General features: G+C 38.8%; 2 protein-coding genes across 2 annotated transcripts; both read right to left on the bottom strand.

Moving 5' to 3' along the window:
- Positions 1–46,181: 46,181 nt before the first annotated feature.
- Positions 46,182–48,255, bottom strand: LOC147619078 (uncharacterized). The gene is made up of 4 exons (XM_086774539.1): positions 47,865–48,255; positions 47,209–47,771; positions 46,647–47,107; positions 46,182–46,532 (listed from the first exon to the last, which is right to left on the bottom strand). Coding segments are annotated over exons 1-4 (1,239 nt in total). The 5' UTR covers positions 48,079–48,255; the 3' UTR covers positions 46,182–46,531.
- Positions 48,256–61,831: 13,576 nt separating this feature from the next.
- Positions 61,832–65,036, bottom strand: LOC147619077 (uncharacterized). Its single transcript, XM_086774282.1, has 3 exons — positions 64,382–65,036; positions 63,937–64,066; positions 61,832–63,723 (listed from the first exon to the last, which is right to left on the bottom strand). The coding sequence occupies exons 1-3, from the start codon at positions 64,512–64,514 to the stop codon at positions 62,367–62,369; spliced, it is 1,620 nt and encodes a 539-aa protein (XP_086630408.1). The 5' UTR covers positions 64,515–65,036; the 3' UTR covers positions 61,832–62,366.
- Between the last annotated feature and the right edge of the window lie 7,053 nt (positions 65,037–72,089).

Here is a 72,089-nt window from a genome sequence, read left to right as displayed (position 1 = left end):
CATGTTTTGGAGGTGCAAAAGCCGCAAAGTTCTTATCTAATCATACCCAGAGAGGTCATCTGGGTACAGATTTTGAGGTGTGGAGGAAGCTTCATGCAGCTGTACCTAATCGAGGCTCTTCAGGACAAGCAAGGGTGGCAAAGGCCAAAGCGTGGTTGGCACTTGATCGCCTAGCACCTTTGTTGCAAAAAGCAAGGTTTGAAGATGGGGATGTTGAGAAATTTGAGGCAGTTGTGTGACAGAGTTCTACACTAGCTATGAAAAGGCATGGGGTAGCATTACTGATACTTGCATCCAAAGCTCTATTCATTAAAGTCATGCTAACCCTTTCCAGCCTTTGTCCTTTGATCACCTCACTCTCATAAAACAAATTTCAGCCTTCCATTGCACTCATGTACACTGATGTCATAAAATTTCACCATAGCCATTTGTAATGTCTGAACATCCATAATGAAATTGTTGAGCTCTGTAAGCTCTATGATTTTCTATTCCCCGCTCTTTTTAGTCACTGTCAATGTACTAGACACGTGACAAGGCTCTCCAACAAGTTCGACCATTCCCAAGTTGAGAATATTTCGAGCTTTGTTCACGTGAAATGGTTTTGGAATGGGAATTACTGTTTTTTTTCCAAGCTTAGAATTGAAACCTTCTTTAACTTTATTAAACAACATCCTGTAAGACTTTGTGCTTATACCAACCATGTCACATATACTTTGTGCATCTGCAGGAGTGAATGCTTCACTCACCTCTTGCAAGGATTGCTTTGCTATGTCTGATCGAAGTCTTGCAAACTTAGGATGATGTATTGCTAACTCCACGATGTCTTTTGTCAGAACTTTGCCAAATATATCAGAACCTTACTCTTTTGGACCCACAACATCTGTGACCATCCTGAAGCAACAACGGTAGCTATGTCAGTCCATCATTCATCTAACTATACCACCCCCACACCCAATCCCCCATCTCCAAAAAAGGAACTAAAGATGAAAAGGAAAAGTGAGTGCTCAAAGAAATTTAAGCTCAAAGAAATTATAGATCCCAATACCTGCAAGCTTTTACACGACGCTTCCATTGGCCACCTCCAACATTGAGTTCTTCCAATGCTTTGATCTGTCTCTTACGTAATCGAGCACCCAATGGCGTGTCTTTCAAATATTGTAATTTTTTGTTGAACTTTTCAAGTTGTTTTCGAAGGTGTGCATTCTCACTCTCCAATGTGAAATTATGGATTTCTTGAACTGCCAAAATTTCATTCTTCTCGTTGATAGTGTCCTGCATCTTACAAATAGTCTGCTGCAAATGATCAAACTCTTTTTGTAACCCAGCACAAACTTTTGCTTTGTCCTCATTTGAAGCTTGCAAAGCTGTTGTGATCGATGCCAAGTAAAAATTCGCACCTTCAAGCATTTTTATTCTGGCATCTCTATCACATGTCTTTCAAAGATACTTTGACATTGGCCAAACAATCTTTTGCAATATCCAAGCAATCCATTTTCACCCTCACACACAAACTTGAAGAAACTTGTCAACCCAAAGAATGATGGAGATTGAGAGGAGGTTGGATCTGGTGGGTAAATACTACCATCCAACCATAGGTCCATATTTTTCTTTCCTTCATTTCGAAGCTCAGTAATGTGGGCTTCGCATGCTGGCCTAGACCAATTTCTCTTACAGCAGGGAGTATAATCGGCTTCTACTTGGAAGTGGATGTCCACCTTTTTCTTCTTTTGTTTCACAGGTTCCATTGCATTATTCTGTGCTTTAACAACACCAAAAAGCATCATGAACTCACACATTAACCAAAAGAAACCAAAGATATTACACTTATCTCCCTTGAAGAAGATTGCTTCATTAAAACCAAACGACAACATCACTAAATAATACCTCCTTGTCCATCAAACAAACTTGTTGGTATCCTGGATGCACCAAAATGTACAGAATACTTGTAAGCACAACCCTCGCTTGAAAAAGGTAAGAAATGGGATTGTTATTCATGCACAAGCAGGTATGGCGCATGAAGAACAAATACTTTTCTATCCTTTTTCAAAACGTGCCGCCTTGAGAAGAAGAGAAAATCAAAAACCTCCCGCTCAAAACAATTCGGATTTGGAGTGGTTGTGGTTGTGGAGTCGGGAAGACAATGAGGGAGACAATGCAAGATGATGGGTTGCAGGGACGAAGTTCGGTTACAGTTTGGTAAGCAAAGTTGGCTTGGTTACATTCAAAAGTGTAATGAAGAAAGAGAGTGGTGTCTTTTTTCAATAAGAAAGAGAGTGGTGTCCTTTTTCAATAAAAGTGTAATGAAGAAAGAGAGTGGTGTCTTTTTTCAATAAAATAAGGCACCATAGTGGGAATAAAAAACTATACTTAAGAGGCATTGTTTTGAATTAAAAAACACCCTACCTTAAGAGAGTGGTGTATTTTTTCAATAAAATAAGGCACCATAGTGGGAATAAAAAACTATACTTAAGAGGCATTGTTTTGAATTAAAAAACACCCTACATGTCAGTCAATGGAATAAAGAACTCAAAAATGATGCACGTACCCTCTAATATTATATGTGGGTTTATTGGCTTGCTTTGTCCACATCACCATCCCAAGGGATCTCTTACAAGGCCCCTTTTTGAGTCCAAATTTTCCCTAATGTCATGCACGGGTGGTCATTCTGAGCATTTTAGTCATTGCTTTGGCTTTTGCTCACATGTGAGTGACCATTTGAGTATATTGTTGCCTATTTCCACACGCGGTGTGGGGTTCTTGATCACATTTAGGGGTTTTTCCACACTTTGGGGCATTGGCAGGATGACATGGGTATCCATTACTACCTCTACCTTGTCTATGATCGCCATGCCACCCACCATCATCGTCGTCGCCTCATCACTATGTCTCCATCCCAGACGCTGATCGTGTGACATCCGCTCATACCCTATTACTTTGGATCTATGTCCATCATCTTGATTTGCCATTTCATGTGAGGAGATGCATATCATTTGTCGAGTTCATACATACATTTGGCACATCATGGCTTTGACCTCTAGATCCTTCTTCACCGACATCATATTCATGTCACTTATGGATGTTTGAGCTTGAGATGTTGTTGCCTAGCCAGTTTAGACACTTATTTGATGAGGGGGATGTCCATGCTAGATGGTCTAAACGTTCTACATATGGTGATTTTGTTGAGGATCTTTGTGGGTATCTTTACAGGGATGGTTCAGCATTGCTTGCATGGGATGATGACTTTGTGGTTATCTTTACAGGGACGGTTCAGCATTGCTTGCATGGGATGATGACTTTGTGGTTATCTTTACAAGGATGGTTCAACATTGCTTGCATGGGATGGTTCACCATTGCTTGCATGGGATGACGTATGTGGGGACTTGATTGAGTGTCCTACATTTGTGAGCAGAGATGACTATATACCTCAGGATAGGTATCATTATGACATGCATTCAATGGATGATGATATAAATAGTGATGATGATGTTTATGCTATGACTATAAATGATTATATGGGTGATGATGATCATAGTGATCATTCATGTGATACATTTTTTGAGTTATGGCATGACAGGTTTGGATCCTTGGAGGACATGGATCGAGCATGCTACCACTTTCGTCGCTATCATAGTGGTGTTTGCATGGGTCTTGAGAGCTTCTACGACTCACCCATGACATCGACTAGCCATCATCTGATTGATTCTCATTTACTTAGACTGACTCATTCATTGTATTATGATGGGGATGATGAGGATGATGTTGTATTGTACACACACACACATGATGATATTGATGTATTGCACACACATACACATGATGATAGTGATATACGTGCACTTGATGCCACTGACACATATGCACATGATGATGATGTATGTGATAGTGATAGTGAGGGGGGTGATGTGTGTGAGTTAGATCATGTGGACATGATCTAACTCAAGATCATGTGGACATGATCTTGAGGGTAGACATGGCAACGAGCGCACTGAGCATTATGAGCATCATAGAGCTACCTATCTCTATTCCTAGTGATCATAGGGATACATTAGATGACCATAGTAATGCATTCCATGATCTTGATGGGCATTTGACTAGTCATGATCATAATTCGGCTAGTAATACATCCCTAGTTACACATGGGATTAACACTTCACATGTCATTGAGCACGTCATAGACCATGAGGAGCATAGACCCGAGGTTCTAGTATTAGATGTGTTGGGCTACTCTTCTAGATTTGTTACATGTGGAGAGATTTTGGATATAGGACCACTACTCCTAGTTTTCATAGCATTCCTGGCAGCATTTGGGTGGATCGAGTTGTTGTGATTGAGAAGTCAGGGATAGTGCATGAGAGTAGTGATGAGTTCGTAGAGGTGAGACATCGTAGGAGTATGCATATTGGTCATATTTTTAGCATATCCTATGACATTGACCTCGAGAGCTTTATATTTGATCTAGGTATTTTCTTAGATCCAATGTTATTGGAGATTGATCTATCATGGGATTTAGGTCATATAGGGACACCAGTGATAGAGTTTGTCTATACTTTTGGGGATGACCTTAGTGGCCTTGGAAATTCCATGATAGTGAGTTGCTTGATTCCACTTATATCTCATGGTGATATAGGGATATTGATCTATCATGGGATTTAGGTCATATAGGGACACCAGTGATAGAGTTTGTCTATACTTTTGGGGATGACTTAGTGGCCTTGGAAATTCCATCGATAGTGAGTTGACTGATACCACTTATCATCATCACATAGCACTGACATTCAGATGCATCTATGAAATATTCCAATCTTGGCCTACACGATGATTCTTTTATGTTAGGACCACTTGACGTTATGTCCAGGAGTTTCGAGCTTCTTTGGCGGATACCTTTCATGCCAGATTCATAGTGTGGTGTGAGGATGGGCTTATGAGTTTTCCTTTTGACCCCGGGGCTACTATCTCTTTGGAGTCCAGTTTTCTTTTTGATATTAGAGCTACTACCATTCCAATTTTGATGGTTCGAGATGTATACCACCATACTTATACCTTTGATCCTGGAGGATACTCGACTAGCTTTGTCATCGACAGTGGTTCCTTATCCTCTCCACCTGCACCAGATTATCATGGGACCATTCCTTGTATTTTGCATGCCTCGGATTTACTTTCGATCCAGGAGGTTGCATATATAGCCTCATCATCGACGGGAGCCCTCTATCCTTTCCATTTGACCCAGGGGGTCATATGATTCATGCACGTGTCTTCCGCTACATTCAGTCATGGATGTGATTTTTGGCTTTTGTACATAGCCACTTGTATATGTCTTTTCTTTGGGCATGACCACCCTTCAATTTTGAGGACGAAATCATTGTAGGAGGGGATGGTCTGTAATGAAGTAGCTTTTGGTGCACATGCACATGGGGATTGGGGCCTACGCACTTGGGCTTAGGTACATTTACATGTGTACTTTGGGGACTTGGGCTATATGAGGCATAGTGCTCATGGAAATTATACCCTTTTTAATCATATTCACTTTATAGACATTCATGTCTTCTTGGTACTCTTGCCCAAGCTTTAATGGTGAACTTCTCCCATATGAGATGTGAGGATGGTGACCCACACCCATGTTGTCACTCCATGCTTTGAGTGGCCAAAAAAAATATGTTTATGAGAAGGGTAAAAAAACTGATGATGGGAAGGCCAAATTTTTACTAGGCATGTACATCTTCTCTAGATTTAGCTCATCAAGTGTCCGGTGCCCACTTTGACTATCCAGAAATCATGCTAAACTTGTCTGGATTGGAGTGGGATTTGATATGCACCTAGAATAAAGTTTTGGCAGCACACATACCAATTTTTGGTAGTAGACATACCAGGCATAGAAAGGCTGAATTTCTACCAGCGTGGTCAGACAGTTGGTCCTCGTAGCTATACTGATGTCTGGCCAGTGCCCAAAAGCAATTATGGCCATTGTTGACCCACATACCTGAGTCAAAATGGTTCCAAACTTCATTTGCCTTTGAATTATGGTTAGATTATGGATTGCACAAAATCTTACTAAAAGCTGAATAATAAATGCCCACCAAATGTCCAGGTGTGAGCTTTTTGCCTTTTCTTTCATTGTCCCACATGTGACCTATTAGTGCAGCCATATGATGTAGGCACCTAATAGTGGTGAAAATTTATGTGCTTGAGCATTATACTGAGATAAGGTATTGTACTAGAGGAGATCTAAATTGGAGCATCAGAGGACCTATTTTTGGCAGCAGTGATAGATTGGGCCTTTACATTGGATTGGCTAAAATTGGCGTGTAGCTAGATAAGTGACCTGCCACCATTACCCAATCAAGAAACTATTTGAACCATGGTTATTACACATCATTTTAAGGATGTATGCAAGATCTTGAATAATTTTGAGTTTATCTTGCCCCTTATATAGCTAGGTGTGAACACCTTTTTGTCGTTTACAATTGGACCAAAAATAGATTTTTTTTTTCCTCGAAACTTGACATCCTTTGTTTTTGTGCTTATTCTATTCTAAAGAACATTTGTATCCAGTGTCAACTCCATCTAAGCATGGGACCTTCTAAAAATAGTAAACTGCCAAAATAGAGCAATTTCAGTGTATTTTACTATGTCAGCCTTGGCTCCCAAGGGTAGTCCTTGGCTAGAGTTGTCTAAATGTCACGAGACTTGGTATGCCTGAGCTCATTGATGAGATAAACTACCATACCTATTCTTTTTCAATTATAAGATGATTTGATCCTCTTTTTATCCGGGTGTAAACAAGTGTTTACCTTATGTGCAAATCTACCAAATCTTTGCCGGGTGGTCTTTTAGAGCGATTTAAAAATATATCAAATATACCCAAAATGAGCCAAGGTTTGGTATGCATGAAGCTCATACATTTTTCTTACCACATGTAGCTCCTTGATTGCATCGGACATTGCTAGCCCCTTTTTGAACTAGGCGTGGACATCTATTTTGTCTCAGTCACCTGATTGCTCCAAAAACAGTTGTCGAGACCATAACTTGAGTTGTATAGCTCCGCTTGAGATGTTCTTGTAGTCAAAATTTATCTACAGATTTCAAGCTTTTCATTGATGTGCAATCAGATTGTAAAATTGAACAATTTTACATATGTTATTGATGTTCAAGAAAATTTATCCAGGTACTTGTGGGTCAGAGGGCCGAGTAGCAACATTTGTCATCAAGAGGGTATTTTGGCAAGCTTAAATCATGGTTCCTAGTGTCCGATGACCATGGGATTTGGTTCAACTGAAGTGCATACTATTGATAACACACATTCTTAGCCTCATTTGATAGTGACCTCATCTGACTGCTCAAACTGTTAGGCGTGGACATCACTTTGGCCATAATTGCAATTTGTGAGAAAACTCGACTAGGACAACCCTAACTTGCCAGGACCATAACTTTTGGTCAAAGAACCTTTGGTTCGAGATGGATTCGGCCGGGGTGAGAACTGGTGTGTTGGCATTAACAATCATGCTCTCATCTTTCGAATCACTCGTTCGGGGTCAATGAGCTAGCTTGTATAGCTATGAGAAGGATTCGACTCATAGCTCCGATTGGGGTGTTCTTCTAGTCAAAATTATCTCTAGAAAATAGGATTTCCATTGGTGTAATTGGTTTGCAAAACTAGGTTCTCTATCAAAAGTTACAATTGTTTAGAAAAATGCCAGTTTTGCTTGTATATCCAGTTAACCGTAAGTATATCCGGTTAACCGTAAGTATATTTTTGATGATTTCTTTGATTTTAATCATTGTACCTACACTTGTGGTGTCTCGGCCTTAGGTATTACACCTGTTAGACCTACAGGAGTGTGGGTTATGCCAGAAGCTGGTCTAGATCTTGAGGACAAGGCTTTTAATTATTAGCTCTTCAATGACCTATAAATCTGTCAGAGAAAGTTCTGCATCCAAATTTTCTTTGCCTTTGTCATTTTGAACCATGGCTCTACATTTGTCTTTGTCAAGTGAAAGTCACATGGATTTACACTTCTTGCCAGTAGACTTCCATTCTAGGATTAGGTTGTCTTCTCCTGGCTAACCTGTAGTCTATTTTTTAGCAGCCACTTCACTAATCACTTCTGTCTTGATTCTTCTTTCACTGACTGCATATAAGTCTGCATCTGTGGGATTCCATGTAATTGTAATCAACTTCTCAGTGGCCATCCACTTTAACATTGTTCCTCAATAACTCTCACTATTATTAGTGACATTTATATTTTTAGTATAGCGATTATAGCAGACTCACTTCGCAGCCTCTTTTGATTTTTTTGAGGTTTCATTGCTAGAGGGCTCCATTCATCCTTTGCTAACAAGAGATGTACTTGCTTTTTGGGAACCTAAGAGTAAGTTTTATGCTTAGAAAAAGCTCAATTCGCTAAATGTTTCTGTGTGCCACCCATCGGTATCCATTTACCATTGCATTGGGCATGTCTTCATTTAGAAGAATTGATACTTTAGGAGATTCTTTAGTAGTAACTTGATTAGATTTCAAAAAGGTTTCAGCTTTGGTGGTGGGTAACAATGTCTCCAAATCTAGTTCAAGTTTTGTTGCACTTATTATAATTTTCCCTTTTGAATCTAACATGTAGTGCTTTGGCTCCCTTTGTGAGCTGGACCAAACAATAGGTATATTATTAGTCAGACATTTTGTGTCTACTGCAGAGGGGAGCATCATGCTCATGGTATGATCTTTCTAGTTAGGGTTGCATCTGTACTTGGCCTTCTAGTTCCGGCTCAGTATGATCTCTTCCGACATCTCACCTGCGTTCATGACATAAAAAAAACCTTCCAAAAGATCATTTGTAACATGGTAGGAAATTGTTAATACATTGAGGCATTTTGAATCATAACCATAAAATGAACTTAGAACAAGATTTGTTTCCTTAAGTTTTGGTTCCCATGTTTCTTAGGATAGAAAGTTTGTATCAGCTCCTAAATCTAAAAGAACAGGACTAGGAAAAACTTACTTTGTGTTGGAAAACCCAACCAAAGTCGGCAAGAGCAACATACTCCTCATCATCATTGGGATTGCGCGGCACCCAACTTTATTTATATATGTTCTATTTCTTTTTTATTTTGCTTTTTTCGCTTAGGCCTTGCCTTCCAGTTGGGCCAATCTTATTTTCTCTTTTTCCAGTTTTTTCTTTTTTTGAGCTTTATTCATTTCATTTAACATGGATTCAGTTAGAGGTCCATAGGATCTATGCAATTTTCTTCCATTTACAAAGAAATCAAAAGGGATTCCATCCAAGGTTTTCAATCTTGCTGATCCACAGGTTGTAAGTTCAGACATTTGAAAAGATCTCATACCCATTAGTTTCAATTTCCATTTGTTCTTTTTCACTACATATATAAGTACGAGATCACCTTTCTTAAATTCACGTTTAACCAGTTGTTTGTCAAACCAAGTCTTTCGACGTAGTTTCTCAACATAGATGCCATAGCCTGGTTTCATCTAGCTTCTCTAATTGGAAAAGTCTATTTTGTAGTTCATGTTCTTCAAGCTTTTCAACTAGTGCAATTCTCAAAAATGTAATTATAAACTCCATCGGCATGATTGCTTCCAAGACATATACCAAGCTTTTCAACTAGTGCAATTCTCAAAAATGTAATTATAAACTCCATCGGCACGAAGCCAAGACATATACCAAGTGAAATGGTGTCATGCTAATGGCTATTTTGTAAGCTGTTCGATAAGTTCAAAGTGCAGCCAGAAGTTTTTGTTCCCAATCATTTCACTTCTCTTCGACTATTTTAGTTAGAATGGTAAACATAATTTTGTTTGTACTTCCAGCTGTCTATTAGCTCGAGGATAATATGGAGAAGATTTCCAATGCACAATCATGAATTCTCCCAAAAGGAAATGCACAACGTCATTTATGAAAATGTTACCTTTATCACTCACTATTTCCAATGGGTAGCCATAGCAGGTAATAATATACTCATATATAAACTTTGTTGTACTACGAGCATCAGCTTGAATTGTGGCTTTGGCTTATGCCCATTTTGAGCAATAGTCCGTTACCCACAATCATATATCTTGACCTTGTAGATTTTGATGTTGGACTGATAGGACTAACAAAGTCCATGCCCCATTTTTGGAATAAACCAAGAGACATGACATTTAATGGCATCCTATCTTTGTTATTGGGTGATGTCAAATCATTGGCATTCATCACATCTTGTAACATATTCTGCAACATCACCAAATAATGTAGGCCACCATAACCCAGCCTGAAGGACTTTCTTAGCTGTGACTTCACCTTTGAAATGCCCCCCCAGCTAAACTACAACGAGCTTGTTCTAAAATAGGAACATATATATCGTCTGGGGGTACACATCATCGAAGAATATCATATATTCCTAGTCATCGATAAAGTTATCCAGAGATTAATTGGAAAGGGGCTGCTAATTGTATTAATTTCTTAACTCTATCTTTAGGAATTGCCTTATCTATGGGTAAACCACACGTTAAGAAATTTACTATATAAATGCTCCAAGTGCTTAGGAATTATATCCACTTGGAATAGAGGAGCATCAGGGAGATCATCATCTACCCCCATAGGAGGTTCTCCATTTGTGAGTCTCGATAATTGATCAGCATATGCATATGTGTGGATCCCTTACGTATTGTAACCGTAAAGTCAAACTCCATCAAGATGAGTAACCATATTGTAATGTGTCTTATAGCACAAGGTTTATTTACCAAGTAAAGAAGAGCTTGGTGGTCAACAAAGAACACAAACTGCCAAAAAATAGTGTCATAACGTTTTTATTGCATAGACCAAGACCAGACCTTCCCTCTCAGTAGTTGTGTAATTTTGCTTAGCATCATTGAGCTGTCTACTAGCAAAACTGATAGGAAAATCCATATTATGTTCTTGGGTTGAGCTAGTATACAACCAATAGAAAATGCATAGTATGGGATGTGAACATGGAAGATTACATCCCATTTTGGTTCTGTTAGTATGGGAGCCAATGCCAATGCCTTTTTTAGTTTATCATATGATTCTTGACATTCCTCCGTCCATAAAATTATAATCAAAAGTTTGTGCAAAGGTCTTGCAATTTTCGCATACACTGAAGATAAATCTTCTGTAGAGTAGCTGACATGACCCATGAATCTTTGCACTCCCTTGGGATTTGTTGGTCGACACAATTCTAGGATTTCTCTGGTTTTAGCATCATCTGTGGAAATATCATTTTTAGAGAAAATGTGACCCAATATTACTTCATGCTTTACCATGAATTGGCATTTATTAGGATTCATAGAAACTCTATAGAGTCCACATCTGAGAAACACCTTCCTTAAACAGCTTAACTGTTCCTTCCAAAGTGATGCTACAACCATATCATCCATAAAGATTTCAAGAAATTCTCTTAGATAGTCTTGAAAAGCCATACACATTAGCCTTTGGAAAGTGGCAGAGCATTGGTGAAACCCAAAGGCATAACCTTGTAAGCAAATGTGTTCCATTCTATAATGAAAGTTGTCTTATGTTGATCTTTAGGATCATTTTGAACTTGATTGTAGAGCGAGAGAAACCATCCAGAAAGCTATAAGCCTCCTTTCTAGCCACCCTCTCTAATACATGTTTAGTAAATGGCAAAGGATAATGATCCTTAACTATGGTTACATTGACTTTCTTCAAGTTAACACACATTCTGAGTTTTCCATTCTTCTTTGGCATAAATGAAATTGGTGAAACCCATTCTGTGTGCTCAATTTCATAAATGAACTCAGATTTAATGAGCTCATCAAGTTCTTCTTAGACTAATTTTACATAATTAGGATTCATAGGACGAGACCATTGCCTTACTAGTCGGGCATCTTCCATAATAGGAATTGTGTGCTTGCAAACTTCAGGTGACCCACCTTTCATATATGTGTATTTTGCATAATTAGGATTCATAGGATGAGACCATTGTGTTACTGTTCGGGCATCATGCATAATAGGAGTTGTGTGCTTTTGTAAACTTCAGGTGACACACCTTTCATATATGTGTATTTTTTAGGAAAACACATCTTTGAATTCTTTTAAAAGATCAATAAGGTCCTTCTCCTCCTCTTCTGTTAGGTTGGTAGCAATGTAAACCAGCTTAGGCTCTTAGGCTCTTTAATAGGTTCGGCAAGATTAACTTGCTTTACCTTAGCACGTCCTTCATAAGAGGGTCCTATATTTTCTTCCTTGGTTCTCATGGCCTTTTCATCGTAAACGATGCGTTAACCTATGTTATAGTTTTTGAAATCCTTAGGGATTTTGGGCATCTTCTTCAAGTTGTTCCTCTTCTTCAGTTTTCCTTTTTGCTTCTTCTCTAAGTTGTTCCCCTTCCCGAGTTTTTTTTTTGGCTTCTTTTTCAGCTTCTTTCAGAAGATTATTCTTCTTCTTTTGGGCACTTTGAGTTATTTTTTAGATGAAATGTCTTTTGAGGTTGTCTCAATTTGATCATTGGCTCCTCAATCTGGCTCGAGAGTTTGAATAGGAGTGATACAATTCAAATCTTCTCCAAGAGTTTGAATAGGAGTGATACAATTCAAATCTTCTCCAAGAGTTTGAACTAACTTATCATCATAGGATTGCATAGTGCTGCCCACATATTTTAAGAAATGATTCTCACTTTCAAGAATCCGAGTGAGGGCTTGGCATAATCCTCAAAGGTTTGTTCCTAGTTTTACCTACTTTCTTTTTTTATTTTTTTATTTTTATTTTTATTTTCTTATTTTCTTATTTTCTTATGAAGGATAACTTCGCAATCACTTCCACCACTTGAAGCTTCATCACTAGATATTTCATTTATTGATACAATATTTATCTTAAACAAATTAGCTTCCATGTTTTCATCCTTTCAGAATTTGGTTCCAATTTATGGAGTACTATATCCATGGTTGCCAATAATTGCATCCAATTCCTGGAGTACTACATCCATGGTTGCCAATAATTGTATCCAATTTTCACATTAAGTGGGATCTCGAATAGAAGCTATTCTCATGGTTATGTTTATCGATCTCTATTGTAATTTGGTTAAGATTAATGTCTAAGTATCCATTTATAACATGTGCTTTTCCAGCAAAAATCATGCCAACTCCTCATAGGTGGCGTATTGTAATTTGGTTAAGATTAATGTCTAAGTATCCATTTATAACATGTGCTTTTCCAGCAAAAATCATGCCAACTCCTCATAGATGGCCTATCGCCCTCAGATAATAAAAGTGAAGCATTGTTTCTAGTGATTAGACATGACTCCCAAAAATAGAGTCATTCACTCTCGGGTTATTTGTAGGTCCTCCACTATTATCATACATATCTATCCACATGATTATGCATGCGGCTATGTATGCAGTTCTATTAGTACCCACGTTTATAGCCATGAACTCATATAAAAAAAAAGGTTTCTCTTGCACCACTTGTGTGATGGTTTCTTTATCCTAATTTCTTCTCTCTTCCCCAAACTTGAAGTTGCAGGTGACGAGATTGTTGACATAGCCTTGTCCATCCTCTCCCTTTTATCTCCTTCCTCTTCCACAAACATACTTTTAATGCTTCAATCTTGCTCATAGTGATGTTTTCCCCTTCCCTAAGAATGGTGTTCACGGTGTTTTTGGAGCTATCTTTAAGCTAAATGAAACATTTTTTTTAATCTCTTTTCCAATCCCTATCTATTACCCTCCAGTCCCTCTCTATTTCATCCATGTATAAAATAAAAGTTTTTCTTTTCATCTACATGCTTATTGAATGAAAAGAAATCATATGTATACATTTGAAATACAAGGAAAGTTATGGGTAGACTCACGTCCATATATGTGCTTGCTCCATCATCGGTTCTTCTCCACACACTACTCTTAATCACATATTTTGTTTCTTTAAGATTAGGATTTAGGGTTTTGTAAGTTAATCTCACCAAACTTTTCTTTTACATTTATCACCTCTCTAATGCATACTAATATGAGAATTATGCATGCAAATAAGAGCCCTGTAATGTGTGTGTGTGTGTGTGTGTGTGTTTTGGCTAATGCTTGTAGATTGGATGCCAACCTTAAGCTCAACTTCAACAAGAACTCAACTTCTCTTCTTAGAGATAAGAGTACTTATTTTTTCATAAATCCTTATTTTATTTGTTAATGGTGCATCCTCGGGTGCACCATTCTTAGGAGTTCTTTTTTCTTTATGTGTGCATTCATTTTTATATGCACGTTTATATGCATAAGGCTTGTGCATAAGCCTAAAGCCTAAGGCTCATGTGCATAAGCTTTAGAATCATGCATGAGCTTATGCACATAAGTCTTACATGCATGAGATTTCGGCTTATGCATAAGCATTATGCTTTAGGCATATGCATATACTTAAAGCTTATGCATAAACCTTATGCATGAGCTTTACACTCATAAGTTTTCCCTTGCATCCTCCTCCTCCTCTTCCTCCTCCTTCTTCATTTTCCCTCATGTCCTCCTCCTCCTCCACCTACCCACTCATCTTCCTCCTCCTGTCATTCCATCTTGTCCTCCTCCTCTTTCATTTTCCTTCACGTCCTCCTCCTCCTCTACCCCCCTTCTACATCTTTTCCTCCTTCTTTGTCTGCCCTAATGACACTTTGTCTTCTTGTGGTACCCCAATGCCCATCACATCGGTCATCTCCTTATAAATAGGATGATAGATAGAGAGAGGGGGGTCAATTAGTAGATAAAGAGGGCCGCATGCCTTAAGAAACAATCAAAGAGAGAGGGAGGGAGAGTGCATGTGAGAGGGAAAAGGGGGGGAGAGAGGGTGTGCGAGAGAGAGAAGGGGAATATGCACCAATGCCACTTCATTCTCTTGTGGTGCCCCAATGCCTCTCCTTACAAATAGGGGGCTTAATTAATAGACAAAGAGGGCCGCATGCCTCAAGAAGAAACAATCAGAGAGAGAGAGGGGGGGGGCTGAATTAATAGACAAAGAGGGTCTCATGCCTCAAGAAACTGTCAGAGAGAGAGAGAGAGGGAGAGTGCATGCGAGAGGGAAAAGTGGGGGAGAGAGGGTGTGCAAGAGAGACAAGGGGAATATGCACCAATGCCACTTCGTTCGCTTGTGGTGCCCCAATGCCTCTCCTCCATTTTCCCTTGCATCCTCCTCCTCCTCCTCCTCCTCCTCCTCCTTCATTTTCCCTCATGTCTTTCTCCTCCTTCATTTTCCCTCATGTCCTCCTCCTCCTCCTCCTCCACTTATCCCCTCCTCTACCCCCATTCTACAACTTTTCATCCTCCTTTGTTTGCCCTAATGCCACTTTATCTTCTTGTGGTACCCCAATGACTATCACATCGGTCATCTCCTTACAAATAGGATGAGAGAGAGAGAGAGAGAGGGGGGGGGCCCAATTAATAGACAAAGAGGGCCACATGTCTAAAGAAACTATTAGAGAGGGATGGAGGGAGAGTGAATGCGAGAGGAAAAGGGGGGGAGACAAGGTGTGCAAGAGAGAGAAGGAGAATATGCACCAATGCCACTTAATTCTCTTGTGGTGCCCCAATGCCTCTCCTTACAAATAGGGGGGCTCAGTTAATAGACAAAGAGGGCCTCATGCCTCAAGAAACAATCAGAGAGAGAGGGGGGGCCCAATTAATAGACAAAGAGAGCTGTATGCCTCAAGAACAGTCAGAGAGAGAGGGGGGGAGAGTCCATGATGCAAGAGGGAAAAGGGGGGAGAGAGGGTGTGCGAGAGAGAGAAGGGGAATATGAACCAGTTCCACTTCATTCTCTTGTGGTGCCCCAACGTCTCTCCTCTGTTTTCCCTTGCATCCTCTTCCTCCTCCTCCTCCTCCTCCTCCTCTTCCTTCTTCATTTTCCATTGTGTCCACCTACCCACTCCTCTTCCTCCTCCTCTCACTCCATCTACTCTGTCCTCCTCCTCCTTCATTTACGCTCATGTCCTCCTCCTCCTCCTCCTCCTCAACGTGGCCAAATCAAGATGATGGGATTCAGCCACCACTTATCCCCTCCTCTACCCCCCTTCCTCTACCCCCCTTCTGCATCTTGTCCTCCTCCTTTGTTTGCCCTAGTGCCACTTTGTCTTCTTGTGGTACCCCAATGCCTATCACATCGGTCATCTCCCTATTACAAATAGGATGAGAGAGAGAGAGGGGGGGCTCAATTAATAGACAAAGAGGGCCACATGACTCAAGAAATAGTTAGAGAGAGAGGGAGGGAGAGTGCATGCAAGAGGGGAAATGGGAGAAGAGAGGGTGTGCAAGAGAGACAAGGGGAATATGCACCAATGCCACTTCATTCTCTTGTGGTGCCCCAATGCCTCTGCTTACAAATAGGGTGAGAGAGAGGAGGAGGGTAGGGGGCATGCCCCATCTTACCCATGCATGCTTACCAAGGTTGGAGAGAATATTGCTCAGTGCATGCTTGTGTGTAGGCCTATACATGGTGGCAAAAGCACGCTCGAGGGTGCAAGAGACAAAAGGTCGTTGTTGAGAGTTCCATGCACAAGAGAGGTAGGAGGAGGAGGCACACACTGAACCAAGTTATTTTATTTTTTAATTAATTCCATCAATTGCATGCTTGAAATAATTCACACTTGTTAAATCATGTTTTTAAAAATATTGGAAACCTAAAGTTTGAAACATTAATCCTTTCTCTCTTAGCTAAGGTGCATATGAAAAAAAAAATTCCATATGACTAATTAATCTAAAAAAACGATCTTGAGTTCCTATTCATGCTTTTGCATTGATTAGTTAATGCATGCTAGCACTTGCATTAACATTAATATAAAACTTTGAGAAAAGTTTTGCATTACTAACCTTTACCAACCCTCATGCACATCCCCCTTGTGCTTGGTCAATCACCGAGCTCATAAAGGAGCGGGCAAACTACCTCATAGAGAGAGACATAGGGAAAACCACATGGTCACCAAGCTCAGAGGGAGAATGCCCGAGAGAGAGGTTGAGTTTAGCATAGGGAGAAGGAAGCACAAAGATGACACATGCCTCTAATTACTAATTAGAGAGGGGAGCCTTCCAATAGATCTAGCCCATTGAGAGAGAGAGAGTAGAAATACGAAAGATGAGAATATGTAAGCCTGCAGAGTAAAGAGAAGTGGAAGAGATGGAGTTGTTAAATTATTTTTTAAAAGAGATGATCACATTCATAATATAAAAAAATTAAATCACCCTAGGTGTCAAAAAGCTATGCTAAATTTCCCATAATCATAACCAAATCTCCAAAATATTGACCTTAACCTTAATCTAAAGGCATATTACACTACCCCACTCCCCTAACATTAACTAAGGTCTTCACATCCTAACGTTCTTTAATTAATGAGGAAAAATGATGTTGGGGTCTATTAGGTGTTATTTTTAATTTCTTCAGCCCACAACCTATAATACAAATCATTGGAAGGTTGCAAATTGGCATGGGTGAGCGTGAAGAGCGTTGGAGTGAGGAGATAAGGAAGCTAGGTGGAAGAACCCGAGTTGAGTTAAACAAACCCTTTTGGAAGCCAAATCAAGAAAAGTTGAAGCTCTCCATTGAAGCTTTCAAGTGCAAATATATTTAAATGAAATGTTCTAAAACAAATGAGAAAAACTATAGTTTTCTTGAGCAATGATAACTTTTATCGTACTACACAAAAATCGATGATACTTAGACTAATCAAACATTGGATTTGGATTTTTGTAACTCAAGTTATGAATGGAACAAGATAAGGGTCTAGATTTGGAATGCCTACTCTACAACATTGGATTTGGAGTTTTGTAGCTCAAGTTAGGAAAGTTAGGAATAGAAAAAGATAAGGGTCTAGATTTTGAATGCTTGTTATAAAACATTTAGTTGAAGTGTTGATGTATGTGAAGTTTTCCCACAAGCTTGGTTGAAGCTTGATATTGCAAGCTGAACTTGACAAATTAGAATGTATATATTGTGATGCTAAGAGCATTATCTACTGCTACATGGTATTGGAAATCTCTTGAGAAGTTCATTTAAAGGTTGTTGCAAGAGGGGATTGATTTGGAACTTAGAGAAATTTGGCAAGATAATTTTTAGGCTTCTTCTAATAATGCAACTATATGTGTATGTATGGAGCAAATGAGCATACAGGAGTGCAATGTGTACATGTAAATGGTTTAAGAATGATTTTTGGAATGCTTTTGAATTAAGCAAGTGAATGTACAAGTGGTGTTGGCACTACATTGACGAGAGTTGTGCATGTATATGTATTAGCGGTTGGCATTGTACTACATTCGGTCACATTGATTAGTTGAGTGTGCTTATTGAAACACTGTGTTTTTCCACAAGATGAGTGATGGTCCACATAAAACTATTGCTGAAAAGCTTGATAGGAATAACTTCTAGATTTAGAAGTACCACATGACAAACTTCTTAAAAGGAAAAGGGCTTTGGAATATGGTGACAACTGAAGAGACGAAGCCAAGAGTTCTTGCAATTAATGTAACTCTAGCACAACTTACGGCACATAGGAACTTGGTGGAAAGAGCATTCAAGGTGTTGCCTTATTTCTCAATTTGTGTGAACAGATGGGATCTTATATCATATCCAGGATGTAGACAATCCCAAAGATGCATGGAATACATTGGTGAAGATTACGACACGAACACAAAGGCAAGGAAGATCCACCTTTGAAATAAAAGATGCACAATATAACATGGAACTATAGGAGTGCATAATTATGTGCTGAGATCAAAGCATATGCAAATGCATTGGCATCTAGTGATGCACCGATGGATGATGATGATTTAGTTGCTCTTGCATTGAAAGGTTTGAGCAAGGAGTACAAATCATTTGACACTTTTATCGCTATGAGAAGTGGTGATCTCGTAGACTTTGAAGAGTTGATTTCAATGCTTATTATGGAAGAGTTCAAGCTTAGACTAGGTATATCATTGAGTAGCAATGGGCATGTAAGGGACTAGGCATTTTATACATAAAGAGGTGCAGGAGGTAGGGAGATATGCTCATCTAGAGGGTGTACATGTGGACGTGGTTGGTTGGATATACCACCACAATAATAATAGAATTTTCAGCCCTCGTATGGTGCATGGGGAGGTAGAGTGTCATACTCTTGAGGTAGGGGGAGATCGAATTCTAGAGGAAGAGGTATAGATGGCAACTAAAACTTGATGTCAACAAGAGGTTCGATGCATCTCCTTTGTAAGGAATCATGTATTTCACTCTCTATGCTCTCTCACACCAAGAATAGAAAGGCACATATACTAGGAGCAACAAGCAAGCGTCTCCTCTCAAGTCCCTCCCTCTCTCTCTCTCTCTCTCTCTCTCTCTCTCTCTCTCTCTCTCTCTTACATGCTGTTAGAAAATATGTAATCTAGCATCCATCCTTAGTGTAAACCTTTGTGGGAAATCTTTAGTGGTTCCTTAGAATAAGTAATCTAAGGCTAGAAGGCTCTTGTTTTACTTGATTACTATGTGTAGGTCCACTAGGTGACTCCCTGATTCTAGCCATCACCAGGCGATTCAAGTGAGAGATATTAGGAGAGGTGGAGCGATTCTAGGCCTCTAGGCACCTCCTCCTCATGAGTCTATATAAATAGGCTCTTCTATTCATTCACTAGCTAAGTGGAGAGAGTAGAGTGCATACTTTGGGTACTTTCTTAGTGCTTAGTATACTAAGAGGTCCTTTTTGGAAATACTCTTTTAATTAGCACTTCATTAGCATTTTTTAAAGATTATGTTTATGGGTAATTTTTTGAGCACATTCCATTTCTCTTGAGTCTCATTCATTTGTGCTTGTGTAGTTTGTTCATGTTTTGAGCACATTCATGATAGCTTAAGATAATGTTAATCACTCATAATTGATTTCATATTATCTCCTTGAGATCAAGCTCTCATCATTTCTTTTAACATGGTATCAAATCTCCTTTCCATGGGAGTGTGGTCCTTCATGTGTTGATAGGATGCACCTTAGTGTTTATGGGAGTACGTGTGATTTGTTCACAAGCATTCCTGCTCATTATGAAGTGTGTGCATTGGTCGCTAAGTGGGCTATTTGCATACTTCAATTGAATGGAATTTGGAGCATTAAGAGGAAACATCCAAATATCTTTGTGAGCTTCTATGTGAACATTGCTTTGTGCAACACTCTTTGTACTTTCTTCTCATTGCATTGGTGTGGGTGGCACAAACTAGTATGAGAGAGGGAAAAAGAATCTTTGTGAGATTTTTCTATGTGAAAGAGGGCCAAGCATCATCATCATTGAGAGAGAGTTGAAAGAGAGTCTTTGCAATGTTGAGAGAGAGAGAGGAAGCAAGGTACTATGTGAGTTGAATCTCTAGGTTGCAGAGGGAGCTCTTCTTGAGCTCACTACTCATCAGCACATCAAAGGATTCAAGGCATAGGTTCTTGACTAGAAGCTTGTGTCCTCTTTTGTGAATACACAACAAGTGCACCTTTCCAAGTTTCATACACAACTCTGTGTGGGCTAGAGTGTGCAACATCAAAGGTAGCCTTGATTTAAACTATAAGCTCTCACTAGTGAGAATAGGTGAGCTAGACATTCATCTTAGAACAAGTTGATTCGTGGCTATAATTACTCAGATTAGAGAGGAAGAGAAGCTCCTACAAAGCATAGATCTACAGAGGCGAGCATCGAGTGCTTCTGGTTGACTACATGCTGTGCACTGAGTGGGTGTCTTCATTCATAGAACACAAGGTGTCTTCTTGAGTGTGGTTAGCTTGTAGTTGCCAACATCAACAGTCGCAAGGTCACTCTTTGTGTAGCAAACAACATGGCAACAAAGGTGATGACAATGGTGTTTGGAGGAGTACTAGAAGGCGCCATCAGCAATGTGTAGATATCATGCCAATTCAGAAGCATGAGGAAAATTATGAGCTCGTTTTGGGGCCCTCTAAGGACTTTTATGCTGTTTCTCTCTCTAAAGAAAGGGACCACGGTGGAATTTGAACACTTGATTCCCAATTTTTTCAGCATTGGTAGATTTAAAATGTACTCTTCAAGATCTTTCCAATGCTATATAACATGATGGGGTTCTAATATAGGATAGTGAAGCTCCCCAAAAAGTGGTTTCAAAAGTGATGATGTGGCATGTAACGTTACATTTTGGCATCTTAAATCTTGTTTGTGGTGTATCTTGAGCATTACTACTTGAAATTTGTCAGAGATTGTATATTTGAAATCTACTCATTCACATAAGCTTCTCAATGATATGTCACATGCAGGGGTTTTGACATAAGATTCATAAGGCTCACCATGGACCAATTTTTTAGAGAGAGAAAGAGCATGAAACTCCTTAGAGGGCCCCAAAATGAGCTCATAATTTCCCTAATGTGGTGCTCAGATCCCACCTTTTTCTCCTTTAAACGAGGGACAATCCTTTTTTAAATTATTATTAAAAAACATCATCCTCCCCTAGTGTGTGTATAGTCCATGTGTTAGTCATAATGCCCAGGTCATTACACACTAAAACCAAAGCCCAACTTGCATTAACATAAGCATCTAAGAAAATTGTGAAGAATATATCAAAGCCAACTTACTACCATCATTGCAAATTCCTTGGGTGGCAAGTTCTAGAGCTATAAAGGACTTCCCTACTTGTGTAATTTGGGATAGTGTGTGTGTGAGAGTTGAGTACCATGGCAAATATGGTGGTAAAAATGTTTGATAATACTAAAAAATTTGATGGATCCAAGTACCATACTTGGTGCATGAAAATGCAAATGTGTCTTATAGAGAAAGGCATATTGGGAGTGGTTAATGGCACTGAAAAGAGGCCAAATAGAGATCCAGATCTTATTGCCAAATGGACCAATCTTGACTCCAAAGCTTTATCCCTCATCATTTGTGGGCTAAGTGATAGCCAAATTCATCAAGTGAACTCAGAAAAGACCTTTAATGAAGCGTGGCTTCGACTCAAATCCATTTTTAGGCAAACCAATGTAGCTGCTAGATTATTCTTAAGGAAGAGACTTTACATGATGGAAAAGGATGACAAAACTAGTGTTTCTTCTCATTCATATTAGATGTATGCTTGATCAACTTAGTGGTGCAAGTGTTACCAATTGATGAAGAGGAGGCCATTTATGTGTTGCTCTCTAGCATGCCACCTTGTATAAGCAGTGTGTTTTCGTAAAAGCAAATAATATAAATCATACTATTACCCTTCGGCTACTAAGAAATCCTATATATCACGTGCGTTCAAGGGATATTTAAAAAACCCCTTACTTGTGAATTTTTCATGAATAAAATGATCCCTTTTTTTAATGGACTTATGGGTTTTTTTTTCAAGATTGATTAAAAAACCCTTCTGTAAATGTATTTTTGTAAATTTACTTTAAAATTTTAGATTAAAAAACCCCTTCATTTAAACTCACATGGTATACTTGCATATTTTTAGGTGAACCCCTCGAGCTATTACCTCAGTGACTTCTACTCTCATTCTAGATGAAACTTGCATGGAGAAAAGAAGACCAAGGCTCCTCAGTCTTGCTACTATTGTAAAAAGAAGGGACACATTATCAAGGACTACTTCAAAAGGAAGAAAGATGAAGAGGAGAAAGAGAAGGGAAGCTATTGCAAAAAGAAGGGACACATCATTAAGGATTGCTTCAAAAGGAAGAAGGATGAAGAGGAGAAAGACAAGGGAAACATAAACAAAGCAGCCAAAGAAGGACGTGGCCAATTTTTTGACACATTATTCTAGCAAATGCTATGTATGACATTCTATAGCCCGTGGGGTCTTTTTATCTTAGTGATAGGCTTGATTCAAGCACACCTTGCATGGTATGGATTCAAGCACACCCTGCATGGTGATAGGCTTGATTCAAGCACACCTTGCATGGTGATAGGCTTGATTCAAGCACACCCTACATGGTATGGATGCTTGATCAGGGTAGGATGTTAGAAAATATGTGATCTAGCATCCATCCTTAGTGCAAACCTTTGTGGGAAATCCTTAGTGGTACCTTAGAGTAAGTGGTCTAAGGTTAGAAGGCTCTTGTTTTACTTGATTATTGTGTGTAGGTCAAGTAGATGACTCCCTAATTCTAGCCATCACCTTTTAGGTGAGTCAGGTGTGAGAGATCTAAGGAGAGGTGGAGTTATTCTAGGCCTCTAGGCACATCCTCCTTACAAGTCTATATAAATAGGCTCTTCTACTCATTCACTAGCTAAGTGGAGAGAGTAGAGTGCATACTTTGTGTACTTTCTTAGTGCTTAATATACTAAGTGGTCCTTTATGGAAATACTCTCTTCATTAGAACTTCATTAGAATTTGTTTATGATTATGTTTACGAGCTATTTCTTGAGCACATTCCATTATGCTTGAGTCTCATTTATTTATGCTTATGTAGCTTGTTTATGTGTTGAGCACATTGATAATAGCTTAAGATAATCACTCGTAATTGATTTTATATTATCTCCTTTTGATCAAGCTCTCATCATTTCTTTTAACACACACACACACACACACACACGCACACACACACACATACATGCACACATACGCACACACGCACGTGCACATGTGCACACGCACATGCACATGCACACGCACACGCACACGCACACACACACGCACACGCATGCACACATGCACACGCACACGCACACGCACATGCACATGCACACGCACGTGCACACACACACACACACACACACACACACACACACACACACACACACACACACATACAAAAGAGTAAAAGCAAAGAGATAATAAGCAAACACTTCGCACGAAGAAAAATTATCTCATGTCATTATGAGAAAGTGTTGTATATACAATTAGACCTTACTTATATTTGGTATTAGAGGAAGAATTTCGACTAAAAAAGGGCCCTCTAAAAAGAGCCATGTTATCACATTTTTAAGATAAAGGAGGCCATGGGGAACCTTATATATCTTACATCAAAACCCTCACATGTGACAAACTGTTAGAAAGCCCTTGAAAAGTAGATTTTAAACCACTTACAAATTTCGAGTTGATATTCTCATGTTATACCTTTCCAACTAAAAGATATACTTTGTTGATATTTGTGGTGCCATTGAGCATTAGAGTAAGGGTAAGGTATGAGTAGAGGACCAAGATTAGGAGCATGTAGCCACATCACACTTGGAAATTATCCCACATGACCATATTTGTAATGAGGTGTACCTCCCTCATATGAAAGGGGTCATTTTCAAGCAACGAAAACGAGATGCTCTCAAGTCTTTCTATGAGTGCACATTTTCATCTTGTAATCTAACCGACTTGAGTCACAAGCTTGATTAGTTTAATATTCACGTGCTGCAAAAAGAATTCGTCGTTTCTCAAGTGACTAGTCTTTTCATCAATTCGCCATGTAGGCTCACAATTTGCCTAGGCCCTCTTAGGGTAAGCTTAGGCATAGATTGAGCTACTCATAGCTCAAATCTTGAGATATTTGGTCCACTAGTTGAGCCATATTCAACAAAACAATCAGTCACCAATTTTGGAGCAGATCTGGTGTTCTAGGGTGCATTTGAGCTAAAGGTATTGCCTATGCCACTTCCTCTCATCAAGGGTAAGAGGGCTATGAAAAAATCCCCATAAAAATTCCTTCCTCTAACCTCAATTTAATCCTCCAAGAATCAGCCCTACTAATCATTATAATTAAGATATAATTTGGGTAATTAACAATCAATTAACTATTCTAAGCAGAAATTGATGTTGTAACTCATAAGAGGGATTGTATTCGGCACTTGAAAACTCTCAAATGCATGCAAATCATATCATTATGTGTGTTTGCACTTAAAATTCCATTTCATTGCCAATTTGTAAGCAATTAGACATTGTCGAGAGTCAACTCCGGTAAGACCTTTGCAATGGTGCCAAGCACTACCACAAATGTTGAGAAGTTCTCTAGGGAAGGGTTTCACACCTAGGCCACACAAATAAAGTATCTTCTCACTCACAAGAAGCTATAGAAATCAATTAAGGAGAGCGTACCAGCTAATCCAACTGAGGATTGGAATGAAAAAGATGAACAAGCACTGCCATTAATTGGCTTGCACTTAGGCACCAACCTTATTCATCACATTGATTCAAAAACCATGGCAAAACAAGCATGGGATGAGTTAAATTTAATATTTGGTTCCAAGGTAAAAAATCAAGAAATACATTTTAAAATAGAATTTTATGGCTTACAAATGGAATTTCATGAGTCACTAGCACAATTTATAAGTAAAATGAAAATCATCATGACCCAACTAGATGGCATTGATGCAAAGATAGGTGATAAGGATGCACTTTTGCCATACTTCTAAAAAACATGCTTGAGGAATATAGTGTACTAGTGACCACTCTAAACAATTTACCTAAACCAACATTTAAGGGTTATATTTCATCCCTGCTTGAAGAAGAGAAGCGGCTAAAGAATGAAAAACAAGGAACCACAAGGGAACAAGAACTCTACACCAACAAGGGCACAAAAGAATGCTACTACTATAGAAGGAAAGAAATCTTTAGAAAAGTGAGTTTAGACTCAAACATAAGCCAAAATGTGGACACTGCAACAAACTCAGACACAAAGAAGAGGAATGCAGACTAAAGAACTAAGAAGTTAACTACGTGGAGTCTTTAAGCAAGGAGAGACTCCCAACGAACATCTCTTCTAAAACCAAAGCTACATCAACAAGCCTCACCACCTTTAGCCCATGATTATAGAAGAGGAATGCAGACTAAAGAACTAAGAAGTTAACTATGTGGAGTCTTTAAGCAAGGAGAGACTCCCAACGAACATCTCTTCTAAAACCAAAGCTACATCAACAAGCCTCACCACCTTTAGCCCATGATTATAGAAGGAGAGATGTTCGTTGGGAGACTCCCAACGAACATCTCTTCTAAAACCAAAGCTACATCAACAAGCCTTACCACCTTTAGCCCATGATTATAAAAGGTCATCAAATGTGTAGACCTAGCCTTTTGTTTTTTATCACACCTGAGCACTTGATTATAAAAGGTCATCAAATGTGTAGACCTAGCCTTTTGTTTTTTATCACACCTGAGCACTTGAGAGTAGAAACTTTTACACTGGGGGGGGATGAAATATTGTAATACCACACTTGACCACCTTAAGTAGCATGTTGCACTAAGGGGGGGTGATGGATCTTTTGTAACTCACATTAAATCACATTGTAGTAGCCTATACATCATGGCACCATCAGGGGGTGTTGAGATTTATGGTTCCATTGAGCATAGGGTAAGGGAAAGGAATGAGTAGAGGACAAGGATCAAAAGAATGCAGCCACATCACACTTGGACATTATCCCACATGATGAGCACATTTGTAAGAAGTGTACCTCCCTCATATAAAAGGGGTCATTTTCAAGCAATGAAAACAAACTACTCTCAAGTCTTTATATGAGTACAAGTTTCCATCTTGTAGCTTGAATGAACTTGAGTCAACTTGATTAGTTTGATTATCTCATTTGTTATGTTTGTAATTAGACTTCATCCTCCATAGGATTAGATTAAGTTAATCAATGTAATTGGTTAGTAATTGGTTAGTAATCAATGTAATTGGGGTTAGTAAACTTCCATAGTCATTGATTTAGGATATCATGAGTTTCATCATACTCCATTTAGTCTACCTTTTAGTGGGAAAGGTATAACTTAAGCATATCAACTCCAAATTTGTCAAAGGTATTAGATTTAGAATCTACTTTCAATATGTCATATGTGACGGTTTTGATGATGTAAGATACATAAGGTTCACCCAAAACCACCTTTTTTTAAGAACAAGGATGACGCCTCTTTTGAGTGGAAATGTTTCCTAATGGGTACCCAAAATTTATAATTAACTAATAATCTTGGTCATTGTCTAGATTTTCTCATATTCTTTACAACTTTTACAGTGCCTTTTCATGACACTTATCTTTTATTTCTAGTCTCATGTGTAGTAGAGAGTGCTTCTATTAATCCTAAAATGGGGTTAACCTCCCCATGGAGAACCATATGACAACCCAGTAGTAGCTGACCACTTCCCACTAAGAGAAAATACGATAGACGAGCCACACTTTTCCAAAATCCACCCTGAAAATCCACTCAAGAGGAATACCCTCTTGACTTGGAAGAAGTGATAGATTTGACCCACAAAGACTTCTTCACACAAGAAACCTACTAGGGAAGGTGCATGGAGGAGCCCAAGCCAAATCTTCATGAAGTAGCAGATGAGAAGGTCCTATCCTCTCTATGCATCAAATCCTCACCCACTCCCACAGTTTCTACATCAATGTTTGAGCCTCCCATCATCAGGACCATCACATGCACAGCTCTAACAAACTCTCAAATAAGAAAGCCATCAATTGATCCCTCTCTATCTCATCCCATAGGATGTGGGAAACAATAATGATCTCTCAGCTCATCCAAGCATCTCTATAATTAACACACCAATGGGTTGAGCTCATCAACCATGTGTGGCCAAGATATCCATGAGGCACATACTCTGGTAACCACATCAACTCAAGTGTCATGATAAGCTTATCCAAGAGGAGTGTCAAAAGTTCAACCATTCCCAAAAATAACTTTGTGAAGCAAATGAGAAGGTTTCCAAGTTCAAAGCCAAGCTCAAAAATGAAAAAAGAGAAGTCCATAATGTTGAGAATGAGCTCTTCGTAGCCACCACAACCACCCAGAGAGAGCTCACTAACTCTCATAAGCAGGGCATGGATTCCCTTTGGGTATGATACAAAGAATTAAAAGCAGCTAAGAATGAGGAAACCTGGGCACATAAAGTCCATAAGGAATAGCTCATAGAAGATGTCATAAAAAGAAAAATAATCCTAATCGTCTCTATTGCTAAGTGGATAGTTGGAGAAAAGGAACGTACATACACCCTCCCATGGCAAGAACTAGAGAGGCAACAAAGGCCCTAACAAAATTCCACAATGAGTATAATGAATCTAGGGACAAGTGGATTGTTGGAGAAAAGGCCTACAAAATTCCATGAATATAAATGAACCTAGGGCCAAGTGGACGATTGGAGAAAAGGCCTAAAAATTTCCACAATGAGTATAATGAAGCTAGGGTCAAGTGGACAGCTGGAGAAAAGGCCTACAAAATTCCACAATTAATATAATGAAGCTATGGCCAAGTGGATGCTTGGAGAAAAGGCCTATCAACAAACCAAGAGCTCCACCAACACTAAGAAAACCTCATCACCAAGGCACATACATAAATTCATAAGTTGGAAGCCATTGCTTCAGATGATACCCCCTTCAAAGGGCACGACCAAAAGACACTAGATATGCTTCTTTCATGAACAAAAGCTGATCTTGATATCTTACCAAACAATTAGCAATCCCCCATAGATACTCTCACCCTCATCAACCACACCTTTCCCTTTATCTACATCAATTTAACATCTTTTTATCCAAACAATCTCAAACCCCACCATCTACACCATCCTTGGGAACATCAATACTGCACATGGCAACACCCTCTTCTTTTCTACAACCAATTTATTTTCTTACTAGACACCACCCTCATTTATTTCCTTACTAGACACCACCCTCATCCTTGGAAGACCATTGTCTTGAACTCAAGGCACCCTCAATCTAAATTACCCCTTCAACAAATCCCCAATTCATTGAGAAATGGTAGCCATGAATAACCTTGTTTTTCATCGAGTTAAATCAACCTACCACCAGTCACATGCCTAGAAAACAATACAACCCATAGTGCATCCTCTCACTACCAAATAGGTTACATATACCTTTAGCAAAACTCTTGCAAACAACCACAACAGAGATGTGACCATTCAAACCATTCATGTGGCCTACCCTCCATGGATGATGACAAGGCATAGGAGGCCTATGCCTTTTTCAAGAGCCACAAAACTTGTAGATGAGCAAGATGACCTTCCTTAGAGGGCAAGCACATTGGCAAGACATGAAGATCTAAAAACCAATGAAGTAGACTCTCCTGGGGGGTAGCTTATGTGAGAGATGACAAACTCTCCTAATAGTTTGGGTGACAAACAAGATGCTAAAGAGTAGGATCCAATCCCATAGACATTGAGTGACCCTAACACCAACCCCAAAAAAACTACTGCACCAATCCTCATGCATCATCATCCATGGGGTTACAGGCTACATCCATATTCCACCCCCATTCTCAAGATTCTCCCTCACTTCAACCATCTTATCACATCTTTTCTTAAGCTTCTCCCTTACTTTAACCACCTCATTACCCGGATCCAATCATTAAACCATTCCTTGAGGGGCTTGACCTCAACAGTGTTGCCAACCACATAGGAAGAGGCTACCAATGAAAGGCTACCAAATGATGGTAATATAAAGGACCCAAGGGTGTCCTTCCCCATCCATGAGATTTCACTCACTTATCCACCCAATGTGTGGGACCTCATCTTCCAAGGAAACTTCCATGACATCCTTGATGCACCCTTTAATTTGGTTAAATCTCATTGCCTTGGTAAATCAACAAATGGATGACCTATTTTTGTTGCCAAGTGGAATAAGGATAACCACCCTCAGTTCACCAGGGAGGCTAATTTATTGATTCCTAAGGAAGTACACATCCATAGGTCATCTAGGAATATAACCCAAGTGGCATAAGCCTTATATCCTAATGATCACCACATGTGGAGAAGAGTACACTACCATACCACAAGAAGTCTGCATTGAGACCCAAGGTTTATGCTAAACAAAATAAGGTGGTACGAAAAAGAGAACATTTACAACTTTCCTTACATTGATGGAGACACACCACTCACCACATAGATTTGACTTTGCATAAAAACTGATGGACCCACACCACTCACCACTCACCACACACAACCATGGAGATTCTCCTTCCATCTCATAATCATCATCCTTGGATGCCTAGTTTAGTAGTACACCTAGTCCTTGACCTTAATGAAAGAGATTAGTAAAGGCCCAAATTTTCACCAATAAATGGACTTGTATATCATGGTCAAGTATTTCCATAGCCACATGATGTTTACCTTCTAGGATAGATACCCAGTTCTAGAAACCCTTTGACATGTGGTGGTCCAATCATTGGCTTTATTGCAAGCCCTTCATCATTTCTTTCTGCAAGACTGGCAGTGTGTTTGGCACCAACGTGGACTTGTAAGTCTCACCACCATGCTAGGCAACATCATATAGTACTAGTTTTCTCTACTATATTTCTTTCTACAAGACCGGTAGTATGTTTGGCACCAATGTAGGCTTGTAAGTCTCATCACCATGCCAAGAAGCACTGTTTACTAGTTTTCATCTACTACTTTTATCTATGGACCTCAAGGTACAAAAACCTTTTATTTATAGGCCTCGACATCTCTATAAATTGTTTTTCTTTTCTCTATTTTGTAGGAGCCATTGGAGTGTAATTATAATTGATATTAAGAAAATAAAGACATATTTCTTGAATTCCGTGCTTGGTATGCATGGAGAAGCCAAATTGTAAGTTTTTAATTTTAATAGAGATTGTGTTTAAGATTCAATTTGTATTAGATTGAATAATTTATGTGGTTTGTTATTTTGTAGGGCATCTAAACGCATAATAAGCACATTAGGGACACTCCATCCTCCACTCCTCGACAATAAAACTCCACATCAATTTTTCATTTTGCGTGTAAGTTATAACATGATAACTTTTAAGTTTGCAATAAAGCTTTAGTTAAAAGTATAAACAAGGACTATCATTCCTATAGGTTTCATTACAAACTGATGGAAGCTCATGTGGATGGAGAGTGGTCACAAACACATGGAGATACATGCAATCAAAATTTCCAGTAGACATATCAAAACAAGTAGCTGTGAGTGTTTTCGATAGACACATCAAAAAGAGTTGTAAAAAATTCAGATATTTTTCTTAAAATTTTATATCTAATATATACTAAGGTTTTGGTCATGATTTTTTACAGTTCACAACTTCATGTTATACAAACACATACATTTGGTGGGTGAGAGAAAAGGCAATCAGATCAATGGTCGACAGTCATGTGAATCTTCCAGATCTAGATTCACCACCACCACCACCACCATTAATATCCCACCTATGATGGCAAAGAAGACATCGAAAAGGAAAGGACCTATGATGTCTCCGTTGAAATTTGGGAAGAAGAAAATGACAGACGCGAAGAAGGGAAAGGCTTCTCAAAAACAAAAACAATCTAAGGAAAAAGAGGCCAAGTCAAAGAAAACATCCAAGAAATCATAGCCCAAGCCTTGGCGAAGAGGCCAAGGCTTCTAAGGACACTGATCCTACAAAGTAGATAGTTTTCTGTTCTCATACATTGTAACCAACCAATTTGTTTAGATACTACCATTTTAATAAATATATTGTTTCTCATTTTACATTGGTTATCTTGTCTTAATAATGTTTAATAACTATTTTACAAAATGAATCGACAAGACAAGATAGATGGGTGCAAAATTATATTGTATTAAGAAAACTTCAGGATTATAGGGGGCAAAATTATTTTTAGACCTTCTTCCCACCATAATACCATCTACCTTAAATTTGTACTTTGATGGTATGGCATCTAATAGAAATTCCAAGGGCATACGCACATTCCTCAACGTGCATTTTGTATTTATAGGGACAACTCTATTGTCATCATCACTCAAGTTGACTGTTAGGTCATACTACATAAATTTTTGCTTTGAATCCAATGACATCCAAGTCCCTCTACTCTTTTTCCATCACCTGTACTCTAAGCTAATGTACAAGGTTTAACGAGAGATGTTGTATGTCATCACCACAGATTCAATTCAAGCATTACATTTTATAACATCACCCCTATGGATGACTTCATTCACTTTCCATTCTGCTCCAATTGCATTATCTAAGTCAGACTTAGATATATGTGTAGATAGCCACATTGCTTTTGTCCTCTTCATGTTTGCTTCTTGAAAACATGCCACAAATACATGAAGAGTTGTAAACCATGATAGCCTAATCCTCTTAGAAATACTTCCTGCTTTTATAGACTTTTGAATATCTAAGATAATCTTGGATTTAAATGCTGATAAAGTACGTTTGTCTGGAAAGTCCCAATCTAATGAATTTAGGCTTGGTATAGCCAAACTCTCCAGTCTTCCATAAGCTTCTGGGTCTTATAGGGACAATATACTTAGCGTTGTATAAAAATATATATTTATAAAATGAAAAAAGCAAATGGTTGATCGAAAAATAATACTTTCCCAAGATTAGTATTCATGGCTTCAAAAGTCCTGGTGAATGACTCACATGTTGCCATTCAATGCTTGTTGATGGATAAACATCTATCACATATACTACACATGTGAATAAGCCATAGAATCATTAAGAACATAAGTAAAATTACAAAACATATCTTATAATGAGCTCACAATGCAGATGCTGGAATAGAAGGATGCATGTGCATCTCTCTTGTCATGTACACATGTTACACCTAAATGCCTTCCATCCATCTTTTTCTATCCTGAATTCCAAGATATGTCCCTTCCAATGGTATTTTTCTAAGCCTCATCTTTGCCTTTTTATCCTATGAGCACCTTTGCATGATGGTTGCATAGTCACCCAATCATTTAATTTGAAGTTTATACCATTCCACACGCTGATCATCTTTAACATTATCCAAGAATGCATGATGAAATGGCATTAGGAGTGTGCCTCGGGTTAGAATGTTGTCTTGACATTGTTAGATGATGAATAGAGGAGAGGATGATGCAAAAATACGACTAGAAAGAGGTGCAATCATGGTAGACTAGGGAATTCAAATGCATTTACTCATTTTGGGGGGGGAACCTAAATTTAAATTTTTTACTTTTTGAAGTACTGACATTTGGCACGTGAGGACATGCAATTGGAACCCACTAAAGTGACGTTGAAATAGCCGCATCGTATCACATTAAAGTGGTGATAATCCACTAAAATAGCCAAAACTAGTGAAGTTAGTAAAAAGTGAATATGACACCCAATGTCATATTTATGGTTGAATATCAAATTTCTATTGGTCCAAAGCTTAATCCAAATCCGGTATAAGTGATTAAAATGCAGCCCTTTTTTTAATATTTTTGGCCCTAATCTGGTGCAAATAGGTGCTAGCTCTCCCGAGCAATCCCCAAAAACAAGGGTGAAGAGCACACCTCGCCGATACCTCTTGGTTTCCCTGACCACTTCGATACATGCGGAAGCCCAAGAAAGCACCCCGGACATCAAAGATTCTAGTGTGCAACCTCTAGCTTCTCCAACTCTCCCAAGAAGAGCCCACCATCCCCAAAGCGCAAGAGCTTGCAAGGCCAAGTGTACTTCCATAGGATCTCGCAAGAACCACCAAGTCCCAAAGCTAGCCCCTAAGCCTCTCTTTGCCCCACCACCAAATACCTTTATGCCTCCAAGAGAGTCAGTTGACCCCTTGAGCTTGAAGAGCTCATTGCCCAAGCTTAAACTTATGCATCCATCAGCCATCCTCTTTAAAAAAGAACTCAAGAGAACCCATCCTAGTGAGCTCTAAGGAAGCGGTTGACATTGCAGCAAAAAGGTAGAAGACAGATGCATCCCAAAGTAGTGAGGATTAGTAGAAGCCTCTCTGCATGAAACTGTAAGAGATGGTGCCACGACCAAGCGACGAATGATTATGCATGAATTGGGAAAGGGAAAGTTGCACTACTTGAAGCTGAAGTATACAAGCGTTGAATAATACATGAAGTAGGGAACATGAGGGCTATGAAATGGAGTCCTACATTTTGGACCTCAATATCCTATCCACCCAAATGATGGAGCGCAATTTTCACATGGTGGCCTTGGCAAACAGACTCTTAAAGAAACATGTCAATGTCACAAAAAAATTGAATACATGCCTAATGGAGGAGATGGACCAGCACACCAAGGATGCAGAGGAGAAGAAAAAAGGCATCCTTAATGCTAATGCCATATTGCATCAGCAAGTCCAATAATTGCTATAGTAGTAGCTCGAAAGCTAAAAATAGGAAACCAAAGATGCACAAGCTCGCACCATGCAACTCCAAATACAAATAGAAGCCATGGAAGAAAGGCACACCAAGCCAAAGTATTGGAAATAAGGGCCCAAGTATGCAATCAGGAAATGGATCATCAGAACCAATTCTATTTCCACGCTTTGAAGAATTGGACGAAAGAGTAAAAGAAAGAATTGGAAGCCACAGAAGCAGGATTTAGGGCTCACTTAAATGTGGTGGAAGGGCAGCTAGAGAAATTTAAGCAAAGAAATCTATGAGATAAAGGTGAAAGCAAGAAGGGGTGGTACACTTTTTGTGTAAAAAGTGGTGCACTTATAAGTTAAATGGAAGCAATATTTTTGGGTAGCTTGAAAGGTTAGGTGAGTGGGAATTTTTAGGTGTGGGAATGTATTAAAAATAAAAAAGTGTCAAAATTCAAATGCAAATTGATTTTGGAATATCATAAAATTTTAGTGAGAAGCACACCGGTTTTATATACACTACTCACACACCCAATTTCGATCACATGGATGCGCAACACCATAGAGAGCACTGGCCCATAAGGCTCTTTGGACCTTGCATAAAAGCATTGTCTTCCAAGCACTTGGCTTTGGCTCCCAGCAGTGCTTAATGAGACTAGGATAAGTCACATGGTATACCTTCTTATTGTTGTAGATAAATAAAAAGTCCTTTGAAATAGAACCTTCTGTCTCAAATAGAATGTCATTGCGCAATTGAGCTAGGGAGCAACATTGTCTTAATGAGATATTGACTAGCACATCACCATTCTCAACAACATCAAGAAGTTTATTTTCTGCACCAAAAGAATCTTCATCTTGATCCATTGGGACTAGTTTTGTACCTAGCATTCGACTGCGCTTATAATAAAAAGAAAAAATAAAATTTTGTGATGTAACCATGTACTTCAGTTGCATAGAAGGTTGGACAACCTCACAAAACACTGAACTACATGTCTTCTTATCCCAACCTTTATCCAAAAATTGTGGCATGCATGCCAGACTTGTTGCTTTAATTGTGAACATTGTTTTTGAAACCTTCACTGGAAAGGTATTAAACAAGTCTACAAAAATTGTGAGAGGCATGCATAAAGAAATTTTTATTATCCTTGTGGCAATATTGGGCCTCAGAGCTTTCTGTACTTCTTTGAAAAGCTTGGCCCTATATGCCTCTGTAACACTAAAATGTGGGAGAGGCCAATCCACTGAATTCCATGCCGGAAGGTCTTGTTTTCTTAACACACCATGTGTGTTTGCATTGTCCAGCAAAATGATCAGTAAAAAATATACCGGATTGAGCTAGCTCTGTTGCACATCGACCTTGGTATTGTTGTTCTCCTATCGATCCATGCAAAACATCTATAAATCCCAGAATACAATCGATGTTTTGCCATGTCTCATACGATGAAGGGTATAAATCTGAAATAAAATAACACAAGAATGTCAATAAGCAAAGAAAGAAAGCTTTATCTTAAAAATCCATACACCTATAAAGAACAAAACCACAATAGAAAAATATACAATTAGGCCTGTGTTGCGGAAGATCATTTGGATAGTCTCACAAGACAAGTTCTTTATGCATGTACACATGCTAAATCAAAACTTCTTTCACCAATATCTTCCCTCTGGTGATTTTAAAATCTCGTACTCTTCCCTTCCATGATGCCAAGAAAATATTTTTTGTCTGGGGTCTCTTTCTTTTGCTAGGTTGCATGAGCACCCATGCTCCTTTCGAAACACTAAACCTTTTCCAAGTTCCTTCCGTTTTGACTGTACTTGAATTCTCTACCAAAGAAATAGAAGAAGCAGGTCGACGGGGTAAGGATGTGTGGTATAATTCTGCCTTCATAGCATTATCATCCACAGAGCATCTTCCACAAGAACGGCCATAGTTTTTATTCACCATGGAGACCTTGTGAATCTGTAACCACAACAAAGTAATGTAAACAAGATAACAAAGTGAAGTTTCAAGAAAGAGAAAGTGGGCAGACAGACAGTTGACAAGAAATATCTTACTCTAAGCTAAACAGGATCAAGGGAGCAGTTTTGGAAAAGAAGAGGCTGCTGCACAATGAGGCAGTGGTGTAGAATGGTAGACCTTTCAAAGGAAAGGCAGCACAACATTTCAAAGTTCAAAGGAAGGTGGAAGCAGGAAGGCCCTTGTCAGAGAAAATGTCAGACTAGATTCTATCTTCATGTCCAAAGATCTTGTGAGAATAAAAAACCAATCTCCACATTAATGTAGCACGCTTGTGCCTACATAAAATATTGTTTCTTTTATCTATTTTCTCTTATTTTTGTGAATTTCCAACGTTACGTTGGCCCTCTGTTCATTGGTTGAGAGCTTATTTTTCCAAACCGTAAAAGGCCCCAAAATGAGCTCCCTTTTTCCCTAATGTAGAGCGAGAGTTTGAGGTCGGCTGGAGCCACAAGGGTGTGTTACATGAGTGTAATATTACTCAAGCACTGGAGAGATAATGCACGGTAATAATACCCAACCTTATTTGAAAGACTGAGCGGATAAATGTATATGTGATGTTTGAAAGCTCTAAAAGCATGTGACATATTGAAACTAGGGGAATCATTGGAGAAGAAGGGTTATACCTGAGTTTCAAGAACTAGTTTTAGGAACTTGCAGCTTGTTAATGAGGAGGCTCTCCCTATTTGGACGGTAGAAGAATCAAGTATCAAAAGAGGTGTTATGTGAAAAGGGACTCCCAGTACATCTTGAGCGACAGAATTTAAGTATTTTCATAATCAATAATTCATAATGTATGCAAAAATGGATCCAAGAGCACGACAAAGAATGGCAACAAAATATATGAAGAACATCTAAGAGGCAATGGGCGGGTGAACCCCACCATGTCAATGACATGGATACAAGAGCGAGTAAAAAACGTGTAAGAAGAAGGTGTGTAAGTTACACGTGAGGAGTTTGAGCTTAGTCTCAATGTGACAAGGAGGTAACACGAGGGTAACACATGGCATGGCCCACACTTCTAGTTTTCTATGTGCATGCTTTTTTGCTGTTAACATTCTCTACACTTGTGATTTTAGGTTTGGGCATATAGCAGCATGTGGGCCTATTGAATAACATCTTCGAGTCAAAAACATTGATGATATATGCCTTACTCAAGACTCGTGTATTGTTGCATCATTTTAACAACAATTATGTGCAAGTTCTCATGACAAAAATCTTGTCAATGATGAGATAGGTTACATTGGGGATCTAGAGAGAATATATGAAGCTAATTATTGTTTGATGAAACAAGTCTAGATCAACTAGAAATTGATTCAGCCTCTCACATGTTGGTGTATTTGGTGCTGATTCGAGAGCATGTTTATTACACATCATTTTGAAGGTTTGTTGGTTCCGCACACAATATAGAGGCAAAGATGCTACCATGAAGGAGAGCCCATGGGTTTTTGGTCAATCAACTCCTCCAAGTTGCTACGAGCAAGCAAAGAATCTTACCTTCTTCCAATGTACTATGAGCAAGAATTCTTTCCAGATGGCAGTCCATGGTGGCAAATTGTGCAAGTCGAAGGTTGACAAATTTTTGATAGCGCACTTGCCTCCTTGCTCGAGGATGGCAACCATATTGATATCCAAGAAAATACATCAATGGGGAGACGAGGAGGAGTGTACACATCCGACCTCAATGTGATGGTAATTGCTCAAGGAGATAGACCAAGACCGTCTAATGTAAATGAGGAATGTGAGGAGAAAGACAAGGACGAGGGGGACGAAGACCTCCCTGAGTTTGGCATTGAGCATGTAACAAAGTCTATAACATCAACTTTACCTATACCACCTAGGCTGGACCTAATGGAAGAGGAACTACAAGATGCTAGCAAGGACAATGATGAACCGCTCTTTTTTGGGGGACTTAGGGTTCTTTTTAGAATCAAGGGAGTGATGGATCTTTGCTGCACATGCATGTTCTGGAGTCTTCATTACTGTGATAAAATAGAGCACACAATGTTTGTTTTCAAAACATAGAGGTCCAATGCACATCCGTGCATTAGAGACATATGCATTAGAGGGAGGGAGGAAGAGAGAAGACCTTTGGGGTAGGGGTAGGGGTAGGGGTAGGGGTAGGGGTAGAGAGAGAGAGAGAGAGAGAGAGAGAGAGAGAGAGAGGGAGGGAGAGAGAGAGAGAGAGAGAGAGAGAGGGAGGGAGGGAGGGAGGGAGGGAGGGAGAGAGAGAGAGAGAGAGAGGGAGGGAGATGACAATCAGGGTACTTACTCCTTGAGCCAACAAAGTAGCTTTCAGAGAGGAAGGGGAGCCATAGCCACACATTTGGAAGTTGTCGCTGCGTTCACTTGGGAGCCAACGCCACGCGTTTGGAAGATAGTGCTTTTACACAAGGTCCAAAGAGCCTTACGGGCCAGTGCTCTCTACAGTGTTGTGCATCCATGTAATTGGAATTGGGTGTGTGAGTAGTGTATAAAAAACTAGTGTTTGGAAGGTGTCATTGCCTTCACAGTTTACTTTACCCTATTGTTTCATATTGCTTTTTTGCAGGTGCTCAAAAGAAGAGAGAGTTCAATAAAATGCAAAGACATTGAAAATTTGAAAATTGAGATAACACAGACTCCATAAACAAAGGTATTATATTCAATAAAGTAAAATTCTGTACAGAAGTGTTTAATTATATATGTAGAACATATTCTTGACAACAATTTTCTATTTATCTACAGGCTGATCTAGAGGCTGCTCTACATGGTCCAAGCTCACCGTATCATCTTTATTTGGAGAATCTATTTTCTGCTGCTCCATCCTGTCGTGTACAGTCTCTTGGTGCTGCTCCATTGTCTCCTCTACTGCCCCTGGAGCATCTGTTTGCTGCTGCTCCATCATCTCCTCAATGACATCAGCAGCAGCAGCAGCAGGTCCTTGTTCTTGTGGCTTCTCCTCATCAGCACAAGGTCCTTGTTCCTCTGGCACCACATCTGCATCATCTGTGTCATCAAGGTGTATGACACCTTCTCGGACTTTAGAGCTCTCACCCAACTCAACAATAGCTGGTACAATACTTTTGATGGAGTCTCAAAACATATAGGCATAACACCAAGAGTCACTTGTTCCACAGAATGAAAATCTATTGGCTGAGTTTGAAAACATGTGGACATAACACCAATAAGTTACAAACTGCTATTCATGTTTACTTGTCCATTTATGGTTTCTAAATATCTTCGAATCCCTCCATTGTCTATGTCTCTCTGCTACCATTGAATTGTCCAAAGTTTATCTTCGTCTTTGCTTTTGGGCTAGAATAAAAGCAAGCTTGACTTTGGAACTAGCAACTTTTCTTTTAGCATGCAGCCTTTGTAGAATGCCTCGGTAAAACCATTGGAAGACTTCCTTCAGACTATTTGCCTTTTGACTCCCTCCATAGTGTTGTGTGTGTCTGAAAAATGCATTACGTGCCATGTAGTGAGACTTCTCCATGCCTTGGGTAGACCAAATTGCTGGGCATCCATACTTTTTGACAAAATAGGGAAGGTGGTTGTAGATGATATGCTGTTTTCACAGAGACATAAGAATGCATAGTAAGTTACAAAAGAAAAGAGGATCACACTTAAGTAAAAGAAGAAATCACTTTACCATGTAGTGAGTTATATTGCAGGCTGTCCACGCGTCTTTCATTGACTTCCCAAAATGTTTAATTGTCTCTTCAAAGTTCTTGTAATCACTCTTTGTCCATGTTACATTGTCACAAAACATGAAGAGTTGATCAAGAGACCTCCACACCTCTGCCTTCACATTTCGTGCTTCCCCATCTGCCTCATGATCTTTCACGGCATTATGGACTTGCTTCCACAATCCATTACTAATCCTTGAAACTGTTCTACCTTGCGTTACTTGCTTACTACTGTGTTTGGGTCGAGACAAGAATCTTCTTGCCTTAACACCACCAATAGAGGGCTTGATTGGTACCTCCTTGCCATTGGTAGACTTTTTAAAATCCTTTGTGATATGAACATCACCTCCATGCAGACCTATATCGGATAACACTTTTTCCAATGCATGAAGAGCATCCTTTCTATTTCTTTCGGGACGGAGTTTCCAAGCAAATCCAATATACAAAAATACCAATTTCTCAATAATTCGACATAGAGCATGCAATGTGCATATGTGAACATTACATAGTGGAATGTCAAGAATGGCCTTGAAGTCAGGGTCAACTTTATCTCTATTAGGTGCTCTCTTCCACCATTTGGAATCCATTACTTGAGCTGATTCTTTGCAGTAAAGACAAGGAGACTTTGAGTTACCTCCTTTACTAATGTTATACATGCACTTAAGTGTTTTAAGATCCCTTGCCATGTGCCACTCTACTTGAAAATCACCTTTTCCTGCAACATGGAGATTCTCTCCTTGCACTTGTCTTTTAATTATTCTTGGTATTTCGGTGTGGTGAAACACCCAATCTAGTGTTTCATGGTCTTCTGTCTTCACCTGTGATTATACAAAACAAAAGTCTTACTATAAAAGATTTGAAAACATTGACTAAAATCAAGTACGAAACAAAAAATGATCATACCTGGAACGAGCCTAACCACCATATGTGTTTCTCCGACTGCACACTAAAATACTTCGAACTCACTTCAGTCAATGATGTATCAAGTGCTCCATTCATTAATGTAATAGTAATCCTTTCCATTTTCTTTTCCTTTACAACCTCACACTCATCCAGTTTGATAACAAATTTCAAAATGCCTTTGCACTCTTCAAATGTTATTCCATAAAACTCGACCATTCTTCTTTGAAGTTGTTGTAGATCTACAAATATATTGTTCCAAGGGTCATACACAGTGGTTCCTTTACCACCATGAAATATTTCTTCAATATGGATATATTGTCCAATAAACTCATCTATACTTTCATTCAAATGACCTCTTATCTTCCACACGGTTGCTGGATTTGGTAGTAAAACCCGTTTAATCCTTTGATCTCTCAAAGTTGAGGATATCGCATGGAAAATCGAACTATATCCCTTCCTGCTAACTCCACTAACATCAAGAGCCTCTTGGATTGTAGTACCATCAACTTGATTATTGGATATAAAGTCCTCTACAACATTGCGTTTGATTGTTTTGTATTTTTTTTCTTCAATCAAACCTTTTGCTACACCACAAGAAAGCAATCCTTTCATTTGTTTAACTGGAAGAAGGTTGGGGTCCATATTTTCTTTTGCAGGCTCCGATAGTTTCCTATAGTAATAACACAATATGCCTATATTATTCAACACTTCCAATCCTGTTTTGCGTTAATGGACAAAATAGATATAGTCATTTTGAGAGCATTTTTTAGTATAAAAAAAAATACAAACTAGCCTTGCTTCCTGAATTCTTCGCTTGCATCCACCAGTCTCAGCCTTCAAATTTGCAATGTTTTTAATCTTCCTGCTTCATTGTCTGTCTCCAAGCACGGTTCTCTTCCTTCTTGATCTTGTCAACTCTTTTTTACTCTTTGAATGCTCCTCAATTTCATTCTGCAACTACTGCTCCAATTTTGCACAAATAGTTATCTCTTGAATCCTGGCCCCCTTTTCTTGTAGGTACATTGTTTTATATGTTTCTGCAAATGCAGACTGTGCTGAAATATAACCAAGAATTTCATTTTATCCATCACCCACAAACCTCAGTAGTGTGGTTGGATTGACAAATGGAGGTGTAGAGTTTTTTACTAAACATTTTGGATATATGCTTCCATCACACCATAAGTCAATATGTTGGAGCCCTTCTCTTCTCATATTTTCCCGTTGAGCATTCAGCACCGTATCCTTTCGTCTTTTTGTGCTGGAGCATATTGTTCTTCTAAGTCGCTTCTTCTGAGATTGTGACTCACTAGTATCGGCCATTTTTTGTGCTTCTGAGGTTGCAAAGTTTGCTTGTCAATCTCATAGTCTTTTTGTAACATGAATCGTGGAAGTGTGGCCATATCCATACAATCATTATGTTCAGTGATGGATTCTTTATGAGAGGCCTATACACGTCGTCAAGAACTGACAGTTCGGTAGTCCTTACTGACAGTTCTGAGCCACGTTTCTATATTTTATTATTTTTGAGATCTTTTAGGAGAGAAATAAATCGAAAAATAGTGAATTTCTTACAGGGCCCCAAAATGAGCTCCCCTTTTCCCTAATGGCTATGCGATGAAAAATTTCTTACTTACCTTGTCTTGGTCCTTGCATTTAAAAGAAAATTATATGTTTATTAATCAGTTTAACTACAATTTACTACCATCTCATATAGTTGGTTTTTAGCCTCTGGAAGTCTCCCAAACGCATAGTCGATGGTCAGATTAGGCTCTGAAAAGGAAGTGCATTTTCTCGCTATGGAAGCTTTGACGAGAAGAGAGAATAACCAACTTCAGAACAAAGTACACTAGGCAGTCCTTCGAGGGTGGGAGACATGAGTGTGCATGATGAAAAGATGCAGGGGAGAAGAGAGCTTGAGCTCTTGCAAGCACACACACACTCACAAAACCCTAATAGAGAACACACAAGGTGAGAGGCTGAAAAACTTCTTCTTCTTCATACAACACTCAACACACCATATATAAAGATAAGAGTACACACATATGAAAAGGTACTCAACCAAAATACATACTAAGGTACTCTATAGTGTGAACCCAACGAAATGAGCTAGCGCTATAACTATGCCAGTCTCTAGAATGGCTGTCACACAGCCTGTCATCCCACTGGCCGCATATCACCCATTATCTCACACAAATAGGGAAGAGTAGTTGAAGCTCTTACCCTTGTACCGCTTCCTGTGCTTCTCTTGCTTGTAGCTCAGCCCTTAGCATGAACTAGGCTCTAATACCATGAAAAGATGCAGGGGAGAAGAGAGCTTGAGCTCTTGCAAGCACACACACACTCACAAAACCCTAATAGAGAACACACAAGGTGAGAGGCTGAAAAACTTCTTCTTCTTCACACAACACTCAACACACCATATACAAAGATAAGAGTACACACATATGAAAATGTACTCAACCAAAATACATACAAAATACATACTAGGGTTCTCTATAGTATGAACCCAACTAAATGAGCTGGCGCTATAACTATGCCAGTCTCTAGAATGGCTGTCACACAGCTTGTCATCTCACTGGCCGCATATCACCCATGATCTCACCAACCATGCCAGTGGTGTAAGTGTGGGGCCTATCCCCCCAAACGGGTCATCAGTGTCCACCGCCTCACTAGATGAGCTCGATATCTCAACACATGATATGCTCCTACAGATGATGCAAACAATCGCAGAACAGAGTACCAAATTGGAAGAGCCAATCTTTATTTCAGATTTACAACATTCTAATAAATCAAATACACCATTCGTGGTAGGGGCCCTACAGAGGGTATTCGGGGCCCAATACTGTGTCCTCTCTCTCTCTCTCTCTCTCTCTCTCTCTCTCTCTCTCTCTCTCTCTCTCTCTCTCTCGTTTCTACACATCTTCTTCTATGTTGTGCGTTAACTTCATCAACGAACGATTGCTAAATTTTGAGCATTGAAGTTGTCAATTCTTCCACCGATATTTTGCATGTTGCATCATCATTAGCCTCAATAGAAGCATGTAGAAAAGGGGCATGAAGTTCAACCACTTGGGGTTGACCAAGGCCCACCCATGTACAAGAATTTATTAACCTTTTTGTACCATATATAAATACAAAAAACCCCTAACACCAATCTCTCTTCTTTTCTCTCCTCTACCTTAATCATGTGTTGATAAGCATCAATGTTCTTAATCAGTCTTAGGGTTGTGGATCATTATAGCAAGGCTTTGATGCATGTAACATTGGTCTCAGAGCATTTAGGTTCAACCACTAAGCATAGTCCCAAGGAAGGTGCACAGTTCCAGCACAAAGGATGTAGCAAGGTAGCAGATGGAGTGGTTTGTAACAATAGGTGAATCCAAAGGAAGCATTTTCTAAGGGTATGAATGCATACCTAGTACATCATTAAGCTCTCAGATCATTTCCAAAGGCCTAGTAACAAGCATGATCAATTCCAATAGTTGAGCCACTGTTGTGTCAAGGTTAAGGGAAAGTAGGAATGGGAACAATAGTTGAACAGATGCTCACTTCTTCACCTCAAGACTTGGAAGTGGATATCAAGAGTGAAGGTGAGTTCAGATAAAAATATTAGTTAAAGTCGAAGTCAGTAAAGTAGAAGGTCAAAGTTAGTAGCAGTTCAGAGTTAGTAGAGCAGTCCAGGGAGGAAGGGTGATAGAGTGTCCATCCCATCATCAAGGTTAGAAGAGAATGTCACGTGCACGCTTGTGCCATGTCTTGAACTTTGTTCTTGCAATCATTGGCCAAATGATGTCTTTTGCAATCCACAAAAGTAGCAGAGTGACACTGTCTTGTCTTTTGCACTGTAGAGCAAGTGTGTGATCCTGTCCACTATGAGGGAACCTTACCTTCTCCGTAGAAACAAGGACAGATGCCTCCTCCAAGAGGGAACCCATATCCATAGCAATAGAAAACCTCCATAAAGCAAGCCTTTGTGCCGCCAACAGATTATCTCAGCACTCCACCACCAATCTCCAAAACTTCTCGAGTAGCAGGAAACACAAGGACCAATCAGCCCTCTCAAAAATTTGAGATAGAGAGAAGTTGGACATCAACAAAAAATCCACAAAAATCCTCCAAAAACACCCATTGGGAGGGTAGGTAAGCTGGGGAAGAAGATGAACAGTAAGAGCCACTTTTGGTAGGCTGCACCCCCACAGGCAAGAAACATATCTCCAGCTACAATTCAAGCTATAAAAATAGTCCACCAATCACCAATGAATCCCCCTCTCTGGACTGCTCTATGAGTAAAAATGCAAAGAAGGAGCACCAAAAGAGAAAACACTGACGAAGAAGGGGCCTACAAAGGTAGGTTATAATTTATTAGCACTACCAAACAAGTTTACCACTTTCTTGATTTATGTGAAAATGACCACCACCAAGTTTTAAGTGACAGGGTTCTTGACTAAACTCTGGCCATGTTCTATCAATGTGATTGAAGGCTTCAAAGTCAGATTCCCATCCGTGTTCATGTTCTTTGTCACCCAATCCATAAGCTTTGATAACTCTAGGCTCCGAAATAAGTACTCTATTCGTGGGAATAATGGAAAATGTCTTAGAAACTTATGAGGAATAAGTGTTGCTCTCTCCTTAAAATGTGAAGCACCGCATTTGGGACATGAAATAGAGTTTTGATGCTCTCCTCAATACAAAATGCAATAATTGATGCATGCACGGATCATGTTGTCATCTTTCGTGCCTCGTTCCTTGTTTTTGGGATGGTGTTATTGGGCGGTATATCCTTACTAGAAAGTAATCTGGTAAAAACAACAATTTATTAGGAAAATAAGATATCCTTTCACTTAGCATCCATGTACATCATAGATAATCTTGTCATAGAAGAACCCTCATAGATCTTTGTGAGTGCTTCTTCTTAAAGATATTTTTCATGAGGATCATTGTCATCTATATTACTCTAAAACTAATCATCAAGAAATCCAGTCATGTCATCAGCCTCATGTTCTGCATCGTTAGGTTTCTCTATTGAAATGCGTATCGCTCTCTAAACCTTTAAACAGTACTAGGATCATGTGCTCTAAAAACCCACATACACTCTACTAGCAATTGAGAGGGGTATGTCTTTTCTCTGAGCGTCTTGGTCTGAGCACATTTTTCTGAGCATGGCCTATATTGTGATTTCGTAGACAATTTTATCATAACATCACACACCATTTAGTCATAAAACTACCCCAAGAAGATACTATATACATTTCTACCCCACAAAGATGCCGCTAACATCACACACCCTTTAGTCATAAAACTACCCTACAAAGATGCTATATACGTTTAATTACATTTCTTTCCAATAGTATTTAGGGCTTATAAGATCTCTTTATTCACAAAACTACTTTTCATGTCTACTTCATTTCAACACCCTCCACCTACATCATCCATCATTCATACTACCATGATAGATAGTGATGATGAAATGATTGCAAGTCACATGGTGAAGAATTTAGGGTGCAAATTTGCATGCATCTATGCCGAAACATTTATTAGTTGCAAGGAGATACTTCAAGATTCAATTCACCATGATGATCATTTGTACACAACTCATAGTTTTGACATGCAAACCTTAATTAAGATATGACATGATTATCACATCTCTAGCAAATAGAAAAAGTTTTATGAAACCAACATGCTCAAAATTGAATATGCGATATTGAGATTAATATTCATGGTGGGTACTCACATGATGTACTGATAGTTCTTCAATATGATTACTACATCTCTAGCAAATGAAATAGGTGCAAGACACCACAAAAGTTATGCATGTTCAATACTAGGGCATCACAAGCAAAATGAATTGCTTGAAGGGAAAAACTCATGTCAAATCACTAGACTCAATGCTTGAAGGGAAAAACTCATGTCAAATCACTAGACTCAATCTTCTTTACTAATGTCATCCACATAGATATTGCGACGATGCCTTCTCTCTTTGATGGGGGCATTGAATGCAATGTCATTACACATCATCTCAGCCATAGCACCTGCATAAGAAGGCAAAAAGCTAAAATAGATCAATCAATATCAATGCCTCATTGATAATAATATTCTCCAACAAATAAGTTTAAAAAGATTAAACACGAGAGTAACATACTTACTAGTCGTCTGGAAGATTAACAACCATTTCCACATCTTCGGAATCATTTAGAGTCCCATAGTTGCTTAACACATTTCCCTTTCCTTTCTGTCCATCCAAAAATGGTTGCAATATAGAATTGCAAATGTCAGGATCATTCTCAATAGATAAGCATGCTCTCCCAGAATGCACGCATGCTTTTTGCATAGCACCAGTCCCAGCACCTAAGTCCACCACATGTCCAGAAATTGGACACAAGAACTCCAAGAAGTACAACATCATGCATGGAGCCTTCTCCAATGCACCTCTCCATGGAATACTCTCTCCATGTTTTATAGTCTGCTCACTTGTTGGTAAATAATGATGAAACAAACTACTTCCAAAAGCAATGCCCAATTTGGTACCAACCACAGAAGCATTTCCAGGATTACAAACACAAGACATACCAGCCCGATGAAGAAGGCATAAAACCACAACATCCACCTAAAGATAAGAAAAGAATTAAACATATACTTAGTACAAGCCATTTCATTATACGAGAGCATAAATTCTTTCAACAGGTCATTGTATGACAATTGTCTCACCTTATGATCAATACCACCAACTTTGATTGTGCAATATGCATCTAAGCATTGCATGTACATTCGACATGCAAACTCCAATCTACTGATCCTAGCATAACGCTCAACCAAATGAAGAACATGAGGAGCACACATAACTAGGATCCAGCCAGAATCTGAAACAACTGTGGCCGCTACTAGCAAGGAGTAGCGTACATGGTCCTCTGTTAATAAATTCCAAGATGGAGATGTGGAATCCTCTACTCCAAGAGCTTCTAGCTGTGTAGGCAGATCAATAATGACAAAATCTGCAGCCCAAGCAACACTCTTACCATTTCTTGTTTTTCTTTCACCTCCAAGACCCACAAAGTATTCCTTCATGTCTATATAGGCTTGTGTGAAGTTTGAGACAGACAATTGCTTCCCAAACTCGACATAATCATAGCACCAAACCTTGCAATGTGAAGCATCACATGTGCCACTCTGATTCAAAGTTAGAGAGGTCAATGGAATGTACAAAAAGCGGACAGACCTATCTTTCCATTTACATCCTTTCAGAATGGGTGTAGACTGCAGTACCTGCACATCTGTACCCACACCACATATGTAAAGACACAAAGTGATAACAACATATGTTACACAAACAAATAATAGCTTGAAAAAAGATCAAGAGAACTTACCATTATTAGTACCAGGATTTTTTGGTGGCCTACCACCCTTCTTTAGTTCCATACTTGAATCTTTGTCCTTTTTAGTCATCTTCTCAAGTGTTTTTTGAACCTCAATGATTGCATCATCCTCATGGACTGAATTTGAGCTTGATGAACCCATCTCTCCCTTTTTATGCTGTGTGTACAGCTCTACCTCCTCCTCGATGCAACATCCTTTTTTCATATCGAGCCACCACACGGGCAGTTCTTTCTCTCCCACTCAGAGAGCACTTGCTTCCCTTCTTTTTCTATCATGTTTGGAGAGTACATACAGAATTTTAAGTCCTGAATTTTTGTCCATACTCGACATATGGGCAACAATTTTTCAATCTTACCAACAGCTTTTAAGGATTGCAAGAATCTGCATACAATAAGAGTCTTAGTACAAAAGCGAAATACTTAAGGATGGATTTTTAATTGAAAAGGAAAAAACATGTATTGCTTACCTAAATACCAATCGTCGAGATGCCCTCGTCATCTCCATTTGTCCTGCTGCAGCTGTAGCAACAGTCATTGAATCCTTTAAATCTTCATAAAGTTCAAGTCTGTTCATTGCTTGTATTTCCCCAAAATACTCTCTCAACGTAGGATCTTGAGGAAGCACAAAGCTAGCTTGTTGACTAGCAACCAAGACCTGAGAGAGTAACCTCTCAGATTCACAAAGCAACTGATCCATCCATGCCTCTTTCGCCATCCACTTTATGAATTCTCTATCAGCTTTTGGCATCCCATAACTTGTTCTCAAATTTGAATCTGACCCTAAGATTCTGAGGGTTGCTAGTTGTGTCTCCTTTGAGACTTTTGCAATGGAGATGTTATACAACTTTTCCAATGTGACAATGGATGATTTATCATCAAATGGGAGGCTCCACAAGATATTAAACCAATCTTCACCATTTGTTGGTTTGACAATAGACAGAATCTACATATAAACAGTACATGCAATCGTCACACTCAATTGTATTTTTTAATCATACAATACATGCATATCCCATACCTTGATCATTTTGTAAACAAAGATCATATGACCAATCTCAAAAAACACTTGAACACTTTAAAAAGTCAACTTTATGTTAAGAATCATTAAATTAACCATACCTTGATCATTTTTCGACCATACTTGAGATTCACATCCTTTCGAATACTTTTAAGTGATTTCTCCATATCATCAACACTCAAATTTGGCTGAAGTTCCTTTAGCTTTGCCTCATAATCTTGCTTGTATAGTGGCTAAAATATATTCCAAAGAGATGAATGAGTACAATGAATTAGTTAGTTCTAATTTAAAAGACATCCATGATAAATGGTATGAAACTTACTGCAAATACCATTCTCCCTAGCATCAGAGATGTCAAAGGATACCAAGTACTTGATCCTTTACTGTTTTCATTTGCCCTATGCTTTTCAAGTGTCTTTTTTTCTTCCTCAGAAAAAAGTGATAAGTACTCATTCTCATCACATGAACACATTGTCTTCGTGTTGAACAAATAATCCTTGAGATTTGTTTTAATAATTGTTGTTTCATTAAGGCTGAAAAATAAAAAATACATAGCTTCAAACATATTAAGAATTGTTCACAAAACCCTTAAAAGCTCGAAAAAAGGTAACACATATAAGTAAGAACTCGCACTTACAGATTGAACCTTTGAAGAGCAGCTATTAGCTTCATTTCTGTTTCTTTCTCTGGAGTAATAAAACTTGCTAAAACTCAAATATGCCATGCCTTTGATGTCTTGAATTTCTCCTCAATTAGAGACATCCATGCAACAGTACGGTGATTCCCCTCCCACACAAAAAACATCTTTCGAGACAAAAATGACCAATCAGCATCATCAACAATCTGTGCCTCAAATTCTGCATTTACATCCCTCCAACAAGAATCCCATGATTGTTCAATTTCATCTGTCACCTCTTGTGAAACACCATCCGAAAGTGTTGTAGATAAAATAAACATTCCTTTCTGTTGAATATATTTTTCTGTCTCTAGAGCTTGCTTTAGGCTATCCATATCAGTTCGTAGGCCTCTCACTCTTGTGTTTACAACACAACGACATAATGGGATCAAGGGAGCAATCTTTCCAGGATTGATTGCAAGAGATTCAATAACATCCTTCCCTTGGCCAATATCAAGTGCAGCAGGAAACTCTTGCTCAAACTCCTCATCTAGTTGTTTATCCTCTTTCTTTCTCTTCTTAGAAGATTCCTCCACAATTATAGTAGTGTCTTCAAAGTCTTCCATCTCCTTATCCTCTTCAACTTCAATTTCAACCTCTTTTTGAATCTCTAAATTTGGTGTAGATTCCACTTGCAAACTTCTCTTGCTACTTGTCCTTCCACCTCTCTTGCCTCCTCGTTCTCCTCTTCCACCTCTCCCCCTCCTCTCAGAAGTTCTTAATTTTACCATCCTGCCAATGTGACAAAGATGCATTTAAAAAAAGAAGTCATCACATGGCATAGAATAGACTTACAAGGTCAATTAAGTCCCAGCATTACTTCAATAGCATACAAAGAAACCCCAAGAGGCTTCAAAATAGAAAATACCTGAAGCTTGATCGTGATGCTGCTAATTGAAGTTGCACTTGACGAGATGATGGAGCTTGAGGAGACTAGCTGGACAACAAAAGCATACAAGAAAAAGTTATTAAGCATACAAGAACAAGTTATTAACCTTAATAAAAGCGTACAATATCTCGAATAGTGTTGTGTCTCCTAAGGCCTCCTCGTCTCCTTGCCTTATTTTCATAATAGTGCATGTGTCTAAAAGGGAAGCGAAAAATCTCCAAGTACTATGCGTACATATGTCAATATCATGTGGTGTATAGGAAAACAACGTGATGTGCCCTTAAACCACACAGTGTATTTTGTTTATACAGCTTGGTATATATGTTCACTGTGCAATAATAATCTAGTCAACCAATTTGCAATGACTGACTAGAAAAGACATGTTTTTTTGCATTTTAAACATCTTTAATACCTCCCTAATATCATAAGGGAGATATTGGGGGAAAGCACAAAGAATCTTGATCATAAAACTCCTACTGAGTCTCTTCTACTACTCAAAATAGGCAACCAACAATCATAGAAGCCTTGAGAGGTATCGAACTTCAAAATATCCAAGTTGATGCTGCAAACATAGTATGCTGCTCTAGGTTACCATTTAATATTCTTCATTATCCTTCATGGCATAGATCCTTGCAATCATGGTGAAAACTCTATAATTCCATCCTATTATGCCAGTTTGACAAGCGTCTCTTTTCCATGCAAACATATTTATTACATGTAAGCATTCATGTAAGCATAATAGCTCTTGTAATTCATTCCTGAGCTATAAAGTTAGATTTTGGTAAAGTGTTGTTTGGTGGTAATCATTTTGTATGCATTGAAATGGAATGTCTAAAAATATCATTAACTGAGTGTTATAATCATGGATCTAGAAAACTTACCATTAAAGTTAAGCTTAAAAGTATTAATTGCACTTACAATAAAGAAGAAGTTAAATTTGAGTTTTTGTTTCAATCATACTTGTAAATCTAGGAGATGAAAGATCACTAAACTTTGGATATGCTTACATGTTCGTAGATATGAGTTGTGGCTTCTTGTTTTGGACAAAACTCATGTATATCCTCCTCGTCTCAAGCACCCTAAGTAACATGTATGGTATCTCTCCTCAATCTACTTATATATGCTAAGCCCAAAATCCTTTGAGGAGATCTACACCCCCATATGCAATGTTGTACTATCTTACAAGCTACCGAGGTCCGGGCATCTAGGGGAGGAGGGGTCTGCACCAAAAATAGCTCTCCACTAAATAATGGGGAGGCCACCATGTAAGGACAACTAAAAGAAGTGGGATATGTATGAGTGCCAAAGTATCTTTTGAATCAACGAGGTAACGTTATAACTCTCCTAGTGCGGCCCTTTATCTAAGTAAAAGGAGCCTTGTAGTATGGATACTATAGTTGAAAAAATATTGACTCTTCATTAGTGGATTGGTTGTAATCATCTTCATTAGGAAACAAGCCGGGAGGATACACGCAAGCTGTCTCGCGCAGCGGAAAGAAGGCCAGCATCGTCGACGTGTTTTGCTCCACCCCCAATAATAAAAAGATCTACAAGAGGGCCCGACGTGTGCATACCTTTCAGACTTGCGTGGCCATGACAGGTTGAGATGCCGTCCCATAGGTTGACGTCGTGCCAAGCACATGGGGAGTATACCACCATGTCAGCACCTCTCGACGTCGCGCCAAGCACATGGGGAGTATACCGCCATGCAGAGCAATGATTTGTATACCGCCATGCAGAGCAAGGGCGAGGGAGGCAGAGAGTTGATGATTATGCAGAGAAGGGCGAGGGCGAGGGAGGCAGAGCCTTGATGATTTGTATACCGCGATGCAGAGCAAGGGCGAGGGCGAGGGAGGCAGAGCGTTGATGAAAACGAAAGGCGTTGAAGATTGAAAACCAAAGGCCAAAATACCCCTTTCGTCGACGAAAGGGGTATTTTGGCCTTTCATTTTCTTTAATTTTTTTAAGAAAACGAAAGGCCAAAATACCCCTTTCGTCGACGAAAGGGGTATTTTGGCCTTTCATTTTCATGAGGAAAAAGGTGGGCCACCCCCAAACGATGCCAAAATTTAAGGATACCGTCTTCTTGTTATTTGTGTAAGATTCTCATGATTTTATTGTTATAAAAAATTTCATGAAAACGATGCAAAATTTGTCGGTCATTTAAGGATACCGTCTTCTTGTTATTTGTGTAAGATTCTCATGATTTTATTGTTATAAAAAATTTCATGAAAATATCGTGTGATATCGTGTGTCTACTAACACAATTGCAAAAAAACAAAATGGTTGTTTGAAGTTTTAAGTCGCTTTTTCATAGGGATATCAGTTCAAGTTATGGCATTTATGGTTGGTGTTTAAGAGACTAATGAGGAGAATTAAGACAAACGTTTTTTTTTTCAAATTTGGGGCCCCTTTTTCCTCATGAAAATGAAAGGCCAAAATACCCCTTTCGTCGACGAAAGGGGTATTTTGGCTTTTCATTTTCATGAGCCCTTAAGAAAATTTAAAGGCCAATAGACCCCTTTCGTCGACAAAAGGGGTATTTTGGCTTTTCATTTTCATGAGCCCTTAAGAAAATTTAAAGGCCAATAGACCCCTTTCGTCGACGAAACGGGTCTATTGGCCATTTATTTTCATGAGAGCCTAGAGTACAGAGAGACACGAGGGCGCGAGAAAGGGGGGCGGCGTGCGGGTGGGTCGCGAGTCATCACGAGGGCGAGGGCGGCGATGGCCGATCCAATCCATAATTCATCCAAGGGCTCTCATGAAAATGAATGGCCAATAGACCCCTTTCGTCGACGAAAGGGGTCTATTGGCTTTAATTACAATCTATGCTACCAAACTATGATGTGAATAGGAACCATGACTTATAATGATTATCATACGAATTCGATTGCTAATGAGAATGCAGCAATGATGAGTGATCATTTAATTAAACATCATTACTGTGTGAGGTTGATAATTTTTCATAATTGTGAGGTTGATAATTTTACTGTGTGAGGTCGACATACAATTAAATATTTTTTTGATTAATATTCAATTAATGATAGACCCCTATTGGAGAGAATAATTAAATATAGAGGCCAATAGACCCCTTTCGTCAACGAAAGGGGTCTATTAACCTCTATATTTAATTAATGGTTCATGAAAGATAGAGGCCCATAGACCCCTTTCGTCGACGAAAGGTGTCTATTGGCCTCTACCTTTCATTAATAATTGATGAAAGATAGAGTCCAATAGACCCCTATAATTTATATTCAAAAGGTTAGAGATGTGCTAACCAACCATTTCTTGTTCGCCACAGTTATAATTTATATCTATCTATCAACTTTATGTAGCAATAATGAAATGTCATTGCTAGCGAGAATGGCTTGCAATAACTCCCATACGTGTCAAAGAAAGGTTGGGGATTAAAAGGTCTAAGAGTCCATGGTATTATAGTATTGTTGTAAACAAATGATGGCTAAAATTTACATCATGGTTCAGTACCATTGTCACACTTGTGCCGACTTTCACAAGACCTATCTTACAAAGTTGTGAGTATAAACAATGGGCAGTGTGTGCAAAGCATTTGTGAGCATTTTTTCTTGCGGCAGACTCTTGTTTAAAATGAGTTCTTGAAACGAACACTCTCCTCTTGATCTCACCCTTTGGACTTCATCTCATTGAGTTGCACAGCTCAACCATTCCGTTCTTATGGAATCTGTCACAATTCAGAATGAGGATAGATCTTTGCATATGTTTGTTCGCACTTCCATAGGTAGAGGAGTGTTGTCAGAGATGGTGCTTGCTAGCCATTTTCAATTCACACTTGGGTCCATATCTGTCCATCAGCACTTTGGTGATAATGGGTCTGATTTGATAATGGAGCTGCAATACGAAGTCCATGACGATGGATACAAAATGTTTCACCTTGATGCGCAGTTTGGTGATATTTTCACCGTGAAGGGAGAAAGATTCAAGCTTGATGACAATGAACTTCAGAAGACTCTAGTGCACGAAAACAAAAAAGATTTCTACTCTGTTTGCAACAAAAATGATGAGGCAAGGAAACATGATTCAGCTAGCAACATTGAGAATGACAAACAACATAGTGTCATTGAGATTATTATGCAACTACCTATAAAGAACAGATTGCGTGAGGCCTATGAGAAGGTTGGAATGCACGTCACTGTGGATGAGTTGCCTTCTACTTACGATGGTGATGTTTTCTTTGAGCTACCAGCTACTTCAATGAAACATTGCACAAAAGGTACGGAGTCAAAATTTGATGGTCATGTTTGGAGTGATCCTATTACAACAAATATAGTATTTCCTGGTGTGGTTCGTAGAAAGTAATGTGGAGGTCACCTCCGTTGTATAAATGCAACTTGTGGTTATAAAGAAAGAATTGGGATAGAGAATGAGACACAATGGGATGGGAGATTCATTAGAGTGGCCCCAGCAAATGTGTCAATTGAATCATATGGCTCCTTATCATGTATACATTGTGGTCGTCCACCAATTTGCTTGGAGAGATGTTACTGTGAAATGTTACTCTGCATGCCAGAATGTAGAGATGGTGTGAATCTTACTCGTGCAGTCATATACCATGGCCATCATAATCATCCCGTTGGAGATGGTTTGACTAGAAGAACAAAGGATGCCATTAAAACCAAAGTTTCTGAAATGGTGAGAGCTGGTGGTGCTGTATGCCCTAAAGGGATACAAAATATAATTGTCCAAGACATTATTCTGGAAACTTTATTGTCTAAAAATGTGCAAGATGGGATTAAGATGTCGGATGTTGAGCTACAAGATTTGCTAAAACAATGTGAACCTTTGCTTGACAAAAGAAGGTAATTACCATAACATTTGTTATTGCATTGGTTTATTAAATTATGTTATCACAATGAATATTGATCAACTTTATGTCTGTGTAGATTATCAAGATGGATTGAGGAGGGTCGACGTGACTCTCGATCTGTGTCAGATGGGCTAGATGGAATTTTATACTTGAAAAGACATTGTAGATATAATTATTTCCAAAGTGTAGTGTTTCCTGGACAATTGCAACATAGTTCATTCAGCAGGTGTCATGTATTTAAAATGTCTACCCAAGGTTCTGGTTCAGGGGTTGATTTGGTAAATAAAATGAGACCTGGAGGAGAAATGGGTCATTGTTGGGTGTTGTTTGACTTTGTGAAGCGAATGAAAGATTGGACTACCATGGCTTGCCATGTGTATAATCCTTTTATCCAAGAGTTGCAAACAATTGCAACTTGTGACTTCAAGGTGGAATATACTGATGCACAAATTCTATTTTGGGATACTCTCAACAAAGTAATGGTTTCAGAAGGGTTTGACAATGCTGAATTCAAAGGGTTCATGGCAGATGAGGCCCAAGCCAACTGGAGAGCTGTACGTGCCACTTTCAATGGTGGCCCTGACAATATAATGGAAGGGAAAGAGCGTTCTTGCCTTTTCCATTGGGAGCAAAGTCTTCATTCCCATGCAAAGGCATGTATAAAAGTTGGCAGCCAAGAGGAATTTAAAATCCGATGTAGACGCTGGAAGGATGCCTCTACAGAGCAAGCTGCAGAAGTCGAAATAAGAAGCCTAAGGGCATGGTGGAATGCAGGCCATGCAAGTGACTCAGACTTGCCACGGCTTGAAACTTGGTTTGCATGGTGGCATGCTAGGATTTCCCATTGGGGCCACTACATTATAGAGGTTGGTTTTGTATTTCTCTTGAATTTTTTTTGTCATGTTAATAATGTAATTTTGCCATTACAATATCTCTGCAGAGTATGTCAGATAACGAGAAGTACTTGATACCTCGAACAAATCTAGCAGAGTCTATTCATGGTAGTTGGAGGGCTAGATTGAACCATGTCAAATATGTTGGTCTCTACAATGCCTCTATTAGTGACCTCTCCAATGCAATTTTACAAAGCGCTAGATACACAGCTTTTTTGAAGGGCCCGTTTATCGGAAGTGGGCCGAGTCTGGAGACCTTAAAAAAAGATCTTTAAAATCTCGGATTGACATTAGTGCCAAAACAGTTGTTGATCTAACAAGTGATGTTGCAAAGGAAATGGGTGTTGCATCTGAAGTATGTTTTAATGATGGAGATGACAAGACTGTGCGAAGGAAAAGGCCAAAGTCAATGCCTTCAAATATATGTGAGGATGATAGTCACCGCCCTGAGTATAGTTATGCAAATAAGAAAAGATACTCCATGTCTTCAAAATCTAGTACTAAATTTGCAACAGAGAGTTTTGAGGATGATGATTCCAAGAGTGTACAAGAATATGAAGTGCATGATGCAAATTGGGCATTACGAAGAGTTCCTATAACAAGCCAAGTCCGTTGCCAGGCTTGGCTTGGACAAGGAGGAAAATGTAACAAGCTTGTCAATATAAAGGATCGTGAAAATCGACGTGGAGTTGTTGCACCATCATTATTTGGGAGGATTCAAACACCAATTGGAGTGCGCTCCCAAATGATTTGGTTTTGTGGAAATGATGTAACCCACACATGGAAGCCATCAACTAGCATTACAGGTATTCCAGGACCATCACCAGGAAGGTGGAAGGTTCAATCAGGAACATCCTTGACAAGTGCAGAGATTGCCAGGTTGACAAGCTCGGGGTTTGTCATATTAGGAGTGTCAACTCCGATGATGGGTGCAAGTTGTGCTTCACCAATTCAAGCCCATGATGAAACAATAGTATTGCATGAAGATCGACCTCGGCGTCGAGATGGCAAAGCAATCAGATGGCGAAACAAAATCTCCAAAGAAATGGAAGATAGAATTCAGAGGTCATTGGTCATGAAATGCATTGTTAAGGACGCAACAGTCGTGAAGGCCATGGAGCATGCTGAGTTCATTGTTTCTACAGAAGGATCAATGCAAAAAGGTATTGAATACAAGATTGACATTGCTCCATTTCCTTCTTGCAGTTGTGAAGACTTCATTGGACGATCCCGCAAATTGGATGCCTATATTCCGTGCAAACATATTTATTACATCTTCCTTTCATACCTTGGATTGGATAGCAGAAATAATATGTTTGTTCACCAAGCCACCTTGAGTAAAAAAGAGATATTCCAGGCATTGTCCCGCATGCCTTGAGGTTTAGTTTTTGGAGACTGTACTTTCATGATGGTCAACAAAAAATGGAAGGGCTATTATAATAATCCTTTTTCCATAAGGATTTTGAACCACAAAAATGGTATTTTTTTGAAGACTGAACCTTCATGATGTTGAATACAAAATGAAAAGATATCTATAATAATCCTTTTTTCCATGAAGATTTTATAACACTTAAAACATAAAAAATAATTACAATACAATAATATCATGGATTATATTACAAATTACAAATTACATACTTCATTACACCTAAATCCTAAACTACATTTTGTCGAGCTCATTGCACTAAATCGACAAGCTCATTACAAGCTATTGTTTCTTGCATGGAAAAGATAAGACGAATCTCCTTCCACTCCATGATTGCTTCCAAAAGCTTCTCTTGGGCTTTGTTGATGTTGTCTTGAGTACACCCGCCATGCTATTGTATGCCACAAAAAAGATCTATGACATGCTGCTTTCTACGAAGAATAGTGTTGTATGCATCTTCATTGTTTTGGTACGTGAGCAACAATAACATGTTATTAACTATCTTCATTAATGTTTTGGGTCTACCCATTGAAAATAAACCTGTACAAATGCATTACATTGATTAAGCATTAGATTTTATAGTCTATGCATAATGCATAAAGATAACATAGAGCTCTCAATGCACGCATAAGCTTAAGCCATATGTATTAATATTTATGCAAAAGCTTCATACATTAAGCTTTATGTATTAAGCTTTAAGCATGTGGCTTATGCATTAAGCTTAATGCATAAGGCTTATGCATACGCATTGATGAGCATAAAGAGAGCTCTCAATTCATTAATTAGCTTTATGCGTAAGATTTATGCAAAAGCCATATGCATTAAGCTTTAAGTATAAGCTTTATGCATATGGCTTATTACATATATATTTATGGAAAAGCCATATGCATTAAGCTTTATGCATAAGCTTAATGCATATGGCTTCATGCATTAGCTTAATGCATATGGCTTTATGCATAAGCTTAATGCATATGTACTTGTGCTTTATGTGTAATAAAATAAAATACTCTTCCCAAGCACTCGGGGGGGGGGGGGGGGGGGGGGGGAGGGAGGGAGGGAGGGAGGGAGGGTGGAACATAAACAAGTAAAGAAATGAACTATGAAAGACATGTACTCTTACCTTGAGAAAAAGATATGTAGGCAATGCGTTGCAAAGCTAAGCTTATGTTACAAGGAAAATCTACAAGCATAAGAAAATATATATGTTAAGAAGCTTTGTGCATAAGTCTTATGCATATGGCTTATGTATTAAACTTTAAGTATATGGCTTAAGCATTAAGCTTTATGCATAAGCCATATGCATTAAGCTTCAAGTAAAACTCTTATGCATAAAGGCTTCATGCATGAAGCCATAATGCTTGTTGCATAAGACTTCATGCATTAAGCCCTCATGCATAAGGCTTAAGACTTATGCATAAAGCACTTATGCTTAAGGCTCTATGCATAAGGCTTAAACACTATAATTAAGCCTTATGCATAGAGGCTTAATGCTTAAGCCTCAAAATGTTATGCATAGAGGCTTTACATAAAGCCTCTGCTTCATGCAATAAGCCCTTATGCATAAAGCCTAAGCATAAAGACTTCATGAAATAAGCCCTTATGCATGAAGGCTTAAGCATAAGGGCTTTTAGCATAGAGCGTTATCCTTAAGCCTCCATGCATAAGGTTTATGTATGAAGCCATAATGCATTAAGCCCTTATGCATAGGGCTTAAGCCTAAAAGCTTAAATCCCTTATCATTAAGCCTCTATACATAAGGCCTCAAAGCTTTATGCATATAGGCTTCAGCATAAGAACTTTATGCATAAAGCCTTATGCTTAAGCCTCTATGCATAACGCTTAAGCATAAAGGCTTCATATATAGAGCCATAATGCATCAAGCCTTCATGTATAAAGGCTTCATGAGCTTTATGCAAAGAGGCTTTATGCATAAGCTTTAAAAAATGATTGTATGCATACTTAAAAAAATGCTCCCAAGCACCCAAGGGTGCACCATAAACAAGTAAAGAAAGGGTTTGTGAAAGACAAGTGCTCTTACCTTAATTTAGAGGAGTTGAGTGTTTGTTGAAAAGTAGAGTTTTCATTGAAATACAAGTTCCAATCTACAAGTAGAAGCATAAAAATAAATAAATTAGAGCTATGCAAGTGAAGACAAGTGAAAGAATAGACAAAAATCAAGACCTAAGTATGCACATAGAGATTGAAACAAAGATGAGAGAATAGAGAATATAAACCCTTATCTTCATCATGAAACTATGAAAGCACATAAATGAAGGAGAGCATGACTTTCATGCTTGAGGTGCTTGAGGTATGGAAGATGAAGGGAAGAGAGGAAACGAGTTTAGCGTAGGTTTTTGGGAGAAAAGATGGAAAAATAAAGGATGCATACTATTCAAGAGAATTACTTTTGTAACAGTACATGGCTACATATGCAGCTATAGCCATGTATATAGCTGCGTATTAGGAAAAAACTCATGTTGCATGCAGGCGTGACTCTCTCACTACGTCGTGTGGCTATTTCGTGCGATTATACCATCATCCTCATGTAGTGATATAGTGTGTGAATTTTGCTCGTATTCTGTACGCCTTCTCCTACTATGTGTGTATCTATAGGTTTAAACATCTTTATTTGTGCATATAGTGCGTGTATTTTGTGTGTGAAAAGATGTAGGGGAGAAGAGAGCTTGAGCTCTTATAAGCACACACACACACACACACAAACCCTAGAAGAGAACACACAAGGTGAGAGGCTGAAAAATCTTCTTCTTCTTCACACAACAAAAGAGGTCTACAAAGAAGATAAAGTGACTAACACACATAATAGAGTATATATACAAGCAGTCCATAATGTAAACACGCTAAGTAGAGTGGATATGTGTGGACTAGTCGGTGTAGTCCAGTTGTAAAATCTTTGGCGAAGATATGTCGGTGCCAGCTACCAAACCTGCCAATGATGTAAATGTCGAACAATCATGCAGGCGCCTCATGAGTGTCAGCTCATGTTGAGAGTCCATTGTGTGGAGAGAGAGAGAGAGAGAGAGAGAGAGAGAGAGAGAGAGTCCATTGGGTTGTTTAAATTCCCATGTCATAGCAACAGGACATGTGTACACACACAAAGAGAGAGAGAGAGAGAGAGAGAGAGAGAGAGAGAGAGAGTCCATTGGGTTGTTCAAATTCCCATGTCATAGCAACAGGACATGTGTACACACACACAAGAGAGAGAGAGAGAGAGAGAGAGAGAGAGAGAGAACATGTGGTACTTGCAAACACCCATAGAAAAATAATTCTTTTTCACACACACTTACAAAGAGAGACAAATTAAGACGTACAAATACATAACCTGCAGGATGAGGCGTCTTTCCAATTTGAATACAAAATGCATGCGTACACACACACAAATGCATGCGTACACACACACACACACACACACACACACAAACAAACAAATGCACGTGCACACACACACGCACACACTCAAAAGAGAGTGGGGTGGTATGGTCTCTACGAATCAATACATCCCTCTTGCTTTTGAATTAAAGACCTTAGCAAAGCACCTCAATAGCAATGTTTTTTCTACCTCATCCTACCTATAGAATTAATATAATTTAGTTCAAAGTCTACTCAAATATCTTCTTTTCTATTTTAAATAAACAAAGTTGAATATAGGAATCAAAAGGAGAAAGCAACGTAACTTCATGACAAGAGAGGATCGAGGCTCTTCTTTTAAGAGGGAATCCTTGATATTTTGCGTTGATAAGCTTTGTTCTTTTTTCAAAGTATCAAATCTTAAAGGTATCATACCAAAGTTGAGGTAATAATTGTTGAAGGGACAAGAAACCAAATGTTTTCTTATTTGATGGATGAAACCAAAAATAGGCTCTCTAAATTTATGGGGGATGCAAAGCCCCTTGTACATTAATTAAGTGGGCTAATTATAAGAGCCTTGATTCGTGTGGTCACATGTTGAAAAATATTCATAAACACCTCCAATTTATACGCATGTTTGGGGAGTGGAGAAGAGGAGAGCTATAAAACATTCCGTTGTCTTATTATGATTACTAGAAAAGAATCATTATGTTCTTATTTAGCTTACAAGCATAGTATAGAAGAAAAAATTGGAAATTGGATCAACAACTTTGCAAATCATATTTTCAAAGACTTTGCATGTATCTCATAGTTATTTGGTGGTACCAAAATAAAGTGATGATCCTTTTGGAGAAAAAAAATTACTCTCTTGTACTATATACTTCAAAAATGTACATTACATGAAGGGACAGATTGCCAGTCCACAAAATCAATCTATAGTGTGCATGTGCTGATAAATCAATTGAAGAAGGTGGTGTTGTTCATTGGGTTGGCCTAGGCTGGCCACTTTAATGTCACTATAAATCTATAAGGTAGGTGTATGTCTCTATGCAATGTGTAATATGCATAATTATCAACCCTCACATTATTTCTTCCAACTCAAATACCTTATAATTACTTGAGAAATTGAGCTCCCCCGTGCTGTGGTTTGCCTAAGTAGGCCAAAAAATATATAATTAACCTAATAATAGCAATGCACTATCATAATTTGATATGGGGGGCCTCAAATCTATGGTGATAAGGTTTTTTTTTTTGTACATGACTTACAATTGGAATAAGGGAGCTATGTGCTCTCGGTAAAAAAGCTTTGATCAAAAACAAATCTTTTCTAGCTCTGTCCAATCACTTTTTCCTACTTGTAGCTGCCGGTTGATTTCTGATTAAATCTGCTCCAGCATTGCTGCAATGCACTGAAGCTCCGGTGACATCGTGCCCTGCGCACTCTTGCATTTACCATAGAAGTCGCCCGGCTCTCCTTGCTGCTGCTCCTCCTGCCATGAATTATTGCGTAATGTCGACGCATGACCAAGCTGCACATGCGGATTGAATTGATCGAGGTCTATCATTAGCTTAGGGCTGCTAATCATGTTCTGCGCCATGTTTAGAGGCTCATTCCAAGCATGAATTGAGTTAGAATCTTCTACACTGAGGCTGTTAGATTGCAGTTGTTGCTGATCACGGCTGTGGTCAGATGCCAACTCTGGCCTTAATCCTGCACTAGTAGCTGCCCATTGCATTAGCAAAGCATGATTAGCCAGCTGATCAGCTTCTTTTTGCTGATCCTGATCACCAGCTAATAACTGAAATGACTGATCAGTGGCGCCTGCCGCAGCATTACAGATCATGTTGGTCCAGTAGCACACTTTGTTGCTGTTAACGCTGCCCCTTGTTTCCACAGAAGAAGGTGAGCCCTCCCTAAAACTGATAAACTCTGGGCTTCTGATAGCAAAAGGCTCATAGATAGGTGAAGATTTAGGCCCAAAACAAGCCAAATCATGAAGGTTTTTGTAGTAATCACCATACTGAAGACCCTCAAACAATCCAGGAAAGCATTCCGTGCTATTATTATTACTATTATTGTGGCCTTGATCTACCGCCTTGCTATCTAGGGCTAGCAATGTGGGCAGCTTATTAATAACCTCAGCTGAATTGAAGATTAAGGCTTGATTAGATGTGTGCAATTGGCTTTGATTAAGGAGGAGGAGGTGATGTGCATTATTGTTAAAGATATCGTTATTATTGTTATCATTAATTACGGGTTCTAGCTTCGAATTAGTGTCAATATTTGGGCTTTGAAAATTCTCGTTAGTCCTTACTGCTGCATTGATGGGTTCACGGGCCTCTTTATTGATATTACTAAGGGTCTGCCCAAGTATTACTGCTGCATCTGGAACAAGGTGGTTATTTTCTGACAAGAAATTCCGAAGCTGCACGCTCCAATTGCCGTCAATATTATCATCGCCCACTTGAAACAGTAGATTAGGCAGCCTCTGCACTGTGTTTTGCTTCAAATTATCGGCAAAACTGCCCAATTCTTGTGGTTTCTCGGGAATTAAACCTCCTGGATAATTAGCAGGATTAGTGATCTCCCCTTCAGCAGCAGCATCATTGATTATGGGTTGATGGGTTACTGGGTCCAACCCCGCCTGCTTAAGCTTCTTCTTAATGCAAGAGTTCCAAAAATTCTTGATCTCATTGTCTGTCCTGCCCGGAAGATGGGAAGCAATTTGTGACCACCTGCATTAGAAACAATTCAGATCACCCCAAAAAAGTAGAAATTTCCCATCCCTTGTGAAAAATTTAATGAAAAACTATGGTATAATTGTGAGGTTAGTATGGGCATTAATCTGACAGATCAGGACCACCATGGTCACCATGGTCAAGCAATGCAAGAATACCAGGCGACGTGGGCTTGATGCCATTGACACGATGATGAAGCACGTTAATTACCTGTTGCCCAAAATGGCATGAAGCTCTATGATAAGCTTCTCCTCCATAGCTGAAAATGTGCCACGCTTGAGATCAGGCCTCAGGTAGTTAATCCATCTCAAACGACAACTCTTTCCACAACGCTGGAGGCCTGCACAAAACAATAGTACATTAGAAATTCTCACGTCAAATGCAATATGATGTCTGTAGAGTTAACATTAATAATTCTCTAATTGAAATCTTAATCTTGCATGAGTACGCCAGTAATGGATGCAAAGTACAAAACTGCACAGTTCAATTGGATGCAGTGACAAAGGGAAGAATTCTTCGAGATACATTGCATAAGGAAGTGCATATAATTCTCTATCAAATCAAGTCCTGATTGATCCTAGAATGCAAGTCTATCAAATAACAATGAGCTAGTCCATACTAATCATACTATATTTCTGGTAATGCCTGCACTGACCAGCTTGTTTTGGAACTGAGCTCCAGCATCCATGGCCATATCTGGTGATATGGCGAATGAGCTTCTCATCTTCCTCGGGTGACCAGAGCCCCTTTCTCAGCTTCTGCTTTTGGCAACAAGAATGGCGCCCCATATTTGAAAGGAAAAGAAGAAGAAGAGAGAACACCAGCAAAAAACACACACACACACACACACACACACACACAGACTCTGTCACTTGCACGCCCACCTCTCTCTTTGCCCTTTGCTTTGTCTAAGGTTGTGTACAAAACCTCTCTACACTTTTAACTGAAGTGCCATTACCACATACACGTTGTGTTTAATCTCCACATACAAGGTTGGTGCTCTCCTTCGCAGCACATTGGCTACCTCTAGAACAATGCTATAACTGATTATACTCAAATGCATAACCTATGTTGTAATTTGGGTGGTTGCTCTGATGAGCTTGCAAGAAGGAAAACTGTTTTGCAGGTAGCCTACTAGTATTAACAGGGCTATTGAGACCCTCTAATTACACCCAAATCTTCAATTGGCCATGGAGGGAGAGGAAGCCAAAAGAGATCAACAATGGTGAAGCAATCATAAGAATGCCATTAAGCAACAGAGGGGGGTGCAGTTGCTTGGCCCTGGCTTGGTGAATTGCTTTGCTGTGGCTAGAAGCTCAGAGAGCCTTGAGATCATTATAACGAGGGGACAAAGGGAAACTTGCATCAGCAGCAGTGTTGTTGTGACTTGTGAGTATGCAGTGATGAGTGGGGCTCAGCCAGGAGCTTAATTATCTTCTATATGGTGGTGGGGGTGGGGGTGGGGGTGGGGTGTGTGTGTGTGTAAGAGAGAGAGAGAGAGAGAGATGGGGGTGGGGTGTGTGTGTAAGAGAGAGAGAGAGAGAGAGAGAGAGAGAGAGAGAGAGAGAGAGAGAGAGATGGGGTTCTAAGGTGGTATAGTAAGGTGGGGGTTTTGATCTAAGTAATTTATAACCTAAGGAATACATCAAATTGATTAAATGGAAATTGATTAATTAATAAAGGTGGGAGAGGGGGGGGGGACCAATGACTCATCACTCACACCGTTGCTGAAAGGCAAAGGGTGGGCTCAGTGGTAAATGCCTGCTGTTGACGCCCAACTGACTTTTCTCTCACGTCTTGGATGTTTCAAGTCATCTAGCTAGTCCCCCCTTGAAACCACATAATTCTGAAATAAAATTTGATTCACCAACAAATATAATAATATCACCAATATCAAAATCAATATAAGTAGAAGTAGACAGCCCAAGTGAAAAATATTTGCCAAAAAAGATCTCAAAAAGGGGGCGAAAAGAAACGTGACGAATTGAAAGCTTAAATAACTTAGAATGACAACAATTGACCAATAAATCGAATTTCAAGTTTGTCTCCCCAAAAAAACAAAAAAGGAATTGAGCCATAACTAATTGCTCTAGTAAATAGAATTGGGCCAATATTCCATCAGAAAACCCAGGCTATTATAACAGAAAATGGAACTTGAAAATGGCAATATTGGCTGCCTCGATACAATTGAAGCAATATTAATATTTGTAATTTTATACCATTTTTGGCTATATAGAAAATGGGATTATTTAATGTTGCAGGAGTTTTTTTTTTAAGACAAGACAAGGGCAAATACAAAGGGGCGTGGGGCACAAGGCAAGCTCCTTGGGCCCCACGTGTCGTAAAGGGCCAGTGATTGCCGAGCAACTACACAAAATCATGAAACGATAGCTTGGTAGAATGGGAGAGAGAACAAGGTAACGGTGGCACCATCCGATGCCGCTGCATGCGCGACTACGTAGAAGCCGAATCAACGGACCAGATTCAGCCATGCTTTCAAAAACCTTCTCAAGGTCAAGCTTTTCAATGCTTACATGGGACCCCATGTCACACCCCCCTTCTTAGTGATGACTCTCCTTAGGAACACTTTCATTTCTTCTTCTTAGAAATGGCACATCCACTTTTCCCATTTGTACATAAAGGAAGGCTTGAAGGCCTGAAGTTTGAAGCCCCTTAGTGTCATTAAGAGGTCCATCCTCTGGTTAAAGTTGCAAGATAGCAGATATGAGTCATAGATCATGTTCACCTTGTTTTTTTAACAGTTATCACTTCTATATGGGTCTATTTCTTCCCTGGGGCAATGTCTAGACAGATAGATAATAACAAGCAATACCAACATCTCCGAAAATGGGCTCCTCTCCCTCCTTTCTTCTCTTTCTTCATGTTTCTATTTAATCTACTCTCTCTCTCTCTCTCTCTCTCTCTCTCTCTCTCTGTGTGTGTGTGTGTGTGTGTGTGTGTGTGTGTGTGTGTGTGTGTGTGTGCGCGCGTGCTCGCGTGCGTGTGCAAAGTGAATGGGCTCCTCTCCCTCCTTTCTTCTCTTTCTTCACATTTCTATTTAATCTACTCTCTCTCTCTCTCTCTCTCTCTCTCTCTCTCTCTCTCTCTCTCTCTCTCTCTCTCTCTCTCTCTCTGTGCGTGCTCGCGCGCGCGTGCAAAGTGTTAACTCGCATCTCATAAGCCTTCTAAACCTAAAATCGTAACACACACTTGTATGGTTAGACAAACCTAAAATCTTAACGCATTCAAAACCTGTATATAATTCCAATTAGACTAAATACCATAAACAAGGGAGAGAAACTCATAGGTATTTCTATTACAATCACTTATATGCAAAGAGGAACTTTTGTGTCCTATTTAAGGAGGTGTTCAAAAAACATAAAAAACCAATGAGCTTCACCACGTTGAACAAGGATACCCCTTCTTAGTTTTCCATAAACTCTTGTTTATGATTACTAATCTTCATCCCTAACCAATGACACCCAAAGATGGAATCCACTTATGTGACTTAGCACCAAATGTTTAAGATATCTATCCAAGATATAATCATTGTTATCGCCTACCTAACTTGTGCCAAACCACCATTTCATAAGGCTTCTTAATTAAAGCAGGAAAATCTCTTATCTCAAAAACTTCTCATCCTTGTTGAAATTCTTAAAGCACAATATTCTCGCAACCTTTGCAAAAGTCGTCATCCTGGGTCGTGCCTGTGTGGGGGGTAGATCTATATCAACCAAAATCAAGTCAAATTTTGTAAAGAGGTAATTTCTCTTAATGTGAATGATTATTTCACCTTGATTCCAACAAACTATCTTCAAATTTTTAACTTTTCTTATGAGAATACTTTCTATACCTACTTTGCATAGGCATGTAAAACCAAAGGTGTATAATTTATAAAGGTTAACCTCTCTCTCTCTCTCTCTCTCTCTCTCTCTCTCTCTCTCTCTCTCTCTCTCTCTCTCTCTATGTGTGTGTGTGTGTGTGTGTGTGTGTGTAAAACACACACAAATATATATATATATATATATACATGTACTTTGCATAGGCATGTGAAACCAAATGTGTATAATTTATAAAGGTTGGCCTCTCTCTCTCTCTCTCTCTCTCTCTCTGTGCACGTGCATGTGTGTGTGTGTACACGTGGACGTGCATGTTTGTGTGCATCTTGGGAGGTCCATCTAGAAATATGTAAGATAGCACATGAGTTTATTAGTTTTACATTAACTTACAAAAAAGGTTAATTATATAAAGGATCTGCTAGCGCGAATAATATAAGTTTGATTTTAAAGGGTAGTTTTAAATTACCTTATAACTTTAAGAATGGGTGCATTTCAAATGTCAAAATTACACTATAAAAACATCTCTTTAATGTGTGTTATATAGAAGTTTTCAATTCCAAGAAAAACCCCCTTGAGGTGTGGGTGTTGGGGTGGATTGGTGTGTGTGTGTGTGTGTGTGTGTGTGTGTGTGCACGCGTGTGCGTGCGTGCACGCATGCGCATGTGCGTGCATGTTTGTGGGGTTGGGGGCATGTGTGTGTCCCCACACACAAGCATGTGTGTGTGCATGACTTGGTGCTGCCTATATGGATGCTAGTGGGGGTATGTGTTCGAAAACCAAGATGCTCATGGATTTGCATAAGTTTGCAAGCTATGGGGTGGAAGAAAAAAGAAATGTGGGCATATTATCATAACAAATATGCTTAATGTGCCACCATAAGTATGGGGCGATGAAGCTTTTGACTTTGTGTTAACTTGAATCAATGTGGGGGACAAAGAGGGGGGGTTTGTTTGTCATATAATGTGATTTTGTACACTGTAGGATGAAACTTCAACAATGGTTACTATGAGGGTGATAAATGCACATGACAAGAACACATCCAAAGGTCCACTGATGTATCTTGTAGTTGGTACATTGAACCCATGTGATATGAAGGCTTTACTAAGGGTGACACTTCTCCCTTCTCATGCTTATGCCACCGATTTAAATTTTGATAAAAGCCTACATCAATGACTTCACGTGAAAATGGTATACATTTTCCACCTTAGCCTCACCTATCTTATTTAAAACACAGGAATACACTCTATGATCGCTTTACTCAAGGTAATTCTTAGAAACAAGACACAAGATTGACTCTTGGGCTCCAAATTACAACAATAATATCCATGAAATTCATTAAACCTTGTAATTTCTAAGAATTTTTGACCTATAGGATTCAAAATTATGCAAAAGGGATTTATGATTTATTACTTGTGTGCCTTGCTACAATCGTGGGAGATCTACTCATCTAATACATATATCATACATGAATACAAATTTTTTAGCTTGGGTAATAGCATGTACAAAATGTGTCATAATGGTCTTGATGTGCAAAAACCTATGTGTAAGTGGTAAATAAAGTTGTAATGCTAAGGTAAATTTCACACAACTTGAATACATAAAGGGTGGCACACGAATCCACATGGTTTATGGGGTTTTGAGAAGGTTCCTCCTACTTAGAACATTGGTCCTCATCAAGGGCAATAAGCTTATGTAAAAATCCCCTTAGATGTGGATTCTTTTTTTTTTTTGCATACAAAATTTTGGAGCTCTATTGATGCAAGTGATAATTTTTCATTTCTTTACAACAAAAATAACATATTTTCTTATTAGAGTTTATGAATCTCATTTTTCCATAGCCTTTGTGAAATCTTGTTAAATATGTATACGATTAAATCTAACTTCTATACATGTAGAACTTCAAATAAGACAAGGGTTAATCCCTTTGAGATGGCCTACCTTTGCACATGCACACACACACACACACACACACACACACAAAACATAGCACAAGAAAAAGGATTAGGACAAGAAGGTGGAGGAGGACAAAAAGAGAAGAAGAAGCAGAAGAAGAAGTGGTGGGGGAGGAGGGGTTAGAGAGAGATAGAGATAGATAGATAGTTAGACATAGACACACACACATGCGCATGCACACACATGTGCACATGCACACGCACACACCTACACACACACACACACACAAATTATTATTATTATTATTAACTAACTTTCAAAAACACAACTATTAAGCAAGCATTACATGTCTGTAAGTCCTACCTTACAAACATAGGTCAAAAGATTCACATATATTTTGGAGTTGATCTTTCCCAAGTGGTTTATCACTACATGTTACCGTGGTGATGTTTGAGACAAGGATACAATGTATACATATGGTATCTTAAGATGTGCCTTCTAATAGATACTACTTATGTTTGGTAATAGTTTATAATCATGTACTTATGTTTGGTAATAGTTTACAATCATGTACTTATGTTTGGTAATAGCTTAAGATCTGCCTGCTTATATATACTACTTATGTTTGGTAATAATTTACAATAATGCAAGTTTTGAAAGGAATACACACTAATTCACATATTACACAAATGTGATATTATTTAATATATATTTTGCATTCAAAGGAACCAACTTGTACTTTTTGATTTGAAGCTTAAATAAGGCCACATACAAAAAGAAACTTCTATTCGGATTATTTTATGGTAGGATGTAATACCTTAGTCCAAATATTCAAGGGATGTTCTAGGGTATAAAAAAAGTTACTCTTGAAAGACATTATGTAAATCAGGTCATATAAAGTCTGAAAAGTTTGTACATGAGCGTAAGTTAGAGAATTCATTTCTTAAACTTTATGGATAATATGTTATAGTAAGAAGTACATGAGTGATCCTATTGAAAAGCTCAATGAAACTCCACAAATTATAGTCAATATAAGTATTTATCTCTTTTGTGTTCTTATCTTCAAATGAATTTGATGAGCATCCAATCTCATGTCATTTAAGATTTATGAAAACCATTAATCTAAAGGCGGTGAAACCCTAGATATGGACTCATTTTTATCTAATATAGTGCCAGAATGCATGCAAAGTATGCACATTACATAACTTTATATTTTCTTTATCAGAAGGCAATACTTGGTGCAAAAAGAAACGGAAGAATGGAATTGGGAATACATGTTGTAGATTGAAATTACTTTGAAATGCAAGATTTGTGCAACCATTGTTTTTAGAAAGTTCTTACTCAATTACTATACCTTTAGACAACCATTGCACTAACTATTAGAGAGAGAATTAAAGAAATCCTTTAATAAGTAGTTTCTAATTTTTTGGGGTTAAAAATTTTATATCTTGTCTTGTTATAGTTAATAATATGTTCTAAAATATTCTTAAGTAAATCTCTCTCCATCTCAACCTCATTTGAGCTCCATTTATATTTGAGTGACAAAAGTAACTTAAGGATTCACTCGTCTGTTAAGGGGGTACACTTCCACTTAACTCCCACAGGAATAGAATGATGTAAGGCCAATGAAAGATCTGTTTTGCAAGAAAAACATGATATGCCCTCATCTTATTCATAAAAAATGGTAGTTTTTTTTTCCATCTATATATTTGGTAAAAGTTTCTTAAGTAAAGCTTTCTCTATCTCAACCTCATTTGGACTCTGTTTAAGTTTAAATGACAAAAGTAACTTAAGGATTCACTCATCTCAGTAAGGGAGTACACTCTCCACTTTACTCCTACGGAAATAGAAGGATGTAAGGCCAATGAAGGATTTGTTTTGCAAGAAAAATGTTCTAAAAGTTTCTTAAGTAAAGCTCTCTCTATCTCAACCTCACTTGAACTCTAGTTGTGTTTAAATGACAAAAGTAGCTTAAGGATTCACTCTCGCTAGTAATAAGGGGGCACACTCTCGCTAGTAATAAGGGGGTAGACTCTCCACTTAACTCCCAAGGAAATAGAATGATGTAAGGCTAATGAAAGATTTGTTTTGCAAGAAAAACATGATATGCCCTCATCTTATTCATAAAAAATTATAGTTTTTTTTTATGTGCATATGTTTTTTTTTTGCAAGAGAAAACATGATATGCCCTCATCTTTCTTATTCATAAAAAATAGTATTTTTTTCCATGTGCATATGTTCTAAAAGTTTATTAAGTGAAGCTCCCTCTATCTCAACCTCATTTGAACTTCATTTATGGTTAAATAACAAAAGTAGCTTAAGGATTCGCTCGTCGATAAAGGGGGCACACTTTCCACTTAACTCCCACAGAAATAGAATGATGTAAGGCCAATGAAAGATTTGTTTTGCAAGAAAAACATGATATGCCCTCATCTTATTCATAGAAAATGGTAGTTTTTTTTCCCATATGCATATGTTCTTCTTCTCCCTCCACTATTGATTCTTTTTAAGCTCCTTCTATATATTATTCTCCAAGTTGGGGGAGACTTTTACAAAGGAAAAGAAAACCCTTCTCCATGAAATAAAAATTCCATGCACACTTATTATCAAGATGTTTTAAAAATTATACCT

Source organism: Cibotium barometz, chromosome 34 (genome assembly GCF_041138505.1).
Source record: "Cibotium barometz isolate CiBa-2024 chromosome 34, ASM4113850v1, whole genome shotgun sequence".
Lineage (NCBI taxonomy): Eukaryota > Viridiplantae > Streptophyta > Polypodiopsida > Cyatheales > Cibotiaceae > Cibotium > Cibotium barometz.
This window is presented reverse-complemented; position numbering and strand designations above follow the sequence as displayed.

Coding starts and splice junctions, on each gene's coding strand:
- LOC147619078 (XM_086774539.1), bottom strand. CDS start 48,078: ATGAAAAAAGGATGTTGCATCGAGGAGGAGGTAGAGCTGTACACACAG. Junction 47,772..47,864: donor AAATCCTGGTACTAATAATG/GTAAGTTCTCTT, acceptor GTGTGGGTACAG/ATGTGCAGGTACTGCAGTCT. Junction 47,108..47,208: donor TTGGTGGTATTGATCATAAG/GTGAGACAATTG, acceptor TCTTATCTTTAG/GTGGATGTTGTGGTTTTATG.
- LOC147619077 (XM_086774282.1), bottom strand. CDS start 64,514: ATGGGGCGCCATTCTTGTTGCCAAAAGCAGAAGCTGAGAAAGGGGCTC. Junction 64,067..64,381: donor CTCAGTTCCAAAACAAGCTG/GTCAGTGCAGGC, acceptor TGTTTTGTGCAG/GCCTCCAGCGTTGTGGAAAG. Junction 63,724..63,936: donor CATGCCATTTTGGGCAACAG/GTAATTAACGTG, acceptor TTTCTAATGCAG/GTGGTCACAAATTGCTTCCC.